The sequence below is a fragment of the Populus alba genome, chromosome 19, assembly GCF_005239225.2.
Source record: "Populus alba chromosome 19, ASM523922v2, whole genome shotgun sequence".
NCBI lineage: Eukaryota > Viridiplantae > Streptophyta > Magnoliopsida > Malpighiales > Salicaceae > Populus > Populus alba.
In genome coordinates this window covers 15,800,897-15,872,985 of record NC_133302.1, presented here as the reverse complement: position 1 = coordinate 15,872,985, position 72,089 = coordinate 15,800,897, and the positions used below count along the sequence as shown (strand labels likewise).

The 72,089-nt window shown below is 31.1% G+C and overlaps 3 protein-coding genes across 3 annotated transcripts; 1 reads left to right on the top strand and 2 right to left on the bottom strand.

Annotated features, from left to right (window-relative positions):
• Window positions 1-24,998: 24,998 nt before the first annotated feature.
• LOC118036205 (probable aspartic proteinase GIP1) lies at window positions 24,999-26,766 on the bottom strand. The gene has a single exon (XM_035041896.2). The coding sequence runs from the start codon at window positions 26,554-26,556 to the stop codon at window positions 25,219-25,221; it is 1,338 nt and encodes a 445-aa protein (XP_034897787.1). The 5' UTR covers window positions 26,557-26,766; the 3' UTR covers window positions 24,999-25,218.
• A 17,747-nt stretch (window positions 26,767-44,513) lies between these two features.
• LOC118036204 (probable aspartic proteinase GIP1) lies at window positions 44,514-46,206 on the top strand. The gene has a single exon (XM_035041894.2). The coding sequence runs from the start codon at window positions 44,639-44,641 to the stop codon at window positions 45,983-45,985; it is 1,347 nt and encodes a 448-aa protein (XP_034897785.1). The 5' UTR covers window positions 44,514-44,638; the 3' UTR covers window positions 45,986-46,206.
• Window positions 46,207-57,820: 11,614 nt separating this feature from the next.
• On the bottom strand, window positions 57,821-62,555 carry LOC118036202 (cytochrome P450 714A1). The gene is made up of 5 exons (XM_035041893.2): window positions 62,211-62,555; window positions 59,508-59,734; window positions 59,114-59,364; window positions 58,616-58,988; window positions 57,821-58,466 (listed from the first exon to the last, which is right to left on the bottom strand). Exons 1-5 carry the CDS (start codon window positions 62,506-62,508, stop codon window positions 58,041-58,043), a joined length of 1,575 nt encoding a protein of 524 aa, XP_034897784.1. The 5' UTR covers window positions 62,509-62,555; the 3' UTR covers window positions 57,821-58,040.
• Window positions 62,556-72,089: the final 9,534 nt, after the last annotated feature.

The window sequence follows — 72,089 nt, the reverse complement described above, 5'->3', positions numbered from 1 at the left end:
TGGTTTCATAATTTTATGAAGGATTAACACCTAAATATAGGCAAATGGTTGAATTGATGTGCAATGGAACTTTTAAAGATAAAGACCTTAATGAAGTAATGGAGTACCTAGACTTGATAGCTGAAAATGCGCAAAATTGGGACATTACAGGCACTTATGAGGCACCAATTAAAACCCAACCTCATACATCTAGTGGAGGTATGTATAACCTTAGGGAAGATCATGACCTCCAAGCCAAGTTTACATCTTTAGCTAGAAAAGTCGAGGCACTAGAATTGAAAAAGAGTGGTCAATTAAAATCTGTTCAAGACATTGTGTGTCATTTCTGTGAAACAAATGAACATACAACCAATGACTGTCCAACTTTGCCTTCTTTCAAGGAATGCCTCCATGAACAAGCCCATGCTTTAAATAGTTTCCAAAAGCCCAATCATAACCCATACTCGTAAACATACAATCCTGGTTGAAGAAATCCCCCAAATTTCAGTTGGAAGAGTGATAACAATAATGCACAAACTTCATAGCCACCGTTTCAAGCACACCATAATTTCCAAAATTCTCATGGATATGCACCTCCTTATACTCCACCTCCTAGAAGAAATCTTGAGGAAACATTGCATGCATTCATTGAAAAGCAAGAGATAATTAACACTCAACTTGTTCAAAGCATGACAAATTTTAAAGATGCTCTTGTAAAATTCACATCTACTCTCAGTTTTCAAGAGAAAGGTAAGTTTCCATCTCAACCACAACAAAATCCAAAGGGGTAATACAATGCAAATGCAAGTTGTTCCAGAAACCAACACATGGATCAAGTCAAATCAGTCATCACTCTTCGCAGTGGTAAGGTTATTGAAAAACCCACTCTTGAACCTTGTGAGAAAGATGATGAGTCAATCTCTGAGGGTAAGGAAGGGGTTGAATCTGAACATTGTAAAGAAAAGACTGATTCTCCGCCAGCACTTCTATTTTCTCATGCCATGACCAAACAAAGGAAAGTCAATCACAATTATGAAATCCTTGAAACTTTCAAACAAGTAAGGATCAATATACCTTTGTTGGATGCTATTAAACATATACCTTTCTATGTTAAATTTTTGAAAGATCTATGCATTGTGAAGAGAAAACTGAATGTGAAAAAGAAAGCCTTTTTAACTGAACAAATAAGTGCTATTCTTCAGAATAATAATGCTTTGAAATATAAAGACCCTGGTTGTCCTACGATTTCTTACTTTATTGGAGAACATAAAATTGAAAGAGCTTTACTTGATCTTGGAGCTAGTGTGAATTTACTTACATATTTCGTTTTTCAAAGTCTCAATCTAGGTGAGTTAAAACCAACTTTTATAACTTTTTTACTTGTTGATAGATCTGTAAAAATGCTTAGAGGAATAGTTGAAGATGTGTTAGTACAAGTTGATAAATTCATTTACCCTGTAGATTTTATTGTCTTGGATACACAACCTGTTGAAACATGTAATTCAATTCCTGTTATTTTAGGACGTCCATTTCTTGCAACTTCTAATGCATTGATTAATTGTAGGAATGGACTGATGAAGCTATCATTTGAAAACATGATGTCGGAGATGAATATTTTCAACATTTACAAGCAACCTGGAAATGATAATGATTTACAGGAAGTGGACTTTATTGAAAAATTAGTTTATGATCAATTTCAAATCACTTCTAGTGAAATTGAGATTGATGAACCTGACGAGTTGCAAATGGTTTATTTTCAGGAAAAAGCAAAGGCATGTAATTGGAGACCACAAATTGAAGAATTGCCACCATAATCAATTGAGTCTATACCTTCAAGTGTTCAACGACCAAAACCTGATTTGAAGCCTTTACCATTCAATCTTAAATACTCATTTTTAGGAGAAAATAAAACTTTTTCGGTAATAATCTCTTCCAAACTTAATACACATCAAGAAGGTAAGTTATTACAAACTATGAAAATGCACAAAAATGCATCAGGATGGACCATAGTTGACATAAAAGGAATAAGTCCTTTGATTTGCATACATAGGATTTATTTGGAGGAAAATGCTAAACCATCTAGAGATATGCAATGAGAACTTAATCCTAATATGAAGGAAGTAGTGAAAAATGAAGTCATTAAGCTTCTAGATAATGGAATCATTTATCTTATTTTTTACAGCAAATGGGTAAGTCCTACCCAAGTTGTACCCAAAAAGTCTGGAGTCACTGTGATAACAAATGAGAAAAATGAGTTGGCGCATGTGCATTAACTATAGGAAAATTAATTCAATGACTAGAAAAGATCATTTTTCTTTACCTTTCATGGATCAAATCCTAGAAAGAGTTGTAGGTCATGAATTTTATTGTTTCCTAGATGGCTATTCAGGTTACAATCAAATTGAAATTGCATTGGAAGATCAATAGAAGACTACTTTCAGATGTCCATTTGGTACTTTTGCATATCAAAGAATGCCTTTTGGGTTATGTAATGCACCAGCCACATTTCAAAGATGCATGCTTAGCATATTCAGTGATATGGTTGAATGTTTTCTTGAGATTTTTATGGATGACTTTTCTATTTTTGGTGATTCATTTGATGATTGTTTAACTAACTTGGAAAAGGTTTTGAACAGGTGTGAAAAGAAGAATCTTGTACTGAATTGGGAAAAATGTCACTTTATGGTAACAAACGACATTATACTTGGTCACATTGTTTCATCGAAAGGAATTGAGGTTGACAAATCTAAAATCGAGCTCATTGCCAACTTACCAACTCCAAAATCTATGAAAGATGTTAGATCATTCTTAGGACATGCTGGTTTTTACAGAAGGTTCATCAAAGATTTTAGTGTAATATCTAAACCATTGTGTAACCTTCTAACAAAGGAAAATGTTTTTGAATGGACTGAACAATATGAAAAAGCCTTTGTTAAACTTAAGAGCTTGCTTACTTCTGCTCTTGTCATTCAACCTCCTGATTGGTCACTACCTTTTAAAATAATATGTGACGTTAGTGTTTATGCCGTGGGTGCTATCTTGGGACAAAGAAAAGATAAGAAACCTTATGTGATTTACTATGCAAATAAAACTTTAAATAGTGCTCAAATGAATTACACTACCACTGAAAAAGAATTACTTGCAGTAGTATTTGCATGTGACAAGTTCAGATCTTTTGTTGGCTCACCTGTTGTTGTTTTTAGTGATCATGCAGCATTGAAATATCTTCTCTCTAAGAAAGATTCTAAGGCTAGATTGGTGATTCTAAGGCTAGATTGGTGCATGTGACAAGTTCAGATCTTATGTTGGCTCACCTGTTGTTGTTTTTAGTGATCATGCAACATTGAAATATCTTCTCTCTAAGAAAGATTCTAAGGCTAGATTGGTGCGGTGGATTTTGTTACTTCAAGAATTTGATATCACAATCAAAGACAAGAAAGGCACCGAAAATATTGTCGCAGATCATTTGTCAAGATTGACAATCGATTCGAGATCTAACATCACACCAATCGATGACTACTTTCCTGATGAATCTTTATTTTCTATCTCTACAATGCCTTGGTTTGCTAATATTGTTAATTTTCTTGTTTCAGGACTATTGCCAGCTCATTGGAGTACCCAAGACAAGAAAGTTCTTGAATGAAGTGAAGAACTTTTATTGGGATGACCCTTATTTATTCAAATATTATACTGATCAAATATTTTGAAGATGCATTCCTGACAATAAGGTAAGTAATGTCATTAAATTTTGTCATTCTAAGACATGTGGGGGTCATTTCTCATCAAGAAAGACAACTGCAAAAATCTTATAAAGTGGATTTTACTAGCTCACCATGTTCAAAGACTCACATGCATTCTGCAAGACTTGTGAAAATTGTCAAAAGTTAGGATCTATTTTGAAACATCATATGATGCCTTTAAATCCTATTCTTGTCATTGAGATCTTTGACTGTTGGGGTATAGATTTCATGGGTCCATTTCCTCCATCATTTGGTTTCTTGTACATATTGGTCGCAGTAGATTATGTTTCAAAATGGATAGAGGCAATTCCAAGTCGAACCAATGATCACAAAACAGTGATAAAGTTTTTGAAAGAAAACATTTTAAGTCTATTTGGAATCCCTCGAGCCATGATAAGTGATGATGGAGCACATTTTTGCAACAAGCCATTTAAGTCTTTAATGAAGAAATATGGAATCACACACAAAGTTGCCACCCCTTATCATCCTCAGACGAGTGGACATGTAGAACTTGCTAATAGGGAGATCAAACAGATCTTAGAGAAAACGGTGAACCCTCATCGGAAAGACTGGTCTTTAAGACTTAATGATGCATTTTGGGCTTATCGAACTGCGTATAAAACATCATTAGGTTTGTCACCTTATAGACTAGTATATGGAAAACCTTGTCACTTGCCTGTGGAATTGAACATAAAGCTTATTGGGCTATTAAAGCTTTCAATTCAAACATTGATGATGCTAGTCAGCTGCGAAAATTGCAAATAAATGAGCTTGAGGAAATAAGAAATGATGCATATGACAATTCAAGAATTCATAAAGCAAGAATCAAAGAGTTTCATGACAAGAAAATACTGAGAAAAACATTCAATGTTGGTCAAAAAGTCTTGTTTTATAATTCTTTACTCCATTTGTTTCCTAGAAAACTAAGATTAAGATGGAGCGGTCTTTTATTGTGAAACATGTGTATCCATATGGGGCTTGTGATATTGAAAATCCAAAGAATGGTAATGTTTTCAAGGTAAATGGCCATCGTTTGAAAGTTTATTTTGATAATTTTTCAGTTGAAAATGACTCTATTGAATTGGCTGATCCTGTATATAAAGATTGAATCTTTTTCTCACATTGTTTTTGTGTGACTTTTGTTTTGCTAGTCTCTCTCATCCCGGTTAAATGGCGGATAATGGTACTCCGTGACTCTTAAGTCGGTTCTTTTACCTTCCCATGATAATTGATATCTGTGTATATATTTGTGCAATTCTCTGCTCTTTCTTCTTTCTTTGAATCTCTCATCCAATTCTCATTTGAAAATGGACACCACTCTTGAAAAATTGAAAACGTATTTTCCCGCTCTGCCTTAGAATGCGATTACAAAAATTTATTGTGCTAGATGTGCAAGATTGAAGTTGTTAATGAATCATGAAATTCCTGAAGATATTCATTGGCTGATTGAAGCAAAGGTCCGATTATCAGGTGAGTCCTCCAATTCTTTCATTTCATATATGCCTGGAACAAGTAAAAGCACTTTTGCAAAGAATCGTGCAAAACGACTAGAAGTCTATCACAAATATGCCAGATGGACTTATAATACGACATATCGCTCTTTAGGAATGGTATCTGTAAACCGTGAAGATAAAATACAATTCATTAAGGATGGCCTGAGTAAGGGGTCTTTAGATAATCTTCTATTGACTCTTGAGACGCACCCTAATGGAGATGTGCATCATGCAATTCATGATTTATGGCCACAATTCCATAAAGAACATGCTCGACTTAGTCTTGGAAATCTGACTAAAAGAGACCCTGTTTGCTAGTTTTTAAGAAAATTGGATGGGAAGCCTATCCCCGACCCATAGAGGGCGTTTAAGCAATTCTTGGACGTAAAACCAAGGAAAGATGTGAGCCATAATCATAACTACCTGTACATACACATGCCTTTTCAAAATAAATAAATAAATAAAGAGAGAGAGAGGGAGAGTGAGACTATGACTGGCCTATATATAGGTGGTATGATTGCATTTTCAATTTCTCATTTATAAATTCTTCTCTTCCTTCCCTTCATTTCTACTCAACCCATACATTCATCAAATATAGAAGTGTGTAGAAATGACAAGTTCCTCAAGTCATCACATAAACAATATTTGTGTTTTCGGTGGATCCAGTCTTGGGAAAGAAAAAGAGTTTTTAGAATCAACAAATCATCTTGGTCAAGTACTAGCTGAGCGAAAGATTCATTTAGTGTATGGAGGAGGCAACCTTGGATTAATGGGGGGGGTGTCTAAAGCTGCATTTTAAGGAGGTAGTCAAGTTTTGGGAGTTGTCCCCAAATCTTTAGCACAAGGGGACATCATTGGAAAAACAATTGGAGAGGAATTACAGGTCCCCACAATGTCTGATCGACTGAATGCAATGTTTAACCATGCTGATGCCTTCATTGCCTTACCAGGTGGTCTGGGCACATTAGAAGAGATCTTTCATATTTTCTCTTGGGCCTAACTGCATATTCACCATAAACCCATAGGTTTGTTAAATGTTAATGGTTTTTATGATAAGTTGTTGTCTTTTCTTGATCATGCTGTGGAACAAGAATTTCTAACATCTTCAGCATGACAAATCATAATCTTTGCTGCTATTGCTGAACAATTGATTGACCAACTACAATCTTTCATCCCTGTAATTAATCCCTCCATGAGTCGCATAAATTGGTCAACTAAGAAAAGCCGTAAAAAGCTTAGATTGGATTTGAGCCTTCGTTTGTAAAAACTTTGTGTCTTTTGGTTTTATTATTGTGTTTTGTTGTTTCTTATATTTGTTTAAGTGTGTTTTAGGTTTGTCAGTGTTCGTTATTTCAGGTGATGTCTTCTATACTCTATCTTTCTACCTTAAGACATTGAGGACAATGTCTCATTCTGGTTGGGGGGAAAGGGTAGTAGTTGATATTTAAAAAAAAAAACTGTGTTTTCTATTTTATAAACTATTTGCAAAACTGTTGTTACTAGGATGGCAGAGTAAAAGGAGTTCTTTTGTTAAAGTGACTCTTGAGACGCATCTTAGTAAACATTCTTAACAAGGTCTATCAGAATACTTCTTGAAATATTCAGGTTTACAAACTCTCGTATTGGTAGCACTTGATTATGCTCATATGCTCATTTAACAAGTATTTTTAAATCTTCATTTTCACACACACACTTTAACATATGATTGTGGGTTGCACATTGGATTATTACATTATTTATGTTCTTTTGTATAGTGGTAAGTATTCCCGCCTGTCACGCGGGTGACCCGGGTTCGATCCCCAGTAACGACACCAAAAACTTGACACGACCAAAAGATTGATGTCTTCTCCCAAGTGCAGGAGTGTCGAATTAATAAATAATCCGGCAAGACCGGGGTCGAACCACAGGGACGTTAACTGTATAAATTATAAATAACAAGACAACAACAACAACAACAACAACAACAACAACAATAACAACAATAATAGTAATAATAATAATAATAATAATAATAATAATAATAATAATAATACTCAGTACGTGGCGTTGTTATACCTGAGAATGATCTAAAAGATCGGGTCACAGGTTTCCAGCCTATATACTGAGTTTATGAAAAGATCAAAGAGATATACTATATAAAATAAACAAATTTCTGATGCGAATGAATAAGGCAAGACCAACAATATCAGGATCCTTGATCAAACACAGAGCATACTTAACGTACATAAAATATAACAAGAATGTAAATAATAATAATAATAATACTAATAATACTAGTAGTAGTAGTAGTAGTAGTAGTAATAAAAAGAGGAGGAAGAAATTAATGAGAACTTTGAGATGGAAGATTAATATAAGGATTAAACAATGATAAAAACAAATGTCAAGGTTAGAGGATCCACTAATGGTATTTCAAACAAGTATAGTATAAACTCTTATTACTCAACTCGAAATCACACACAAAGAAGGTTCCAATCGGATGATTTGTCATTAATAGCTCATTATAAATTGATAACATGATCATATTAATTATCTTATTTACATAACACCAAACTTTTAAATATTGTCAGGAATTCATGATGCTAACTTATGTTGACAACAAATCAAGTTCCTTTCATAGCACAAGTGTAGGTAATACCATACGGTTGAGCTATAAAAGTGCCAAGCATTTGTTGTACCAAGTGTTATACAACACAATTCTAGATTAACCATTTAACAAGCAAGGTATTAAGAATTAATAAGATAAAAAGATAAGACATGTTAATATTAAACATTAAGGTCCATGTTGAGTTTACACTATACTTATTCTTACATTATTAGTGTAACCTTTTCACCTTGACATAATAAACTTAGCTAAACATAATGAAGAAAAGAAACATAAATAAACAAAACAAGAACATAAATAAGATACAAGTTAACTAAGGAAAGGAAATGAAATGAAAAACATAAACAAGATATTAATGAAAGCAAAACTTAAGAATTACAAAAATATAAAGAGAGAAATAAAGAGCATGAACTTGATCTGAACAACCAAGCCCCTAAATACATGGCAAATGCCTCCTTTTATAGGCCAAAATTCAGAATTATTGATTTGATGACTAATTGTTGAGTGGGTGGTCAACTCTTGACTTGGTAAAAATCCTTATCTTCTTGTCTGAATAAAACCAAAATGCTAGTATCAGAACTGACTCCACTTGAAAACATGAACGTTGTAGGAAATTGACTCAGCTTTCCAAGAAAAAAAAATGGAGGTTATTTGGACTTCTAGAACTCCAGATATGGTCCAAACATTGAACAATGTTCGGGCTACAAGACAGATTTGGACTTCTCCGTTGTTGCTATAATTTGGACTTGAAAAAGGCCTTCTTAGATCTTGATGAAAACATGAAAGTTGTAGGCCTATGTATTACTGAATTTGTGTAAAAAAAATTTGAGATCATTGTGACATCTAGAACTCGATATATGACCCAATTACCGAACAGTGTTCCAGTTTAGACTACACCAACATCTCTTTTCTAAGTTTGGCCCTCTCTTTATCCTTTCAATTTCCATACTTGAACTCATCAATCAATCCTTTAATTTATGTGACAGGCCTGCATTTAAGATGAATATTTACCATATATTAAGGCATTTTATAGTATTAGACTTGTTATTATAAAACATGCTTTAGTTAAGGAGTTATTGATACTTTAAGTGCAAAATGATGATATAAAACCTTGATAAATATGCACTTTTAAGTACTAATCACACCCCCCAACCAGCTTATTATTAGTCCCTAGTAATCAAAGCGTTAAAATAGAAAATGTTTTTGCAAATTCCATAAAGCAAGGCATTCATCATTCAACTTACTTTAATCTATTTAGATAAACAAACTCTCATTAAATTCATATGTCTGCTCAATACCTCTTAAACAAGATATTACTAAACCTTTCTTTTGTGCTCAAAATATCAACATATAGTTATGGGGCTTTACTTGGAAGAAAAACAAATTTTTGCTCTAATGTTTAAGGTTAACTTCCTTAGGTTAGGATTATTATTTTTTTTCTTTTTCTTTATTTATTTATTTATTTATATACACATACAACTTGAAACATAATGTATCTTTAACCCATGTAACGAGTTTTAGGCTAATGACTCCCAGACCAGTTGGTCTTAGGGCATTAGGTGTTGAGACGCCCCTACAAGCTTAGCAACTCGGGTTGCAGATACTGATACGTAAACAGTACAATGTTTGATTCCCTTATGCTTTTCTCCTCAACCCATGTAACAAGCATTGAACCAATAGCTCCCAACTCAGTTGACTTTAGGGTATTAAGTGTTAAAACACTCCTTTGGGCTTAATTGCTTAGGTTAGGGAGGTTACGAAACCAAACTTATCTACCTTTTTATTATCATTATTTTTTTTTGTTTTTTTGCAAATTATGTACTATCCCTTTCCCTTAGTTGTTACCTTTAACAAAAAAACATAAATGATGTAATAATCCAATGTGCAACCCACAATTATATGTTAAAGTGTGTATGTGAAAATGAAGATTTAAAAATACTTGTTAAATGAGCATATGAGCTGAATCAAGTGCTACCAATACGAGAGTTTGTAAACCTGAATATTTCAAGAAGTATTCTGATAGACCTTGTTAAGAATGTTTACTAAGATGTGTCTCAAGAGTCACTTTAACAAAAGAAGATAAGGATTTTCACTAAGTCAAGAGTTGGCCACCCACTCTAGACTTGATATCCATAATGCCTTTCTCAATGGTGTTTTTGTCGAAGAAGTCTACATAAAACAACCTCCAGGTTTTATTGACTCTTCTCTTCTGTCTCATATGTGTTGGTTGCATAAGGCTTTATTGGTTTAAAATAGTCTACACGAGCATTGTACACTTGAATGAGTCATTTTCTTCTTACTACTATCTTTCATACTTCCAAGGTTGACACCTTCTTATTTATCTTGTCTGTTGGTGCCGATATCTTCTATCTTCTGGTTTATGCTAATGACATTCTTCTTACAGGTAGCAACTTTGAGATCACTTTAAATTTTGCTTTTAATTATCCTCATCTCTTTTAAAATAAAGACCATATCAATATAAAAACCAACATTTTATATGCAAAGTTAATGAAATGAAAAGTTCATATATCTAGATGTGTATAGGTAAGCTTCACTTGAACTTCAGAAAACAATTGAATATGCAAATAATTATACCAGGCTTTCCTTCTTTAACTGGCACTGCTTTTTTATTTATTTAGTTTTAATTATATATATATATAATTGCATTATAATTATAATCAAACTCAAATATTTGGATTTTTTTAGGTGCTTCACTATTTTTTTAACTTATGTCCATTCTTTTTATTTTTATCTTTAAATTTTTTTCTTTGATTGAATCCTTTTATAGCCTAATTAGATTAGATTAAGTTTGAAATTATGGTAAAAAGATCATATTAAAAAATAGAAGATTGAAATGTAAAAATCAGAGAAAATTTATGGTTAATCCCAAGTTCATGATTTGTTTTTTATCTAAAAAGTTTATTTTGTTTATTTTTCAATCCATTGGTTTGAAAGAGTAGCGAGAAACTCACCAGATAACATCGAAGGAAAGAAAAACTTGTCCGTTGGTCATATTCTAGCGAGAAAAATCAATCTTGGTCTCAACGGTTCCATTCGATAAGAGAAGTTCCATTGCGGTGCTTTAAGACTTTAAACTTGCCTAAAAAAAATAAATTGAGGTCGAGAGAGAATTTTTTTTTGATTTAAAGTTTTTTTTATGGAAAACGTTAAGGGTGTTTTGAGTTGAAAGAATGATTTACTGAGGTTTCTAGGGTGTTTCTCATGTTTATTTAAGGTTAAAATAGGTTAAAGAATACAATTTTAAACCCGCAAACACCCCATCCTTATTTTTTATCGCCTCTAGGTGGGAAAAATTTGGGCTAGCAGATGACGCATTGTCTGCATTATTTTTTCAAATAAGAAATGGCAAACAACATTAAAAAAAAAGAAAAATAATAGAGGGATAGCCACATGCACCTTTACATTTAACAATTTTACCAACAGAGTATTCTGTCGGTGTTTATTCTACCATTATATCGGTGTGAATTTTACAGATTCATTCATGGATGGAAAATGTCAGTCGGTAAACCTTTCGCTGGTAATTTCTTTTCTGTGGACATTTCTGTTTGTAAAAAAACCTGATAAAGCATTTGTGGGTTGTGGTTCACTGCACTAAACTGTTAAATTACCGGCTCCAATTCCTTGCATCGAACTATGAGCACCGTGTGAAATGCTCAGACATCACATGCTGGATATATTCCACCCATATATTCTTCGAGATGTATGGCAGCCTGAAATCCTTTCAAATTATCATGTCATTTTAGCATGTTAGAGCGTTTTCTCTCACATATTTTTTAGATTGTTTTTGCACCTCATACAAAAAATCACATAACCTACATGATACAAACATATTCTATATGTGTTAATGACAAATGAAATTTTAATATTTAAGATAAAAAAGCATTATTGTATTGTTTTCGATGTTCCCTAGTTATAGCGTGATTCTCCCAAACCTCCTCACAACATTTCATTTGCTCTATCCCACTCAAATTTAGCCTTGCATTAAAAATTTATAAAAAAATAAATCAATAATTTCAATAAAGTAAAGGAATTAACATAAAATTAGCTAAAAAGTTAAGTTAACATTAACCTTAAATCTCGTAAACCATGCATCGACATGAGATTTCCAATTAGGATGTTTGAAAACTTAGATCCATTGAAACAATAGAACCTTTATCGACAATTTAAACACCAATGTTATTACTCGGACAACCTCAATGTTTGTGAACCTGAAAATTAATAAATTTAATGAAATATTATTTGTTTACAAATTGTTAAACATATACCAGCTCAAAAAAAAAAAAAAAACTTACATTGAAAGGTCATCCTTCCAATGCACCTCTTACTTGCAGGTGAATGGATCCCGCTATGAAGGGACACCTTCTCTACATTATGGAACTGCACTTGAAGAGGTAGCGTTGTACGTTGATGTAGGTCCCTCTTCTTGGTCGGCACCTAATGACACGGTATTGTCATCATTATTGTTAGAAGAATGATTAGTACTTAAAAGTGCATGTTTATCAAGGTTTTATATCATCATTTTACACTTGAAGTATCAATAACTCCTTAACTAAAACATGTTTTATAATAACAAGTTTGATACTATAAGATACCTTAATTTATGGTAAATGCTCATCTTAAATGCAGGCCTATCACATAAATAAAAGGATTGATTGATGAGTTTAAGTATTGAAAGTGAAAGGACAAAGAGATGGCCAAACTTAGAAAAGAGATGCCGGTGCAGTCCAAAGCGGAACATTGCTCGGTAATTGGATCATATCTGGAGCTCTAGATCTCGGATTTAGGTCCATTTTATATTGATGGAAAGGTAAGACAAAGGCCTACAACTTTCATGTGGAGCCTAAGATTTAAAAAGGCCGTTTTGAAGTCCAAACTGAAGGAACAACGAAGAAGTCCGAAGCTGTCCTACAGCCCAGACACTATTTAGTGTTCAGCCCATATCTTGAGTTCTAGAAGTCCAAATGACCTCATCTTTTTTTTGTTGGAAAGCTGAGACAATTTCCTAGAACATTCCTGAGGATTCTGGGAAAATTATGATGTTAGAAATGATGTCTTATTCAGACAAGAAGATAAGGATTGTCACCAAGTCAAGATGTGGCCACCCACTCATCAATTAATTAACAAATCAATAGTTCCAAATTTTGGCCTATAAAAAGAGGCACTTACCATGTATTGAGGCATCTTGGTTTCCAGATCAAGATCATGCTCTTGCTTTCTCTCTTTGTATTGCTTATGTTTTGCTTTCATTAATATCAAGTTTATGCACTTCATTTCCTTTCCTTTACTTAGTTAACTTCTTTCTCATTTATGTTCTTATCTTGTTCATCTATGTTTCTTTCTTTCATTATGTTTAGCTAAGTTAATTATGTCAAGGTGAAAAGAGTACACTAATGGTGTAAGAATGAGTATAATATAAACTTAACATGGACCTTAACGTTGGATACTAACATGTTTTATATTTGTTATCTTGTTCACTTTTAATACTTTGCTTGTTAAATGGTTAATCTAGATTTATGTTGTATAACACTTGGTATAACAAATACTTGGTACTTTCATAGCCCATACTGTATGGTATAACCGACACCTGAGCTATGAAATGAACTTGATTTGTTGTTAACATAAGTTATAATCATGAATGCCTGCCAACATTTACAAGTATTAGCTTTATTCGAATAAGATAAATAATGTAATCATGTTAACAATTTATAATCTGATTGAAACCTCCTTTATGTGTGGTTTCCAATTGAGTAATAAAAGTTTATACTATACTTGTTTGAAGTACCATTAGTGGATCCTCTAACCTTGACATTTATTTTTATCGTTGTTTAATCCTTACATTAATCTTTCAACTCAAAGTTCTCATTAATTTCTTCTTCCTTCTCTTCTTTATTATTATTGTTGTTTTTGTTGTTGTTGTTATTATTATTATTATCTGTTCATAAACTCAGTATATAGGCTGGAAACCTGTGACCCGATCTTTTAGATCATTCTCAGGTATAACAACGCCACGCACTGAGTATTATTATTATTATTATTACTATTACTAACAACGCCACGCACTTTTGTTATTATTATCGTTATTATTGTTATTGTTGCGTTGTTATTTATAATTTATACAATTAACCTCTTTGTGGTTCGACCCCGGTCTTGCCGGGTTATTTATTACTTCGACACTCCTGCACTTGGGAGAAGACATCAAGCTTTTGGTCGTGTCAAAGAACTAGTTGCGATAATGTGCTCATGATGTGCAATTGATTTTCCCCTATGGATCTACACATATTGTCCAACTTTGCATAACCAATTTCGATTCTTTTTTAAAAAAATTTGGCAGCACCTCTCATATACTAGAAACTACCTAGAATTTTTAATCCTGCAAATATACAACATATATGCCACAAACTAGTTGATTTTATTTTATTTCTACCAATAATTTTGGATTATTCAATTTCATCTCATTTTCAACATGAAAATGTTTTTAATCCTAAATTGACAAGAACTTTTTTTGTAATTAAATTTAATCCTATATATTTAATTGACATTTATACTACAAATTTGACAATAACAATTAAAATTCAATAGAACAATAAAATATTATTGCAATGTAGACAATAAAATAGACAAAAAAATAATACAAAAACAAATATAGGCTTTAGGAATGTAAAAGTCTCACCTTAATGGTGTGCTGACTTTCATAATTTATCTAAGTGTGATACAAAAACAAAATACATTGTTAATAAACCGAAGAAAAGAAGAAAAATAGGAAGAAAATACGTCCAAAGATTCATCACATATACTTGTTAATTGTGTTGAGAGAAAAAACCTTAAATTCTACTACGTGGGACTATAACTGCGGAGAGGATTGAAGTAGGAGATGATTTGAGAGAGTGAGAGTGAGAGAAAAAAATTAAACTTTTATTGTCCTTGTTGGGTTTTATACTACATTTTATTGAGGGAATCACTGATGAAAATTAAATATTATTTTAAAGTATTCCATTGGTGATTCCCTCGGTAACGTCACCCTGAAATTTTCATTTCATACTAAAATTTTCAAAAAACCCTCCAGATTTTTTAAGGATTATACGTGATTCTGTTGGTAAAACTATAAATACAACACGGTAAGAGATGCATTAATTATCAGCGCATTGGAATTTGTAGTCTGTCGGCAATTCCCTTGGGAACTTGAAACTCACTTAGTGGATTTAATTGCCATCACTAATATGAGAAGGGGAACAATTCCCTTTGTCTCTGGAATACACCGATGGTTTTTAGTCCATCAAAATTTTCATCGGTGTTTTGCATAGTGAATAGTGCAGGGAGGAGAGGAATAATTCCCTTTCCCTCTAGAATACACTAACGAACATCAACCATTGGTATTTCCATTGGTGTTGTGGACCATGACCAGTGCTAGGGGAGGGAAAAAATTCCCTTCACCTCTAGAATATATCGACAGACCCGAACCGTCGGTATTTGCATTAGTGTTGTGGACTGTGAGCAGTGCCAAGGGAAGGGGAACAATTCCTTTCGCCTGTGGAATACATCGATGGATATGGACTGTCAGTATTTCCATTAGTATTTTGCATAGTGAATGATGTCAGATTGTATTTGTATTCCCTAACTATCCATCATGGAAATACTTAAATTGAAAGCTGCACGTACAACACAATAACACAAGTTCACATAATAATTATATGCATAAAAAAACTTCTTTGTTGAGAATTTCATTAATAACTATTATATTATAGTTTATGGTATTACACTTTTGTGTTTTGATAGTTTGTTAGAATTGTTTTCTTTTTTAATTGACTCGTCTTCAGCTCCATCACAATTTTCTACGATGATAACATTGCTATCATCATTTTCATCGACTTGTGCTTGTCCGATGAAGCTTAGAACAACATTCAACTTCTCAGCGTCAACATCAACAAAAATATTATCAAAGATGCAAAAATTTGAATTTTCTTCTAACTCAATCGATGGAGCAACTCGATATGGTTCAACCAACTCACTAACTTTAAAGATATCATCTCCCAAAAATTTGAATAAAAAGACTCTATCTTAGGCCCTGTTTGTTTGCTGGAAAGTGAATTCCGGGAAAGTACTTTTTGATGTTTGGTAGTGTAATGAAAAATAAGTTGGAAAACACTTTTCAGTGTTTGGTTATGTCATGGAAAATGAGCTGGAAAATAACTTATTAATATTTTATTTTTCTCAAATTTATTAAAATAACGAGAAACAAATCTTACAAATTAAAAAGTTGAATGAGAATAAAATTGAAAAAAATATAATTTCATAAATTATCTCAAATAAAATAAATAATAATAAAAATAATAGAGATCAAATCTAAAAAATAAAAAAATTGGAAGATGAAGAAATTAAAATAATTATAATTAACATTTTATAAATTAAAAGAATAAAAAATTTGAAGAATGAGGACCAAATTTGATAGATAAAAAACTTTAATTAAAAAATGGTAATGGAAAATCAAATAGCAATTATAAAAATGAGGACCAAAGTTAATATAAAAATTAAATTCTAAAGGATGAAATTGAAAAAAATATTCAAAACAATATATATATATATATATATAACAATCAAAAGTTTGAGGAAGATATATATATATATATATATATATATATATATATATATATATATATATATATATATATATAACAATCAAAAGTTTGAGGACCAAATTTGATATAATCAGCAAATAATATGACATTTCTAAATTTTTCACAACTTTCGGAAAGTGTTTTCCGCCCAAAATAAAAGGAAAACACTTTCCTGAAAACCAAGCCAAATTTTTCTTTGACTGGAAAGTGTTTCTATTGACCAACTTTTCTAATGACAAACAAACACATGAAAGTTTGGAAAGTAGTTTCCCGAAAACCACTTTCCGAAAAACAAACACAGCCTTAGTAAAGACAATTTAGCACTAGCAATCATTCCCAATTGATAAACTTTGTACATCAAGTACAATAATGAATAGTAAATGAGAATTATGTAATGAAATTAAGTATCCTGGTAAATAATAAGTTTATGATAGTATTTACATGTGTTTTGAACCACGTGATGAATTGTTCATCTTGTAATCGAAAGATTTGGTCAGTCAAATGTGAGTTATTAGACATTAAATATTGATGACATTGCCTACGATCAAGGTATTCAACAAGAGATAACTAGTCTATTTATAACAAAGTTTAAGTGTTATATATACTTACTAAATAAAAAGTCTCAATTTATCATAGTTAAATAACACATAATTATGTGCTTATCTGAATTTTATTTCAGACAAATATCAATATCTACGTACATACAAATTTATATATATTTATGAAAATTATAACTCGGCAATAAAATTGTCAAAATATAAAACAGACCCGTTAAACAAGCCATTATTTATTTTATCACAACACACCTAAATCGGTAATTTGCTATAAGTTTCAATAATTCACAAATAAATACAATTTTATAAAATCTAAAACAAACCAAACATGTACAAAATCATAAATCCATACTACAAGTTTGTTTAAGAAAAAACAATAAAACAAGTAAACACCCAAACAAAATACATATACTACAAAAATATGCAATAAAAAAATTAATATTTTAAAATTGTGTTCAAATTAAAGAAATGGTTGATTTACTTACTTAAAAAATAGAAAATCCACAATAAAATTTCAATTAGAACACTGATGTTGTCAAACAAAGTGCTGCTGTGATTGAAAAAGTTGAGGAAGAATGAGTTGTTTGGAGATGAGGTGGGATGTTAGGGGGGTATTTATTTTGTTGTAGAGGGGTTTTTTAACGAAGAAGGAGAAATAAAGGAGGGGGGGTCGAGGACTCGATCATAAATTAATTATTACTGATGAATTTGATGACATAATTTTTATGTTTGTCAATTCATCAGCAATTCTATCAGTATAAGTGACATGTCATTGTATGGTCTTTCCTATTTGAATCCAACTATAATTTCATCTATAAAGGCATATTACCTCGTACTTGCGGGTTAAAGGATCTCGCTATAAAGGGACACCTTCTCTATGTTATGGAACTGCACTTGAAGAGGCAGCGTTGTACGTCGATATAGGTCTCTCTTCATGGTTGGCACCTAATGACATGTTGTCATCATTACTGTTATAAGAACTAGTTGTGATAATGTGCTCACGATGTGCAATTGATTTTCCTCTATGGACTTACACATATTGTCCAACTTTGCATAACCAATTTCGATTCTTTTTTAAAAAAATTTGGCAGCACCTCCCATATACTATAAACTACCTAGAATTTTTAATCCTGCAAATATACAACATATATGCCACAAACTAGTTGAATTTATTTTATTTCTACCAATAATTTTGGATTATTCAATTTCATCTCATTTTCAAAATGAAAATGTTTTTAATCCTAAATTAACAAGGATTTTTTTTTTGTAATTAAATTTAATCCTATATATTTAATTAACATTTATAATACAAATTTGACAATAACAATTAAAATTCAATAAAACAATAAAATATTATTGCAATGTAGACAATAAAATAGACAAAAAAATAATACAAAAACAAATATAGGCTTTAGGAATGAAAAAGTCTCACCTTAATAGTGTGCTGACTTTCACAGTTTATCTATGTGTGATACAAAAAAAAATACCTTGCTAATCTATCAGTATAAGTGACATGTCATTGTATGGTCTTTCCTATTTGAATCCAACTATAATTTCATCTGTAAAGGCATATTACCTCGTACTTGCGGGTTAATGGATCTCGCTATAAAGGGACACCTTCTCTATGTTATGGAACTGCACTTGAAGAGGCAGCGTTGTACGTCGACGTAGGTCTCTCTTCTTGGTTGGCACCTAATGACATGTTGTTGTCATCATTACTGTTATAAGAACTAGTTGCGATAATGTGCTCACGATGTGCAATTGATTTTCCTCTATGGACTTACACATATTGTCCAACTTTGCATAACCAATTTCGATTCTTTTTTTTTTTAAATTTGGCAGCACCTCCCATATACTATAAACTACCTAGAATTTTTAATCCTGCAAATATAAAACATATATGCCACAAACTAGTTGAATTTATTTTATTTCTACCAATAATTTTGGATTATTCAATTTCATCTCATTTTCAAAATGAAAATGTTTTTAATCCTAAATTAACAAGGATTTTTTTTTTGTAATTAAATTTAATCCTATATATTTAATTAACATTTATAATACAAATTTGACAATAACAATTAAAATTCAATAAAACAATAAAATATTATTGCAATGTAGACAATAAAATAGACAATAAAATAATACAAAAACAAATATAGGCTTTAGGAATGAAAAAGTCTCACCTTAATAGTGTGCTGACTTTCACAGTTTATCTATGTGTGATACAAAAAAAAAAAAAAATACCTTGCTAATAAACCGAAGAAAAGAAGAAAAATAGGAAGAAAATACGTCCAAAGATTCGCCACATATACTTGTTAATTGCGTTGAGAGAAAAAACCTTAAATTCTACTACGTGGGACTAATTGAGGAGAGGATTAAAGTAGGAGATGATTTGAGAGAGTGAGAGTGAAAGAAAAAAAAAACTTTTAGTGTCCTCGTTGGGTTTCATACTATATTTTATTGAGGGAATCACTGATGAAAATTAAATATTATTTTAAAGCATTCCATTGGTTATTCCCTCAGTAACGTCACCTTGAAATTTTCATTTTGTACTAAAATTTTCAAAAAAACCCTCTAGATTTTTTAAGGATTATATATGATTCTGTCGGTAAAACTGTAAATACTACACGGTAAGAGATGCATTAATTATCAGCGCATTGGAATTTGCAGTCTGTCGGCAATTCACTCGGGAACTTGAAACTCACTTAGTGGACTTTAATTGCCATCACTGTTACGAGAAGGGGAACAATTCCCTTTGTCTCTAGAATACACCGATGGTTTTCAGTCCATCAAAATTTTCATCGTTGTTTTGCATAGTGAATAGTGCAGGGAGGAGAGGAACAATTCCCTTCCCCTATAGAATACACCGACAGACATGAATCGTTGGCATTTCCATTGGTGTTGTGGACCGTGACTAGTGCTAGGGGAGGGAAATAGTTCCCTTGGCCTCTAGAATATATCGACGGACCCGAACCATCGGTATTTGCATTGGTGTTGTGGACTGTGAGCACTGCCAGGGGAAGGGGAACAATCCCTTTTGCCTGTGGAATACATCGACGGACACGAACCATCGGTATTTCCATCAATGTTTTGCACAGTGAATGATGTCAGATTGTATCTTATTCCCTAACTATCCATCATGGAAATACTTAAATTGAAAGCTGTACGTGCAACACAATAACACTAGTTCACATAACAGTTATATATATATATAAACTTCTTTGTTGAGAATTTCATTAATAACTATTATATTATAGTTTATGGTATTACACTTTCGTGTCACGATGGAACTGTTAGAATTGTCTGGTTTTTTAATTAACTCGTCTTCAGCTCCATCATAATTTTCTATATTGATAACATTGCTATCATCATTTTCATCGACTTGTGCTTGTCTGATGAAGCTTAGAACAACATTCAACTTCTCAACGTCAACATCAACAAAAATATTATCGAAGATGCAAAAATTTGAATTTTCTTCTAACTCAATTGATGTAGCAACTTGATATGGTTCAACCAACTCACTAAATTCAAAGATATCATCTCCTAAAAATTTGAATAAAAAGACTCTATCTTAGTAAAGACAATGTAGCATTAACATTCATTCCCAGTTAATAAACCTTGTACATCAAGTACAATAATGAATAGTAAATGAGAATTCTATAATGAAATTAAGTATCCTGATAAATAATGAATTTATGATAGTATTTACATGTGTTTTGAACCACGTGATGAATTGTTCATCTCATAATTGAAAGATTTGGTTGGTCAAATGTGAGTTACTAGACATTAAATATTGATGACATTACCTACGATCAAGGTATTCAACAAGAGATAATTAGTCTATTTATAACAAAGTTTAAGTGTTATATATACTTACTAAATAAAAAGTCTCAGTTCATCATAGTTAAATAACACATAATTATATGCTTGTCTGAATTCTATTTCAGACAAATATCTTCCCTGATAACATTTTTTGGTGTATGTCGTCCAGAATTGGAGAATATTGACAAGTTCCCTCTCAAAGGCACTATACCACCATCGTTATGCCTTGAAATGCGGTTGATTCATGTTCTCAAATAAGGCTCGAAATAGTACAAGATAAATGTTGAGATCTCCTTAACAATATAGGCCTCATATATTAAAGCCTCAACATGCACCTTGTTTTTAACATTTTTCTTATGGAGTACCTGTATGAAATTAAACAAATGTTTTCAATTAACAAAAAACAATCAAAATATATTTTTAATTACAAAGCATGTGTAATCTCTAACTTCTTGAATGGATACATCAATTTATATTGGACTAAACCTTTAATTTTTTCCTCATATGGTAAATGTATGGGTAAATGCTCCTTCGAGTCAAAAAACAATGGAGGGAATATCATCTCAAGTTTGCCTATTGTTTATAATAGGAATGCTACATGTCTTGCACTCGGTCAACTTAACATTTTTAAGGGAGTACAATATGCAGAAGTTTGAACACATGTCAATTTTCTAGTAGTTGAGACCAAAGGGTTTTATCATGGATTTAATAACATAAAAGTTATATTTCAGCCTGTTTCCTTTAAGTAAAATTCTTCTCACCTATTCAACAATTCTATCGTAACCGACCTCACTTAATCCATAATCTGACTTGATGGTAAACATCTGTGTAATGACCAATAATTTGCTATGATTTGTGTAACCATCCCATAATGGTTTCTCAGAATCTTTCAAAAGATAAAAAAAAAACCTAGTCGCATCTGTATTAGGTTCTTCATCTATGATTGGACATTGAGTGACATGACTCTGATTTATTCTCATCGCATCCATAACCATAGTCATATAAGAATTATTGTTGTCATTTACAACTCTATGCATGTTGTTAACACTATAAGTTGACCTAACCATCATTTCTAGCATGGTTTCGTGAGGACCAAATGGTTCTCCATATGCATACCAACACATGTATTCCTCTATGAATCCTTTGTGTAGAAGATGCATCGTTACAACATCTGGATCGAGAAACTTTTTATTTTTACACATCTTGCATAGACACCTGATCCACTACTAATATTTCTCGGATTAGATGATATGTAATTAATAAAACCCTGAACCTTATTACAATACTCCATCCTCCACAATCCTTATGGTGAATCTCGATACATCCATGATAGACCATCTATGAATTCTATCAAACCTATATCAAATAATGATGAAAACATATATTAATTAACTACGTTAACTAAACAAATTTGAAAAAATATTGGTTTAGCTCAAAATTATCCAACCTACTTTAATACTTCTCTTAATTTATTATCAATTATCTACGTACATACAAATTTGTATATATTTATGAAAATTACAACTAGGCAATAAAATTGTCAAAATATAAAACAGACTCATTAAACAAGCCATTATTTACTTCATCACAACACACCTAAATCGGTAATTCGATATAAGTTTTAATAATTTACAAACAAATACAATTTTATAAAATCTAAAACAAACCATAACATGTACAAAATCATAAATCCATACTACAAGTTTGTTTAAGATAAAACAATAAAACAAGTAAACACCCAAACAAAATACATATACTATAAAAATATGCAATAAAAAAATTAATATTTTAAAATTGTGTTCAAATTAAAGAAATAGTTGATTTACTTACTTAAAAATAGTAAATCCATAATAAAATTTCATTTAGAACACTGATGTTGTCAAACAGAGTGCTGCTGTGATTGAAAAAGTTGAGAAAGAATGAGTTGTCTGGAGATGAGGTGGGATGTTAGGGGGGGCTATTTGTTTAGTTGCAGAGGGGGTTTTTAACGAAGAAGAAGAAATAGGAGAGGGAAGGGTCGATGACTAGGTCATATATTAACTATTAACTATTACCAATGAATTTAACGATATAATTTTTATGTTTGTCAATCCATCAGCAATTCTATCATTATAAGTGACATGTCATTGTATGGTGTCTTCCTTGTTTGAATCCAACTATAATTCCATCTGTAAAGACTTCCGCAAAAACTTACACATCATCGTACTATTTGGTTTTTTTAAATTCCTTTTATTCCAACTGGGATTACTTTGGTATATACCGATGGATTTAGCGATGAAAAAATTCAATTAGTAAAAATCACCCCAAAATACTAATAGAAAAAATTCATCGGTGATATGGTTTGAATTTGTAGATTTTCTAGTAGTGATGAGCCTAGCCTCGCAAGCCCACTCATATCTGGCCTTGGTCTATTGGGCTAGGTGTGAGACTTTTATCCTCTTTTTCTTGTTCTTAATTTTTTTGTCTTTTACACTTAAAAAGAAATTAACTTTGTATTTCAATTATTATTGGATGTTGTCATGTTTCTCAAATAATATTATGGTTTTTATGGAAATCTTAATATTTTTTATAATTATTATGTGATTAATATGAAAAAAAATCTCATGAATATTCAATTAACATAAAATTTATGTTTTCTATGATCTTCAATAAATTTTTTAAATAATTTTATAACATTTATCATATTTTTTAATCTTTAATCATATATAAAATGTCAAGACTTTGTTTTAATTTTTTTTTAAAACATGCTTTTAAGACCATGATGAATTTTTATTTAAAAGGTAGTGTTTGCAATTTACAAAGCGTCCCGGCACTTGGAGTTCCATTTATATGGTCAAGCTTGCGTTCATTGTTTGTGGCATTTACTATTATAGATTCCTGTTACTTGGTTATCCTTGGGCATTAAGTAGTCTTTTTCACTTGAACTCAGCGAGAGAGTGTAATCGATGACTTCAGAGCTGGAAAGACATGGGTTTTGATTGCAACTGATGTGCTTGGTCGGGTGTGTAATTAATTATGATTTCCCAGATTGTGCTGCTTCATACGTTCACAGGATTGGTATGTTTCTGAACCTCTGGATACACTCCTATGTCTATATGTGAGGTGATTGCATATAAGTTCATTAAAGTCCGACAAAAATGGAAGAAGCCATAACCATGTTGTGAGCACCAATAATAGTGAAAGACATTTTGATCCACTTTATCAATCTGTTAGCCTTAGGCATTGAACTGTCACTTATTTTAAGAAGATACCTTAATTTCCTCACTTTCACTGTGCCTTGAGTGTCTTTAATTCTGATTTTGTATGACTTTCATCTGATAGTTCCTTACATCTGTTTCAAGCAATTGTTTTTAATTATAGTATGAAATTGAATTGCCACGTTGTGAGTATCATTTACAGACGTAGTAGAGAAATGTGAAAGCAGTGTGTCGTGGAGCTTGTGTGGATTAATAATGGAGTTGCCAAAGGAAAAAAAGAGCAACAGTGAAGAGGAACCCATCTCCTCTTCCTTGCATTGTTGTGCAAGTTGTTGATTTTGGCCACTAAAAATAACCCCAAAATCAGAATTGGAGGAGCTACGATTATTATTATTATTATTATTATTATTATTATTATTATTATTCTCTTGAAGACCAATACTGGTGGTGAAGCTAGGAGAAAAGGACTAGTAAGAATCTTGCAATTCTTGTAAACAATTGTTGTTTCCTGGCTTAGCAGCAAGATTTGGAAAATTTTATGGGTTGAGTTCTTCATCATCGTCATCAAAAGTCAAAGAAGTCAGGCACTCAAAAGGACTTTCATAATTCTTATCGATGTTGATGCTGCTGTTTATTATTTTATTTTTAATTAATATTGATATCAAATTAATTTGTATCTATTTTAATTAATTTTATTAATTTTAAAATTAATAATCATATAAATTTTCAGTAAAAACTCAAACATATAATTATAACTTTTCCACTTAAATCTGTCGATACAATTGTTTTAAATTTAAGTAGACCAAAACGACACAATAATTATATGAAATTTAAATTCACTTAACGACAGAATTATTGTTTGAAGTTTAAATTTACTGTAACGATATAATTGTTGTGTGAAGCTTAAATCAACCATGACAATTAAACTGATATTTCAAAATCTAAATCGGTTGCAACGGTGGATCTATTTTTTCAAAATTTTAGGTGTTTTATGGATGCAGGGGTAGGCATATACAAACTCATTTTTTTTCTCTAATTTCTTTTAATATATGCATCCTTTTATTCATTTATTTGAGAACTCGAACTCTTATTACAAAGCTAGATAGGCCTGTCTTTGCCCCTTAGCTTAACGAAGGTATAAAAACTCAACGAAAGCATGCATACAGTACATGATGGATATTATAAATACATCATCTTCTTAGACTTTTCTGGTAGGAAATTTGTAGTCTGCGCATTTGGTCCCCTTGGACAAAATTGATGAACTGAAACCCAGTTTCTTTGACTGTAGATCGAATTGTAGCAAATTGTCCTCCAACTGGAGACCACCAATCACGATAGACGGGCCATCAATGGTCCCACCATCCACAACACCCAAGCACCAAAGATCAACACTCTTCTTTGTAACCCTCACCATAGAGTTCGATCCAAACATCTTCCAAACCACATCTTGTCTATCCAACACCAGTTCGATTATTGGTACAGCCGGTCCCATTTGTGTCGTCTTCACAGCACCCGCAGGGTAGCAGACTCTGAATGGCTTGACAGGCTTTGTTGTAGTAAGATTGAAAGCAGAGGAAGCTGCTTCCTTCAAGAAAGCCAGAGTAAAAGCCTTGTAAATAGAACTCTGTAACTTCGTGTATGGCACAAGAGTGCTGATCCTGGTCCCCCCAGAACCAGACTGGTCATCAATGGCCAACAGCGCTTTGTTAAAAGCCACCATCTTTCCGTTCACTTTAATGGCAGTCAGCCCTACATAATACTCAGGAGAGAGTCTGTGGGTATTTGGATCAGAATCTCTTCCAAGCGGGTTAAAAATAAGAGGAGTGTAAAGAAGTGATTTTGAGAGGTCAATTCCATGCAAGAAATTATAAGGCCCTTTACTACCGAAAAGAGCCACACCAGGTTGAGAGATGGATCCTGACAAGCACATAGCAAAACAATTTGGAGAGGAGGAGAAGGCTTTATTGATCTGCACTGGGATTGAGAGGTTTGAGTTGCCCAGGGAGGCTAAGCCAGTTACACCCTTAGCTAGGCCTTTCAGAAAACCAGTTCGAGCACAGGAAAAGATGAAATTATCGATCGAGGAAAGGGAGCCTAGGTTATTGAGCAAGGCGAGATAGTCAACAAGGGCATCGTTGAGGCTATTAACTTTTTTGTAGTGAACTGTTTCGAGGGGTTTGTCAAGGAGGAAGAGGAAAGAGTTGTTTGCACAATTTGGACCCGGTGGACCGTCGCAAATGTCCTCGCAACCGTAAGCACTAAGAGAATTAGCGATGGAACTGTTACAGGGGACATGCTGGTAAGTGGAGGAGATGTAGTCGTCGCAATTTACCCAGCAGTATGTAGCACCAAGATCCAAGACCAATTTGGTGGGCATTAGAGGGGTTTTTAGGTATGCAGTGATGATATATTGGCTGGTTGAATGGTCCTTCTGGATTGGCGTTTGGAGGGGCGTTTGGAGGGGAGGAGCCGCCTGAGAAGGGATACACGATAAGAGGAAGAAAAAACTCAGAAGAGGGACTGCTAGCTTTGCCATTGATAATTTTTTCGAGTGTTGTTGAGAGCAGGACTAATTATGATCTGGATAATCATGTGAGAGTCATTTATAGAGTTGCCATGGAGTCCTCTGTACAGGGGAAGTACGTGCATGTTCAGTTCTGCCGGCGATGAATCTCAAGATCTCTCTGTGTGCTGCACATGACGACATACCGCTTGGGAATTTTGCCTCCTGTAATTGACTTGACTCGGATAAAGAAGCAACTTGTAGCATTCTGTGAGTGTGTGTCTTCATGGATAACACAACAGTTTCCTAAAAGTTGATTGATATAGATGATTCGTTAAAAAAATATATATCTCGGAGAAACGTGTTTTGACTTTTGGTCAACGCAGATATATTCCCTAATGTTTTAAATTTCAATTTTTTTTTTATTGTAATTTATATATTCTTGAATTAAAACTAGGTTATATTTATTAGTTGAAGCCACTAACCTTCCTTTATGAAGGTGAACAATAAGATTTAGGTAGTGTTTGGCAAAGCCGCTAGAATGTATTTTTAAAAACATTTTATTGTTTAAAATTAATTGTTTTATTGTTTTTAAATTATTTTTATATAATGATATTAAAAATAAATTTTTTAACAATAATTAAAAATTTTATTTTAATATATTTTGAAATCAATCACATATATATATATATATATATATATATATATATATTTGCAAATTGAAAATATATTAATACTGCCTATCTATTTTTGTATTTTTAAAAATATTTTTTTATCTAACCGGTAGAGTGTCACAAAAAAATAAACTACTATGCATCTAATCCTTGAAAATAATAGTATTGAAATATATAATTAATAATGCCAAACATTTTCACGTAAAAACTACTTTGACTACATCCATTTCTAAATGAATTACAACCAATATTTCTATATGACATGAATTACATTTCATGACTTCACGTAAAACTTCTGTAAAATTACAAGTCACATAAAATCACATCAATAATCATTACTTTATAATGACTTCAGCCAAAGCTTTTATATATATATATATATATATAGATCAACACTCCAATCATGCTCCCACTGACTTCGATGCCATAACAAGACCAGCCGGAGAAATGGTCGGATTTGGCATACTGTGTGTCACTGTCGGTGGCTTGTATGTGGTGGAGGGATTTGTTTTTTATCGATGGAAACGTGATTTTGGATGGGCCAGGGGAGGGGATATTTTGGGTGGGAGGGAAATTGGTGAGAACCTTGAATAATCCACCTTCATTTCTCATGGAAAGGTCTGCATTAAACATACAAATATTAATAAACGCTAAGAATTGTGCACAGAAATATAAAACGAAGAAGTGGAATATTTGCTAAAAAGAAAGAATAATATTTTTATATCCAATTCTTTTATTAATTACATTAAAAATTGTGCTGATTAATTCACTATTCATCAGAACACAAACCATTGTTCTCTGCAACAATTTTTTGTTTCACTTAGAATTATCTTGCTATTATAAAAAATACTAGTTGTAATATTGGAGAAAAAAATTTAAACACATTAAAACAGAAGCCCATATGAATAGTTACCTAGTAAATAGTTACTTTTCACCGGGTGATGATGTCCAAAAAAATCAAAGTAATCTAGGAATAGAGCTTTTGGATTGGATAATTACTTAATCAATTGTTTTGAATATTTCATGGTGGATTTATAGTTCATGAATCTCTCTTTTTTTTTTTTTTTTAGAGGATTGTTTGTAGTGTAATTTTACCCTTATGATATTTGGAGTTGTATTCTACTTAAAATAAAACATATTAAATCAATATAAAATACTGAGGGATCCACATGGGTCCTAAAAAAATTCTCTGATGAGGGTTGGGCTTAGATAAGGTGTCTGAGCCCATAAGAGGTGAAAGTGGGTCTGGGTGCGTTGCCTAAACCTAAACATGCTAGGCTTGGGCGTGACAACTCAAGCCCGTAAAAGGTGACAGTGGATATGGGCATACTACTTAGACCTAAACACGCTGGGCTCAGGCATGATATATTGATCCCACTAGAGGTGAAAGTGGGTTTAGGCGCGCTATTTGGACCAAAGCATGTTGAACTTAAGGCATGGAATCCCGAGCCCACAGTAATGCTAAGGTGGACGCCCAATACCAAAGGTGCAGGGCATGCGCCCTGCATGGGCTCGAGCAATACCCTGAGCCCCCGCTTCTTGGGCCCCTGTAGTATTTTGGGCTTAGAAATCAACTTACGGATTGTTTTTAATTGAAAAGATGAGAGATGAGAATTAACTTAAGGATCCGCACATCTTGAAAAAGAGACGAGATTATCTCAAGGATTCAACTCAGCTAGAAAAATAGCGAGATCATTTGAGGGATCTATACAACTAGGTATGGGAAAAAAATCAACTTATGGATTCTTATTAATTGAAAAGACGAGGACAAACTTAGGGATCCATACATCTTAAAAATAAGATAAAATCATCTCATGGATCTACCTCAACTAAAAAACAGTGGGATCATCTTAAGGATTTGGATCACTAGGAATAAGAAAAAAAACAACATATGAATTCTTATTAATTGAAAAAAAAGAAGAAGATAAACTCAAGGATTTATACATCTAGAAAAAGTGATAAGTTTATCTCAAGGATTTACCTTAACTATAAAATAATGGGATTATCACAGGGATTTACCTCAACTACAAAGTAGTGGGATCACCTTAGGGATTCTGCACCACTAGTAATTATAAATAATCATTTCATGGATTCTTCTCAATTGAAAAGACCATGATCAACTCAAGAATCTATACATCTTGAAACTAAAATAGGATTATCTCAGGAATTTACCTCAACTAGAAATTAGTCAGGTCATTTTAGGGATCTGCAATATTAGGAATGAGAAAAAAAAAACAAAATATGAATTCTTAAAAATTGACAAAAAAAAGATAAACTCAAAGATTTGTACATCTAAAAAAAGAGATAAGATCATCTCACGGATTTACCTCAACTATAAAGTAGTGGGCCATCTTAGGGATTCCACACTACTAATAATTATAAATAATCATTTCATGGATTCTCCTTAATTGAAAAGACAATGATCTACTCAAGGATCTATACATCTTGAAAAAAAAAAGAATTATCTTAGGAATTTACTGCAACTAGAAAGTAGTCAGATCATCTCGGGGATCTTTATTATTAGGAATGAGAAAAAAAAAACTGCATATGAATTCTTATTGATTGAAAAAAGAAGAAGATAAACTCAAGGATTTGTACATCTAGAAAAAGAGATAAGATTATCTTAGGGATTTACCTCAACTACAAAATAGTGAGATTCTCTTAGAGATTTATCTCAATTATAAAATAATAAGATTATCTTAGGGATTTACCTCAACTACAAAGTAGTGAGATCATCTTAGAGATTTCACACAACTAGTAATTATAAACAATCATTTCATGGATTCTTCTAAATTAAAAAGACCATGATCAACTAAAGGATCTATACATCTTGAAAATAAAATAGGATTATCTCAAGAATTTACCTCAACTAGAAAGTAGTCAGATCATCTCAGGGATTTGCATTATTAGGAATGAGAAATAATCAATTTAAGATTTTTGAATTAAAAAGACAGGGATCAACTTAGAGATCCATTCATCTTAAAAATAAGATAAGATCATCTTAGGGATCTACCTCAACTAGAAAGAAGTGAGATCATTTTAGGGATCCACACCACTAGGAATAAGAAAGAATCAACTTGAGGATTCTTCTTGATTGAAAAGATGAGGATTTAGTTAGGATCTCTACATCTTGAAAATGAGATAAAATCATCTCATGGATTCATCTCAACTGGTATACAATGGGTTCATTTCATGGATCTACTCCATTAGGAATGAGAAAAAAAAATCAATTTAGGAATTATTCTTAATTGAAAAGATAAAGATCAACTTAAGGATCCATACATCTTAAGGATAAGATAAAATCATCCAAGGAATCTACCTGAACTGGAAAGCAATGAGATTATCTCAAGGATCTAAATGATAAAGAATCAAGTCAAGGAGCTACTTTAACTAAAAAGCAGTAGGATGATTTAAGGGATTCACATATGAATTATTCTCAACTAGAAAGAAAATGGATCCTTTTGAGGATCCAAATAACTTCAAATATTGCCTCGATTACCAAGCTCAACTCAACTTAGATGATGTTCTAGTTGATGTTTGGCTTGAATTTTTTGCCAAATCTTGGTTAGCTTAGCACCATTAGATTCTACATAAAATTTTTACCTGTCAATTTCTTGCCATAAACTTATATGATCGTTAACTTCAAGATTCATGAGATTAGTCGAGATGCGTGTAAACTAACCCGGACACTCATGTTAAAAAAAAAAAAAAAAAAAAAAGAAGAATGGAAGTAGAGAAACAAAGAATTTGCACATAATTTATCAAATTTTAGGTTTATTTCACCAATCTGTTTTAATAATTTAGTTTTAAAGGGTTTATTCTAAATTAATGATGTGGTCAAGCTGTTAATACCATGTGGCTTAAAGCTAACCCCATTTAAGACCACACAAACTATGTAAAGGACCCCAATATGGTAGAAACTATACGAGGGCAGCACCTGATCATGCCATTATGCTATGCTTTTTTTGTTAAGTACTAGAATGCATCTGTACGCTATCGCCAAAATCTACAAACATTTGCAAGACCCTTAAACTTATTAGAAAAGATGGGCTCCTCAAATCCTAAATTCTAGTTTTCTATTTTATTTTTTATAATAATTAAAAATTAATCAATAGAGTTTTTTTTTTATCCCTGCTACATGTTGCTAGTAGTAAGATTAAATTGTGTCATAACTTAATTTTTTACTCTAATTTTTGTTTATATTTTTTAAAATAAGAAAAATGCCAAAAAAAAGTGTATCTTGCCAATTTTAATCATTTCATCATTTTTCATTATTTTTGTGTGTCAAATTAAGTTAGGAATAATCATAAAAAATACATATATAAAAAAAAAAGAAAAAAGAAGAGGAGAGTTTAAAAAATTAATGAAAACAAAGAATATAGTTGGGGCAAAATTAGACCAATAATTGAGTTTTACAAATCAAAAATTAAGTTTGGAAAGTTCAATTAAATTTAAGAATGATTTGGGTTGCAAATAGAGACTTATTGGAAGAGAAATTAAAGAAGAAGAACTTAATTTGACTTTAATTTAGCTAAGATTAGAAATATTAAAGAACCAATGATGAATAAATTGCCAAATTAAAAAGTCAATTAAGGGCTTAATTAGAGAAAAAAAAATCAAAACTAGGAGTTTTACTAGTTAAAATTGCATAATTTTTAGAGCTAAGGATGAATTCATAACAAGTGATTAAATATAATGATCTAAATTGATTTAATTAAGGATATAATTGAAATGAAAAATGGGATTTATGGCAATTGAGTCGGATTGATTGCTCCCAGTTAATTATCAAGCTCCAGTTAAAATTAAAAGGAAAAAAAAAGGTTATTAACTCCCTATTCATGGGTTTTTCCATGACAACCTCTCATCTTCCTCTTTTCCTCAGACTAGAGACATAGGAGCTCTTGTTTTTCTCTCTCTAGTATCTCACAATGAAAACCTCTCCACAATAGAAAAACAACCATTGAAAAAGCTCCCTCACTCTCTCAGCAAAAACAAAGAAAAAGGAGATTGTATAGCAGCCCTCATCTGGCCTTTGATTTATTAACCAAAATACTACCCAAACTACACACAAACACAATAGCCTCTCATTTTCAAACCAGCCACCGCACACGGCCCTTCCCTTTCCACCACTAAATCATCACAAACAGCCACCTTTATGCAACCCGAAACCATAAAAAAAAAAAAAAAAAAAAAAAAAAAAAAAAGAGGGCTCATTAGATCCCATCTATCTCCCTAAAAAAGAAACCATCCCTCTATTTATTTTGAAAAAAAAAAAAAAAAAACCTTCCTCTTCACCTATATATACATATACACACCAATTATGCAAATTAGCAGTTACGGAATGGTTACAAAAACATCAAACAACTCATATCATTGATCATCATCCTTAATCAAAGTTTCTAGCCAGAAAGGCTCAAACAGCAACTCTCCTTTCCTCTGCTAGAACTAAGGAAGAATACCTACAAATAGTCCAAAGCATTATACAAAGCCAAGACCCGAAAACGGTCTTGTTCCAATCCAACTCATCTGGATCAATATCTCCTGCCATTTCTCTTGGAGATGATAATGAAGATAACTATTTTGGTATTTTACCACCTATCAAGCGACATTAAGTAGTAAAAAAAAAAAGAGTATTTTTCAAGCTTTCTCAGGCTCATCTGTTTAGAGCCATATTTTCAACTCACTTGTTTTGAGTCCTGTTTTATTTTAAGCCTATTTGTTTTAGGCTTTCTTTTTACAAATATTACCTGCTACTACAAACAGACAAAACCAGTGTTCATGGCAACAAGACAACAGATGAAAGTCCCACAAAAAACATGGGCATCTTCCTTTTTTATCGCCACCTAATCATAGCAGACAACATCACATGGGTTCACATGGGTACTGACGGAATCTCCAAGCCCTCTCAACAAGACATTTTGGCCTCTTCCATGTCAACTCGTCTATAAAAGACGACTACAAATTCTTCAGAAAGCATACCATCTTTTTCCTCGAGAAAAAACATTATTCTCCCTTGTAACTCATAACCTGTAACCTATATCAATTCTCCTTTGTACCCAATATCTCTTGTGTAAATTTACAAATTTAAGTAAGATTCTATTTTCATTATTTATATTCTTGTTAAACTTTATGTACATTAAGTATGCTCTGTGTTTGATCAAGGATCCTGACATTGTTGGTCTTACCTTGTTCATTCGCATCAGAAAACTGTTTATATTATTTCTTTGATCTTTTTCAAAAAATCAGTATATAGGTTGGAAACCTGTGACCCGATCTTTTAGATCATTCTCAGGTATAACAATGCCACGTACTAAGTATTTATTTTAGTGTTTATTTCAGTTATCTATCTATTACTGAGTATTTATTATTGTGTTATTTGCATAATTGGTATCAGAGCCTTTTGGGGTCCAGGTAGGAAGACAGTTTTCCCAACAAAGACTAGAGACCATTAGATAATAGGTGAATGCAACTTAATGGTGTAAGTCCCGTTTGAGTTTTAAGGGCAATAAATCCATATAACTTGCAGCCTATTTCCTAGTTTATCTTTCTTTTCCATGGATTATGTTTTCCATAGGACTACTTCTATTTCAACTTCCTCAACCTCTGAATCTTCTGAAAGTAGAAGAATTGTACAAAGTGAAGAAATAACTATTGAAGATTTTATAAAAAACATTGATGATTGGAAGATCCCAAAAATTTCTCAAACTCAGATTTATCAAAAATCTAAATATGATATTTTCAAAACAGATTTTACTATCAAAACTGAGGAACAAAATATTCAGCTTACAAAACCTTTTGAAACCATCCAACTCCTCTCTCAAAAGTCCTTACAATTTTCAAACCACTTTCAAAACATCAAGGAGGCATTTCTACTTCAAAACCCCTCCTTTTTTTACAACAAACCAGTTTTCAAAAAACCAAATCCAAATATATTTTCAAAACTACTTTTCAAAATATTTTAACTATGAAAGAAGGATTTTATCATGAAAACCCTTCCATTGCTACTTCAAAAATTTTCCCTTCAAATTGATACTACAAACCCTGGAATCTAGCCAAACCACAATCCTATTATGCCGCAATCCTTGAGATTACAAATTATGTCAAGTTCAAACACTTCAAACTTCATTCTGATCATCTTGAATCGGCATATTCTACATGTATCATTCACAAAATCATTCACCCTAAAGACTCAGATTTATCAAAAATCTAAATATGATATTTTCAAAACAGATTTTACTGTCAAAACTGAGGAACGAGATATTCAGCTTACAAAACCTTTTGAAACCATCCAACTCCTCTCTCAAAAGTCCTTACAAAAACATCTAGCCAGAAACTACAAATACATTCATGTTGGCCTTGTCCAAGTCGAAATAAAACCCCTTACAAAAGAAGGTCTAAACACCTCCATCCTAGTGATTAGTATTTAAAAGTGCATATTTATCAAGGTTTTATATCATCATTTTGCACTTAAAGTATCAATAACTCCTTAACTAAAGCATGTTTTATAATAACAAGGCTAATACTATAAAATGCCCTAATATATGGTAAATGTTCATCTTAAATGCAGGCCTATCACATAAATCAAAGGATTGATTGATGAATTCAACTACTGAAATTTGTGAAGACAAAGAGAGGGCCAAACTTAGAAAAAAGATGTTGGTGCAGTCCAAACTGGAACACTGTTCGGTAATTGGGTTATATCTCGAGTTCTAGATGTCCAAATGACCTCAACTTTTTACACAGATTCAGTAAGACATAGGCCTACACTTTCATGTTTTCATCAAGATCTAAGAAAGCCGTTTTCAAGTCCAAATTATAGCAACAATAGGGAAGTCCAAATCTGTCCTGCAGCCCAAACATTGTTCAGTGTTTAGCCCATATCTAAAGTTCTAGAAGTCCAAATGACCTCACATTTTTACACAGATTTGTTAAGACAATTTCCTACAACTTTCATGTTTTCAAGTGGACCCATTTCTGATGCTAGAATTTTCGTTTTATTTAGACAAGAAGATAAGGATTTTCACCAAGTCAAGAGTTGGCCACCCACTCAACAATTAGTCATCAAATCAATAATTCTGAATTTTGGCCTATAAAAGGAGGCATTTGCCATGCATTTGGGAGCTTGGTTGTTCAGATCAATTTCATGCTTTTTATTTCTCTCTTTATATTTTTTTTGTAATTTTTAAGTTTTGCTTTCATTAATATCTTGTTTATGCTTTTCCTTTCCTTTCCTTTCCTTTCCTTAGTTAACTTGTATCTTATTTGTGTTCTTGTTTTGTTTATTTATGTTTCTCTTCTTCATTATGTTTAGCTAAGTTTATTATGTCAAGGTGAAAAGGTTACACTAATGGTGTAAAAACAAGTATAATGTAAACTCAACATGGACCTTAATGTTTAATATTAACATGTCTTATCTTTTTATCTTACTAATTCTTAATACCTTGCTTGTTAAATGGTTAATCTAGATTTGTGTTGTATAACACTTGGTACAACAAATGTTTGGCACTCTCATAGCCCAACTGTATGGTATTACCTACACCTGGGCTATGAAAGGAACTTGATTTGTTGTTAATATCAGTTAACATCATGAATTCCTGACAATATTAAAAAGTTTGGTGTTATGTAAATAAGATAATTAATATGATCATGTTAATAATTTATAATGAGCTATTAATGAGAAATCATCCAATTGGAACCTCCTTTGTGTGTGGTTTCCAATTGAATAACAAGAGTTTATACTATATTTCTTTGAAATACCATTAGTGGATCCTCTAACCTTGACATTTGTTTTTATCATTGTTTAATCCTTGCATTAATCTTTCATCTCAAAGTTCTCATTAATTTCTTCATCTTCTTCTTTTATTATTATTATTATTATTATTATTATTATTATTATTATTATTACTACTACTACTACTATTAGTATTATTATTATTACTACTACTACTACTATTAGTATTATTATTATTACTACTACTACTACTACTACTACTATTATTATTATTACTATTATTATTATTATTATTATTTACATTCTGTTTATATTATATAATATATCTCTTTGATCTTTTCATAAACTCAGTATATAGGCTGGAAACCTGTGACCCGATCTTTTAGATCATTCTCAGGTATAACAACGCCACGTACTGAGTATTATTATTACTATTACTATTACTATTACTATTACTATAACTATTACTGTTATTATTACTGTTACTATTATTGTTATTATTGTTATTATTATTGTTATTGTTGTTGTTATTATTGTTGTTGTTGTTGTCTTGTTATTTATAATTTATACAATTAACCTCTTTGTGGTTCGATCCCGATCTTGCCGGGTTATTTATTACTTCGACACTCCTGCACTTGGGAGAAGACATCAATCTTTTGGTCGTGTCACCTAGCTGTCCTAAGGGATGTTTTGAAAGACATATCCCTTCTAGAAGATTGGATCCTTGAAGGTGCAGCATCGCCAAAAATGCCTAAACCACCTCAACCCAATATTGAAATAAAAAACATTACCCAATACACAAACGGCAAAGTCAAACTATCTTTCCATCGTCACTCTACAAGTTCCAGGTTCTCAGAAGCCTCTTCTTCCTCTAGTACAATAGATCTAGGAAGAATTTCCAAAATCTCTTTTTTTATTAATATCCCTTATCACCAAACCTCTCCAAGAAAATCTACATCCGATATCCCTTCTAAGAGCTTCCAAAATGCGGACTATACTACAAATATCCCAAAACATGTCTATACAAACCTTGAACAATTATCTCCTCCAACTTCACCTACCTTTTCAGCTGTTACTGAAAATATCTAAAACGAGTTGAATGTATTAACCTCAGCAAAACATTTTGTTCTTGACAAAACTCTCTTTAAAAAAGATTTCTATTCTGCCTATAACTCTACAAAACAAAATTGGTTTTTCCAAAAATTTCTCCAAAATAAAAGTGAGATACAAAACAAATTTTATAATTTCATTGAGTTACATAAAATACATATTATATTCTTTGATTGGTTTCAATTATGCAAATTAGCAGAGCCAATTGGGGTCCGGGTAGGAAGACAATTTTCCTACCATCTTAGAATAAAAAATAAAAAAGTAATAAGAGATAAAAAAATAAAATTAAAAAAAAAAACATCTCCTTATATTTTCTATGTAGATAATATAAAAATTTAAAATTGTTAAATGTCTTTATCTTTATTTTCTTATATATATATATATATATATATATATATATATATATATATATATATATATATATATATATATATATTTGTGTTGAGGATATTGTATTCGGACATTCCATCTATATTCCATTCATAGAGGGAAGAAGCATTATATTTGTGTTGAATAAGGATAGTTGATTCAGTGGTTATGGAAATTTCTGGAGTAGTGGATGTTTTTGGAGTTTGCCATATAAGTTTGTTGAGGGTACGAGGTTGGTTTGGAGAAGTACTTTCATCAGAAGACGCCTCAGGGCTTTTTTGTAGAGTACTGACTTGATTTGTGGAGGTGGAAGGGATAGTTGTTTGTAGTGTATCTGGGACAGTTAAAGATAAACTGTCAAGGTGGTGTTTGCTGGCAAAAGCTAAGAACATGGCTTTGTAGTGAATTTTAAATATGAGAGCAACAGGGATAGATCCTTCTAGCATGTTATAATTATGGGTTTTTTATTTGTAATAACATACTCTGTAAAATATTTTTGTCTTTGAGAGATATGGTTAAAAAGAAATCCAAAACCATTGTGACCATTCCAGAATTACATTCTGAGATAATAGGTATTGGTGCTGGTAGAGGGTAATTTAGAGCGGTTAGATGATGGAGGGTTTTCTGGTTGGTTGAAATCGTTTAATAATTTGTTTAGATAGGTCTTTTGAAGGTGAGGATCATCAAGTCTTTTGATAGCTTCAAGAATGAATTCCTGGCATCTTCTGTCACCACATGAGCATCTTCCTTTTCTTTCACCACATATGCATCTTCCTTTTCTATCACCACCTAATCATGACAGACAACATCACATGGGTTCACATAGGTACTGATGGAATCTCCAAGCTCTTCTAACCAGGCATTTTGGCTTCTTCCATGCCAACTCGTCTATAAAAGGGGACTCCAAATTCTTCAAAAGGCAGACTATCATTTTTCCCGAAGAAAAAACCTTATTCCCCATTGTAACTCATAACCTGGAACCCATATCAATTCTCCTTTGTACCTAATATCTCTTGTGTTAATTTACAAATTTAAGTAAGATTCTATTTTCATTATTTACATTCTTGTTAAACTTTATGTACATTAAGTATGCTTTATGTTTGATCAAGGATCTTGACATTGTTGGTCTTGCCTTGTTTATTCGCATTAGAAATCTGTTTATATTATTTCTTTGATCTTTTCAAAAAATCAGTATATAGGATGGAAACCTGTGACCCGATCTTTCAGATCATTCTCATGTATAAAAACACCACATACTGAGTATTTATCAACATGAATTTATTTGTAGTTTCTAGCTAGATGTTTTTGTAAGGACTTTTGAGAAAGGAGTTGGATGGTTTCAAAAGGTCTTGTAAGCTGAATATCTCGTTCCTCAGTTTTGATAGTAAAATCTGTTTTGAAAATATCATATTTAGATTTTTGATAAATCTAAGTTTGAGAAATTTTTGGGATTTTCCAATCATCAATGTTTTTTTATAAAATCTTCAATAGTTATTTCTTCACTTTGTACAATTCTTCTACTTTTAGAAGATTAAGAGGTGGAGGAAGCTGAAATAGAAGTAGTCCTGTGGAAAACAGAATCCATAGAGAAGAAAGATAAACTAGGAAACAGGCTGTAGGTTATATGGATTTATTGCACTTAAGACTCATACGGGACTTACACCATTTAGTTGCATTCACCTATTATCTAATCTGTCTTCCTACCCGGACCCCAATAGGCTCTGATACCAATTTGGAATGGTGTTCCAAAACTGAGGAATAGAAAATGTAACTGAATATATATATATATATATATATATATATCATTCCTTTAATAGAAAAATAAGAAAAATATGTTCCTTTTTTTATTTTATTGATTAATGTGGGTGTCCGGGCAAGTTTACGCGTATCTTGACTAATCACACGAGTCCTGAAATTAATGACCATGTAAGCCTCCAGTGGCCCTGAAATTTGTGGGATTGGAACTGGTGACTTCTATGAAATTAAAATTTAAAAACATGCTATTTTAAATGCTTTGAACATTTGCTTTGTTTTTGAATCTTTGAATCAAAACACGCAATTTGTGCTCTAGCGGTCTTAAATTTACCATCTCGTTTTTTTCTTTTTTTTTGTTATTGTATTGCATTTATACATCTTTGTAAACACCAACTTAATAAGTAACTCCTCAAGCATTGCAATATATTTTTCTTATGTATGTCAATCGTTAAAATAGATACTAGTATTATCATCATTCAAATCAACAAATATTTCTAATCATAATGGATATTGTTTGTCATAAAAACATTATGTTTTTTTTTTTCTTGAAGCTTAAACTTCAAGACGAGTGTTAGAAGGAGAGTCAGACTTTAGATCATGATTTTCTAAACATAAATTTGAATTCTAGTAGTGGTGATTCACAAGTTAAACCAGAAAATCAAGAAGATATTGAATTGAATTTGAGTTATATAGTTTTGGATAATTGTTGTGATGTACACAACACTCGAAAATGTAACTATAACAAATGTTTTATTTTTTAAATATTTTTTTTTTGTTAGAATCCTTCAAAACTAATATATCAAGTCAATTCATTATTTAGGATGTTCTTGACTTAATGTTTAATTCAACCAGAAAGTTACCATATCCTTATATTAGAGATATTCCTAATCACAATTCGCAAGTTAGACCAATCAAATAAGAATAAGGTGAATTGGATTTTAGTGATATAATTTTGAATCAAAATGGTGATGAACACAAAGAAACTAAAGATGTGACTCCTACAAATGCTCTGTTCAAGTTAGAATCCCTCACCATTGATATACCAAACCAATCCGCTAGATTTACATAGTAATTGTGACAAAAGGTTACACTCAAACCTATACAGATTATATAGAGGACTTTGTATTTGTAGACAAATTAACACAATTTGAGTCATATTATCTTTAGTTATGAACTTAGTTTGGCCATTACAATAATTCAATGTGAAGAATTTCTTTAGTTGTGAGCTTAGATTGGCCAACATAATTCAAGCCTTATTGTCTAAATGAATTTTATTGTCTAAAAGGTATAATAAGAAGGCATGTAACATGAAGGAATCTCACTATTATAGAGATGACGAACCCAATGGTTGGCTTGATCGTTAACTACCTTTATGCTTGAGTTATCTCACTATTTTATTTTATTTTTGTCATGTGTGCCATATCCTCTAACTTCATAATATTCAAATCTTGCGACTTAGCCCATTCAAGAACCTAACCATAATGACCTTTCTACCCTTCACTATATTAGTTTGAATAATCACAATCTTCATCTTCTTGTGGTGCTCATCAACACTCTTTGTATCTTAGCTCAAACACCATAACTTTAGATACAATTCCCTATAATAATAACTAAGGATAAATCATTTTATCATAATAGTCTTTTTTTCCTCTCAAGTCTTAACAGACCTCTCATGATTCCTTTTGTGATTTAACATAAGTTATTCCTACCATACAATAGCATAGTCCGTGAACTCGTATACAACAAGCTTAACATTCTTACCTTTCAAATAGTTATAACAATCAAATATAAGCCCCATCTTCTTCTCCCATACTAAATATCCATCGAGATCATTTTTTTTAAATTAAGAAATTTTCATCTTAATGCTACCCAAACTCCTATCTACCCTATCATGGTACCTGAAATTATCCAAGTCATCTCATTAGATGAATTGCCCATCTTTTCTAATTTCCTCATGCTTATGGTTTCTAGACTTCCCAAAGTGATTTTCATAGCCTAAAGATTCATTATCATAATTCTCATCACCCATCTCATAAAAATCATCATTAACATCGAGACTAATAAAACTTTTACATGTCCTAACATTGTTTCCACTTTGATCAGCCATGTTTTGCAAACTATCAATTTTAGATCACATCTCTCTTCTATCCATCTTATCCTCCAAACTATCAATTTTTTTACCTTTCCATCTGTTGTGCAAAGGCTTAAATTTAAAGAGCCTAATTTTCAATTAGTGATGTAGTGTTGGTGTTGTCTGATAGCTTTAAATATGCAAAATATGTTTTGATAAGAATATTATTTCCTCACTCACTCCCTCACATATTTACACTCTTCTCATTTTTTATATAAGTAGAATTTTTACTTTGATATTTTCACTACGCATTTTTCCTATTGGCTCATCTTTTAGGTCCTTTTAAAACTAAAATTAAACACAATCAAATAGAACAACTTAATAGTGCAATTCAAATATGTGTAATGACTCAAAAACCAAGAAATATATGCAAACAAATAAAGACAAACTACAATTATGATTTCAAGAGTAGCAAACGAATCGTATGAAAAGTGAATGCTTTTTAAGACAAGAAATAAATCAAATGCAAAACTAATGAAAAGTCACTTTATCAACACCCAAATATCTCAAATTTAACTTAAGCATAGTAATTAAGTCAATTTAAATAGTAGCAAAACATGTTTTATAGATTGATGCAAATTAGGTTAGTTGATGCAATTTAATATCCGAATTTGAAATGCAAACCAAATAATGTCCAAATGACCCCAAACTTAATATTTAATGTTATTGAACCCAAAAATCTTAGAATATTAATTTTGAAATGATTCCAATATGGTTTGATTTAATCTCCTTTGTATTAGTGTTTTTGCGACAAAAGTTAATCTTTATCTTTTTAGCATCTCTTTTTTTTTAATTTAGTGTTACTGATTTGTAAGGAAAGTAATGAAACCAGCAAGAACACCTTTTATTGTAATAGCAAATGTCCCAAGTAAAAGAAGGAGTAGAAGATTGAAATCAAAGAGAAATTTAAAAGCAAAATATATAAAAAAAAAAATTTCATGAAGGTATAACCTAATTTTCATAATCTAGCTCTGATGCTAACTGATGCAAACCTTTAGGACAACAATCCTAAAACTCACAACAAAGTAGATAAACAACCTAAGAAAACTGAAATTCAGGTTTGGATAAAGTCTTTGACCTAAAGATAACATGTACCTAAGAACTAAAGATATTGGAAAAGAACTTGAACTCGTTGTTTATAGTAAAGCAAGAAACTAAAGTATGCAAACACACCACAAGGCTAATTATACCTTATTAAGTTAGCTGTTTATCTTTATCCCAGCAAAGAACATGATTTCACCATGAAATATCTGAATTATTTAATAATAAGAGACTATCAAAATCTAACAGCCATGAAAAATATATAAAATGCTTATAAAAAACCCTAATGGATATTTATTGGGTTTCAAATCAATGAGCCCAAACTAATAATCACCTAATATAAACTTGATGTCTAAAACAGTCCTAAAACATTGATTTTGGATCAGAACAAACCTAAACTAAAACAAAGTCCTAAACTAAAATTAAAAGCCCTAAAAATACTTAACTAAGAACAACAATAGTCCAAACAAAAGATCTAACCATTACAATAATTAACTTGGCTCCCAAGAACATCTTTCCTTGCTTAAGAAATTCCTTGTAATCGAAACCACTTCCTAATAGAAATAAGAAAGTGTTGTTGCTCTTTGTATATTTCTCAAGCATAGATATTCATGATTTTAATTGCCGATACTAATATATTATTTGTTGTCTTTGACCCTCTCAAATTTAGAAAGACATAAGGGTGACTTGATCTTCTTAAATAGTTGTCTATAAGAATCCTTGTAGACAAAGAAATCCTAACAAAATAAGGAAAAACAATACTAAGGAATCTCTCCCCCTTATAATCCTAACAAACATACCTTTTATGCTACCATTAATCAACCAAACTTGGGCTGATCTATTTAAGCCAAAACCACCTCCATTAGAATTGGGTCAAGTTCACAAACATGGTTAAACCAAGGGTGGCCGAATCTTCATGGATGAAACTAAGGTTGACTATATTAAGATAATATGGTAATCTTAAGTTTATGAATCATTTACCTAGTTTCTTAGTGGATCTTAATATATACACGAGCAATCTCTCTATATAGAATCTTAATGCGAATCAGTTTAGTGCATTTGATACTTAACAAGCACCTATATCTTAGGTTTAGTTTATTTTTTGAAGTAAACAATTTAACATAATCATAAAAGTATAGTTTAATTAAAGAAAATATTGTTTTGATGATTTATGTCATGGATGCTTTAAGAACATATAAGAAAAATACACCAACATTTTGGAATCTATTTTTTAATGTAATTATGCAATACTAAAAAAAAACCCTATGTTGAAAATAAAACAAATAAAATTTAAGAAAAAAATAAAGACAAGTCATGAAGGATACATGAAAAATGCTTTTGCTAATTTTATATATATAAAAAAAAAAACACTATGATGTCATAGAAAAAAATATAAATTGAATATCTAATAAAATGATGTTTTAATATGTTTTAAAATTATTTATTTTATTGAAGTTTTATTTTTAAAAAAAATAGAGAAAAAAATATAATGGGTTCAATAAACATAAGTCATGTTTGGGCCTGAGTTATATAGAGCATTTGGCTTAATGAAAAAAAACAAAACAAAAGGTCATACATAGGGCCTGTAAGAGCAAGCCCGCATAACTCTTTTATGATGGAAATGGGAGTTATTATCTACCTTTATTTTTTTTATTTTTTTTTTTAAAGATAAAGGTAGACTACATATAGTCTACTAAACTAGTTTCCGGCCATACGAGAGGTGGTTGAAAATTGAACTGGAGTTTTTTGGACATAATTTTTTTTATTTTCAATCTAATTTTTACATTAAAACATCTAATAATAATCTTTATCATCTTAATAAATCAATCTCGTAACTCAAAGCACCCTATAATTTGATTGAAAATATATTTAATTTCTGGGAAAAATCACCTTGAAATCCTAATATATTTTTTCAATTAAGATAAAGATGAAAAAACAACTTAATATAACTTTTCTCAAACCCGTTAACAATAAAAATAACTTTTTTTCATGGCTTAAATATAGTCAACAATGACTTTATCTTGGTTTTGCCATTTTACAATGACTTTCTCACACTTTTAGTATTAAAAAAAGAAAAAGAAAATAGAAGGATAGCTAGACTATTTATATAAACAATGTACGGAAAAGCAGCTTGTTTTATTTAATTCCTAAACGATATGCCACCATCTATGCTTTCACTTAAAGCTCATGGGGACTTCACGGGATTCATTTCATGCATTTCTTCGAGTGTAAGAACTCTATAAATGACTCATTCTCACATCATTGGCTTGCTCACAATTAATCCTACTCTCAACACACAGAAAAATGTTAATGGCAAAGCTAGCCGTCCCTCTTCTAAGTCTTTTCTTCTTCCTATCTTTTATCTCTTCTCAGGCAGCTCTTCCCCTCCAAACACCGATCCAGAAGGACCATTCAACCAGCCAATATGTCATCACTGCACACCTCCAAACCCCTCTCAAGCTCACCAAATTGCTCTTGGACCTTGGGGCTACATACACATGGGTAAATTGCGACGACTACACTTCCTCTACTTACCACCATGTCCCCTGTAACAGTTCCACCGCTAATTTACTTGGCGCTTACGCTTGCTTGGACCTCTGCGACGGCCCGCCAAGTCCAAATTGTGGCAACAACTCTTTCCTCTTCCTCCCTGATAACCCCATCAAACCTGTTGACTACAGAAAAGTTAATGGCCTCAACACCGCCCTTATTGACTCCTTCGCCTTGCCCAACACTCAAGGTTCTCTTACTTTGATCAATAATTTCATATTTTCCTGTGCTCGAACTGGTTTTCTCAAAGGCCTGGCTAAAGGTGTCACTGGCTTAGCAGCCTTGGGGGACTCAAACATATCTATCCCGATACAGATCAACAAGGTCTTCTCTTCTTCTCCAAATTGCTTTGCCATCTGCTTGTCAGGATCCAAATCTCAACCTGGCGTGGCTCTTTTCGGTAGCAACGGGCCTTATAATTTTTTGCCAGGGATTGACCTCTCAAAAGCACTTCTTTACACTCCTCTCATTTTGAACCCGTTTGGAAAAGATTCTGAACCACATAAACCCGCACCCTCTTCTGAATATTATATAGGGTTGACTTCCATGAAAGTGAACGGAAAGATGGTGGCTTTGAACAGATCACTATTGGCCATTAATGGTAAGACTGGTTCTGGGGGGACCAAGATCAGCACTGTTGTGTCATACACGAAGTTACAGAGTTCTATTTACAAGGCTTTTATTCTGGCTTTTTCGAAGGAAGCAGCTTCATCTGCTTTCAATCTTACTACAGCAAAGCCTGTGAAGCCATTCAGTGTCTGCTACCCTGCGAGTGCTGTTAAGAACACAAAAATGGGACCTGCTGTACCGATAATAGATCTTGTGCTGGATAGACCAGATGTGGTTTGGAAGATTTTTGGATCGAATTCAATGGTGAGGATTACGAAGAAAACAGTTGACCTTTGGTGCCTGGGTTTTATGGATGCTGGGGTCAATACAATGTTATCAAATTGGATTGGAGGTCCATCTATAGTGATTGGTGGCTATCAATTGGAGGATAACATGCTAAAATTCGATCTACAGTCAAAGAAATTGGGATTCAGCTCGTCAATTCTGTCAGTAGGGACAAATTGTGCCAAATTCAAATTTTCCACCAAATGAGTGTAAACTGATGATGTATAAATAACATCATGTTCGTTATATGCATGCATGCGTTCTTGGATATTCTACCTTCTGTAATTTAATAATCCGAAGAAAGGCCAATCTAGCTATGCAATAAAAGTTTCTGCTCTCAAATAAATTAAGAAAAGGATGTTTCTCAGCTAGAAATATGTGTGTGTGTGTGAAGCTCATTTGCACAGCTTGTGATGCATTGGCCATTCACCATTCCTGGGTCATTGAACGGATTAAATTTTTTTAATATATAAAAAATCTAGATGATGATAGTATTTAAAAAAAAAATGAGATGTAAATTATTAATTGAGAAGAGTTCAATAAGTTTGGTTAATTGAATAATATGATTATAAAAAAGCTAACAACAATTAAAAAAAATAATGAATAATGAAAAAAATTAACACTTACTAATATTATAAAAAGACATTTTCTAAATATTTTTAAGATATCTCAATAATTTTATTTAATAAAATAAATAAATAAAAACTATAAAATTGAAGAAAATTCAAAGTTCAATTACCAACAAATCAAATGATGAAGGAAAAACTTAAAAAATCAATTTTTTTAAAAAAGAAAAAGAACATCTAAGATAACTTTATACAAAAAAAAAAATTGAATAAAACAATAGACGTCAACTCTTAATTAAAATAATGATAAAAGACAAAACTGAAAAATAAAAACATCAAAAAAACTCAAGTCAACTCAGGTTAACTCGACTACCATGCGCTAAGAATATAAGATCAGGATAATCTCATAGAAATAAAAGAGAAAAAAATCATAAAGTTCAAGGTTAAATAACCCAATGTATGCAATATACATGTTGCGGATTGTAGTGTTAAGCTAATGAAGAACATAATGTCTCTCAGTCGCTGACATGTATATTGCATGTATTAGTCTATTTTGTTTTTAAATAATATTTTATATTTATTAAAATATTAATTTACCCTTTAGTCTTTTTAACTATAACTAAAAAATCATGATGAAAATTAAAAAATATCCCCTAATAAAATAATTATTTAATTATTTAACTATACTTTAAAAAGTGAAAATTAAAAAAAAAAAAAAAAAAACTCACATACATCGATTCTAAACACACATATTTAAATGTCATGAACACGGTAAAATGTGAAGATTTGCTTGCACCAGCACGACAACGCGTACATCCGCACATGCATGCAATTCAGCAACAAAACTAGCTAAGCTAGTTGATCCAATCCATAGTTAGCATAGTTGGACTTGTATGAGCTCTAGCTAGTTGACTTCAATAAAATCAACAAAATAAAATATTTAGTTTATCTTTTCTCCTCGGGTGGTACGAAGGATAACAAAGCCCTCACATGATCATTAACTCAACCCCATCTCTCATGTATGTGTGTCTATATATATATATATATACTAACTTAAACGTATCTCAACTAATTTTACGGACCCTAAAATTAACAATCATTTAAGCGATCTTGATATTTATGGAATTCAAACTAATAATCTCTAATAAGTAAACATTAAACCTGACTAATTGAGCTACACATATTGTTGATGATATAGGTAGTTAATCAATATTTGATTCAACTAAGAAAATGGGAAGATATTATTGTACTTAGGTGTTTTATACTAAATATAATATTGATTATTTTAAAAAAATAATAATTTTTTATATCAATATATCAAAATAATATAAAAATATTAAAAAATAATTTTAATAAAAAAAATAAAAATTCATTATTTAAAGAAAAAAACTATTTGGAACACATTTCTAATACGCCCTTAATTGTTCCTGGGAATCTAACTTTTTTGAAAATTCTACTTTCCCAAATCAAATTATATAGTGGAAGTAGTGTAGCTTAACCTGAGAAGTCCCATTTTTTCCAAGCGTTAATAATCTAAATTTAATATTATGACAATTAATTGTATTCTCATTATTGACCATCACAACTTATGCCAAATATTTCTTAAAATTAATATACATTTTGATTCATATATATATATATATACACCCTCAACTTAAATTATTATTCTTATCTCTAAATTTAAAAGGACAGCAAGCAATTTTTTGCTAAAAAAACATTTTAGTTTTTATCATGGATCAAAAAAAATTTATCATATGAAATTTATTAATTTTATATGTTATATTATATTTTATAAAAATTACACTTAGAGATCCTTTTTACTAGTACATTATTTTATTATTTTAAAAAAAATCTTTCATTGGCAAACCTAGTCAAATATCAAAAAGCATTTTATTACGTGACTATGATAGAAAATATAATATTAAATTAATTCAAATATCTTCGTAAATGTATTTTTAGTAATGATAACCATTCCATTAAAATCCTCATATTATATTTAAAAACATCTTAATTTTTAGATAATGCTAAAAATATTTTATAACACAGGAAAGGAATAAAATAAAAAAATGATAAATTCCTAGAAATTCTATATAATACCTTGTTTATTTTTGCATTTTTAAAAAATAATTTTTTTTATTTTTTTCTTTACTTCAAATTAATATTTTTAAATCATTTTAATACATTAACATCAAAAATAATTTTTCCACATCCACACATCTAAAAACTCAAAGTAAACACTGAATTTCTCGGTCACTTTTCCCAAAAAAAAATGAATTTCAAAAGAAAAGGACATCGTTCGATATTAAACAGTAACATCTGGGTCAAACTATTAAAAAAAGAAAAGGAATCAAAAGAAAACACTCATTACTCCAAGCTGTTTTCAATTTGAGCATTACTGTTCTTATGAACGATGAGGACACACAAGCAAAGTCAATTACACCGATCCATTTAGAGAATCCAACGCGTTATCCTAAAATCAAATCCTCTTATCTTCCAGTGGCTCATCGAACTCCACGCGTAATCCGCCTCTTATCTTCCACTTCATGGGTTTTAGTGCAGAGAGTTGAGATATTTTTTTGGTCAAAAGTGATGGCATTGTTATATTGTAAGAAAATACTAAAATGTGTGCATAATTATATTATAAAAATATCTGGAGTTTTTAATATGGCAATCCATGGGGAGGTGTTTAAAACATTGTGCTAAAAGTCTAAAATTTATCCTATGATAATATTTTAAAAAATTAACAGTGATACAAAATATTATTTTATTTTTATTTTTCAGTCTTTAATTTATAGAATGAGAGAGTAATCAAATTCCAGTTGTAGAGAGAGAAAGTTTACATCGACTCGATTAATACAACCATGAAAAGAATTGGTTTTGGTGTCAACGAGTTCAGATTGAAGAAAAAAAAATGAGTGTAAAGAAAATATGGATGTTTTAAAAAAATAAAATTATTTATTTAAACTATGTTGATCTTTTTTATTATAAATTTAATATTATCACAAAGATAAATCTACTTGAGTGTTATATGAATGCAATACATGTTTATGAAGTAAGTTTGAAGTTTGTTATCTATTATTCTAGAAGCCAGTATAAGATAAATAATTTCTCAATAGTTATTTTTGAAATAAATTTTAAGAATAAAGGACTGAAATTAATGTTTAAAATTGTTAAAGATTTTAAGCAAAAAAGGAAAAGGGGCTGTAGAGTTTTGATTCGACAACCACAAGGTTAGGGCAAGGGGAATTTAAGCTTAATGAGAGTATTTGCAACCCAAAAGACTAATGTCTGAGATTTTGTTTTGTAATACGTAACTTTATATTAATAAGGATAACTTTCAATGTTTCTCAATGAGAGTATTTGGATCAAGCTAAAATGTTTCTCATGAATTTTAAAGGCTATGTTACCTTTATAGTAAAATTTCATTGCCACTAGAGATTGGAAAGATTTACAAATAAGACTTGGAAATTACTATTTGGATTTTTTTTATATTTCTTAGTTGATTTAGAATTCTTTTTACTATTTAGTTTATTATTTTTCAGCTTTGTTTAAGACTTTTATTGCTTTTCTTTTATTTTTAAATTCTCTAGTTTGCTTCGTTTCTAGGTTTATTTAAGGAGTTGTAAACCCTTAAAGAAGCATACTAATTGAAAAGAAGATATTTGGAAATAAAATTTTGAATTAGTGTTTTCGTGTGATTTTTATTTTAAAAAAATGTGTGGCTTATTTTGTTTTTTTTTTTTTTTTCCATCAGTGTCAGTTGGTATAAAAGATCAATGATTTCAGGTTATTACTTGTTACATGCTACTATCCTAGGTTATTTTGTTTGTCGTGTGTTACTAAATAAACATAGATGGAAGAGATTACAAAATAAAACATGAATAACATCTCAAATCTTTTCATGTAATTTTGGCATTTTTTGTCATCTTGTTTACATAAAATGGGGTAAATGTTTTTTTTTAAAAAAAACTTCTAAATATTTTGAATTAGCTCCACTATCAAATATAATGTACATTCCACATTCATAATTTTCCATTATGTGAAACATTCTTTTTCTTCCATTTCTAATCTGAAGATGCATTGTCTAACCATTCATGTCTTCATTTCTTTTTTCTTAATGAAATTTTGATAGAATTTTCCTTAAACAAGAACTTTATCCAAATTCTCATTCCACCTTATTAATCAATAATCTATAAGGCATGGGAAAAGTACTGTAGCTTTACCCACGCCTTCTATTTTGTTGTACTTATATATTATTATTATTATCGGTGTTTTTATTATGTACTGCACAGTATAGTCTACAGTAAAACACAGATGCTTTAGTTTTTTGATGATTTATGTCATGGATGCTTTAAGAACATATAAGAAAAATACACCAGAACATTTTGGAATCTATTTTTTAATGTAATTATGCAATACTAAAAAAAACCCTATGTTGAAAATAAAACAAATAAAATTTAAGAAAAAAATAAAGACAAGTAATGAAGGATACATGAAAAATGCTTTTGATAATTTTATATAAAAAAAAAACACTATGATGTCATAAAAAATAAATATAAATTGAATATCTAATAAAATGATGTTTTAATATGTTTTAAAGTTATTTATTTTATTGAAGTTTTATTTAAAAAAGAAAAACAAAGAAAAAATATAATGGGTTCAATAAATATAAGTCATGTTTGGGCCTGAGTTATATAGAGCATTTGGCTTAATGAAAAAAACAAAACAAAAAGTCATACATAGGGCCTGCAAGAGCAAGCCCGCATAACTCTTTTATGATGGAAATATGAGTTATTATCTACTTTTATTTTTTTTTTATTTTTTTTAAAAAGATAAAGGCAGACTACATATAGTTTACTAAACTTGTTTCCGGCCATACAAGAGGTGGTTGAAAATTGAGCTGGAGTTTTTTTGACATAATTTTTTTTATTTTCAATCTAATTTTTACATTAAAACATTTAATAATAATAATTATCATCTTAATAAATCAATCTTATAACTCAAAGCACCTTAAAATTTGCTTGAAAATATATTTAAACCTCGGAAAAAATCACCTTAAAACCCTAATGTATTTTTTCAAATAAGATATATAAGGATGAAAAAACAACTTAATATAACTTTTCTCAAACCTGTTGACAATAAAAATAACTTTTTTTCATGGCTGAGATATAGTCAACAATGACTTTATCTTGGTTTTGCCATTTTACAAGGACTTTCTCACACTTTTGGTATTAAAAAAAACGAAAAATAGAAGGATAGCTAGAATATTTATATAAACAATGTACGGAAAAGCAGCTTGTTTTATTTAATTCCTAAACGATATGCCACCATCTATGCTTTCACTTAAAGCTCATGGGGACTTAACGAGATTCATTTCATGCATTTCTTCAAGTGTAAGAACTCTATAAATGAAAAAAAAGTATTGTGTACTGCACAGTATTGTGTACAATAATTTAAGAACTCTATAAATTAAACTATAGAATTTTCCTTAAACAAGAACTTTATCCAAATTCTCATTCCACCTTATTAATCAATAATCTATAAGGCATGGGAAAAGTATCGTAGCTTTACCCACGCCTTCTATTTTGTTTGTACTTATATATTATTATTATTATCAGTGTTTTATTGTGTACTGCACAGTATAGTCCACAGTAAAACACGGATACTTTAGTTTTTTTTTTCTAAGTTGTTTTTTTATTATTATTATTTTACCTTTTAGCTGTTTTTTCTTTTTTCATTCTTTATGCCTTTTGGGTTTTTTTTTTTTTTTTTTGCTTCTTTCTTTGTTCTTTTTTCTTTTAATAAATTTTTTTTGTTAATGTTAATTTTTTTATTTAGTTATCAGACTTTCATAATACATATCCTAGGTTAACCTGGTTTGACGAGTTAACCCAGAATTGTTTTTTATTTTTTTTCTTTTTAATTAATTTTTTTCATTTACTTTAGTTTGTTAATGTTAAATTTCTTTCTATTTAATTATCAAACTTTCATGATATATATCCCAGGTTTGATGGATTAACCTAGTTTCACGGGTGAACCCAGTTAATTATGGGTTAACTCGTCAATTGTCTTTTGTTTTTTTTTTCTTTTAATAATTTTTTTTATTTAATTTAGTTTGTTGATATTAAATTTCTTTTTATTTAGTTATAAAACTTTCATATCACGGATTTCAAGATTGACGAGTTAACCTAGTTAATTTAGATTTTTTTTTCTTTTTTTTTCATGTAGGTTTTTTTTTTGTGTGTTTTTCCTTTTACTTATTTTTTTTATTGTTTAATTTAGTTCATTAATATTAATTTTATTCTATTTAGTTACCGCACTCTCATGACATGAATCTCAAGTTTGATGGGTTAACCTGATTTGGCGCCTTAACCCATAAGATTCAAATTTTTTTCTTTTTCTTCATTAGTATTTTTGCTTTCAATTTCATCTTTTAATATTGTAAGTATAACCAAAAGAGATCAACCTTTCACTGTAATGGCATTATGCAAATCCACAGTGAAAGGATCTACCTTTTAGTTATAGGTTTTTTTTTTGTTGTTTTTTTTCTTTGATTTTTTTAATTAATGTTTTTTTTTAAAAAAAATTTACTTTGTTAATATTAATTTTTTTTCTATTTCATTATCACACTCTCATGACATAGATCCCAAGTTTAACGGATTAACCTGGTTTGGCGGGTTAAACCAGTTAATTCAATTTTACAGTGCACTGTGAAAAAATTGATGCCTTTAGTTTCTTTTTTTGGTTTTTTTCTTTGTTTTTTTAATTTATTTTCTTAATATTTATTTATTTTATTTAATTATCAGACTTTTTATGACACAGATTCCAGGTTTAACGGGTTAACCTGATTTGACGAGTTAACTCAGTTGATTCAGATTTTTTTTTTCTTCATTAGTTTTTTTTCTTCTTGTAGGTTTTTTTTCTCTTTTTTTTTTCAATATTATAAATATTACTCTTGGGTCAGGCGTTGTAGCCAAACCCCAAGATTTTTATGTATAGCTTTGCAGAAAGACCTAACACTTTTAAAGCTTAGTTTTTTATATATATATTTTTTATGCAAAAAAAATTGACCCGCGGCATCGCGCGCATGATGTAAGTAGTAATAACTATATTGATGATTAGTGCTTAAAAGTGCATTTTTATTAAGGTTTATATCATCATTTTGCATTTGAAGTATCAATAACTCCTTAACTAAAGCATGTTTTATAATAACATGTCTAATAATATAATATACCTTTAATTTATGGTAAATCTTCATCTTAAATGCATGCCTATCATATAAATGAAAGGATTGATTGATGAGTTTAAATACTAAAATTAAAAGGACAAAGAGAGGGTCAAACTTAGAAAAGAGATGTTGATGCAGTCCAAACTAGAACACTGTTCGGTAATTAAGTTATATCTGGAGCTGTTGATCTCGGATTTAGGTCTTCTTTATATGGATAAAAAGGTAAGACATAAGCCTACAACTTTCATGGGAGTCCAAGATTTAAAAATGTTGTTTTCAAGTCCAAATTATAGCAACAATAGAAAAGTCTGAATTTATCCTACAGCCTAGACATTGTTTAGTGTTCAGCCCATATCTCAAGTTCTAGAAGTTCAAATAACCTCAATTGTTTTTTCTGGAAAGATAAAACAATTTCCTAAAACTTTCATGAGTATAGTTGGTTCCAATTATGATGTTAACAATGACGTTTTGTTCAGATAAGAAGATAAGGATTTTCACTAAGTCAAGAGTTGGCCACCTACTCAACAATTAGTCATCAAATCAATAGTTTCAAATTTTGGTCTATAAAAAGAGGCATTTGCCATGCATTTAGGATCTTGGTTGTTCATATCAAGATCACGCTCTTTATTTTTTTTATTTATATTTTTGTAATGTTTAAGTTTTATTTCATGTTATATTTTTCTTAATCTTTTATTTATGTTTTTCATTTCCTTTACTATACTTATGTTCTTATGTTGTTTATTTATGTTTCTCTTCTTCATTATGTTTAGCTAAGTTTATTATGTCAAGGTGAAAAGGTTTCACTAATGGTGTTAGAATAGGTATAATATAAACTTAAGATGGACTTCAATGTTTATATCTAAGAAAGTTTGTTATTAACGTGTCTTATCTTTTTATCTTACTAATTCTTAATACCTTACTTGTTAAATGATTAATCTAGATTTATGTTGTATAACACTTGGCACTGTCATAGGCAACCGTATGGTATAATCTACACATGTGCTATGAAAGGAACTTGATTTGTTGTTAACATAAGTTAGCATCATGAATTCCTGACAATATTTAAAAGTTTGGTGTTACTTAAATAAGATAATTAATATGATCATGTTAACAATTTGTAATGAACTATTAATGTTAAATAATCCGATTGAAACCTTCTTTGTGTGTAGTTTCTAGTTGATTAATAAAAAGAGTTTATACTATACTTATTTATAAAACCATTATTGGATCCTCTAATCTTAACAATTATTTTATCATTGTTTAATCCTTACAATAATATTCCATAAAATTCTCATAAACTCTTTATTTTATTAAATATATAATAATTTGTAATTTATATAGTTCACATCTCTGTAATTCGACCCCGATCTTGCTAGGTTATTTATTACTTCGACACTCCTGCATTTGGGATAAGATATCAATTTTTTAGTCGTGTCAATTGACATCACATTTCATTACCTCACATTCACAAGTAACTTATATTATGTCATATAAGTCATTATGCCCAATAATTTATTTGGGATTTCAAGATTTCTACAATACTCAACTAATTACATAAAATATTCTTTTTATTATATTCAATCTTGTAATTACATACATTAAATCTACTTGTAAAATTATACAATAAATTTATCAAATTATACCTAAGTAAGATAAAAGAAAATAAGATGATTTTATTGGAATTACGATGGCAAACATGTAATACATGCAACCATGTATAATTCTTAATTTTATCAACTCATCAATTTTAGAATTAACCAAACTAGTATTTTTGAAAGCGTCATGAATGAACTTCACATTATCAATACTTTTTCGGTCACTTTTATCTAAATTATACATCCAACTTATTTTATTTCTATTCTCCCTATTAAATATCCCTTTCTTAGTATTGTAATTCTCCTAACATTCCTTAACATTTAGATCCCATAACATCCCTAAAATTCAACACACAACATTCACAACATCATTTAAGGTTGTTTATGCAATCACTACTCTCTCTCTCTCTCTCTCTCTCTCTCTCTCTTAATTTGAAAAGTATCAATATTTTCTAACTCATTAAGATTTTACTAAATTTTAGCAAAGTTTTTATTTATTATATAATTTAATTAATTATATTATTCATACACAAGATACTATACCATACATGATATTAATTTAAGTCTTTGAATTTACAAAAAACCAAAATATCATACATCATCATAAAATATCTATCAATTAAAACTCCAAAAGACTAATTATGCAACTTCTTAATCTACCACTACCTAGGTCTAACACAAAAGTAACAACTAGTAATTACTCCTGACAGACCTAAAAGGTACTTGTAAATAAGATTAAATTTATTTATTGATTTTTGCAAATTAATAATAATTTATTTAGGTTGTAAGTAATATCTCAAATTTTTATCTAGAAATTGTTAAAACTGTTCTTTCAAATCATTTAATGATTTCTCATTATATCAATCCATTTAGCTCAAGACTAATCTCAAAATATTCATGAAACTATTAATCATCCCAGCATTTTCAAAGGGAAGCCAACCATTTGGTTTTCTTTCATGAACTCCAATTAATCTGGCAGATCCATTATGATTGTCAATCAATCCGATATTTTCAGTTGGAAGCCAACAATTCAGTATTCCATCATGAACACTAATCAATCTAGCACACCCATTATGGTTGATAATCAATCTAGGATTCCTAATTGGAAGCCAACAATACAATGTTCCTTCGTGATCACCAATCATTCTGGCAAACTTATTATGGTTAAAAAATCAATTTGGCATCTTTCTGGGCAATCAACTTCATTTTGTTCGGGTTGACTGATCCCGGTTTTGGTTTGTTTAAGCGATTAGTTTGTATATATTTTTTGAACTTGTTGGTTTACCAACATGGTCACTTTTGATCTTAATACATATTTGCATTTTGATATAAAAAAAAATATTCATTTGATGAATTATATCTACAAATTACCGTATATTGTGTGTTTATTTGTCTTTGTATGGTTGAGTGATTATCATACCAAATTTTTTATAGAATTTATAAACTTTTTTAAAATTTAATTAATTTATTATGATTTATATTTCTTGTTTATATCTTGTTATAGATATAAAATGAGAATGATGAATTAGATGTAACTTTATTTCTTCTGCAATGTTCTTATTAAGTAAAATTACAAACTTTCTTTGGAATTTTAAATTAGCAATGTAGAAGAAAATTATGCGTTAATTTGGTACCGGAGCACCGCTAATTCCAGGTTTCAACGCCACAGCAGCATCTTTTCCCCTCACGGACACAGTGCTCTCAGCTCCGCCAGCAACCTCTTTCACCCACAGCACAACTCCCGGAAACAAACTATCTCTCAGCCCTAAACCAGGGTAACCAAATCACCATAAGAACCGAATCCTCCTAATTCCCCAACAAAAACAATCTCCCCGTCGACAAGCACCATAAGCCTGACCACCAACACCCGATCCTTTCTCATGCTAGGGTGAAAACCTAGCAAGATTTGTTAGCAGCAGCCCGCTGAAAAACCAACCTAAATTGCAGCAAAAAGACCTGAATCCACCCTTTTCACGCCAAGAACAAAATCACACCAGCCTTGATTTTGCCCGGGAATCACACCCTCAAGCACACCTCCTTTTCATCAAAATTCCACCAACAACCGCGAGTGAGCTTTGACAGCCTGTATCAATTTATGGAAAAAGATTTTGTTTCTCTAAGTTGTCTGTTTTAGTATTTACAAGGCACGTGAGAAGCACGTGCCTTGCAAGAACAGATCTCCAAGTGCTGCCAGTAGGTATTGTGTGGTTCATACACGCCAACAGTGTTTCCAGTCTCTATTTCAGCAATTTATCGGTGTTTTTTTTCTTTCGTTAGCTTTCATCTGCTTCACTGTTTTATGGTAATCTTTGTAATAATGGACAATAATAAGGAAAGAATATGAATGAGCATGCGAGATGCTTGATGCCTGGATAACTCCGGGGATTTATAATCGCCGAGGAAATTTAAGGTGCTCGGAGTGATAAGGAAATTCAATCCCTCTTGTTCGGATTTATTTTTTGCAGAAAAATGGTTTTTTTTTTTTTTTTTTTTTTTTTTGCTTTTTTCTATTTTCTTATCTATGTGGGGTGCAACAAGATAAAAACCAAGGTGGAGAAAACAAATTGCCACTAGATGGTTGTTTTGAAGATTCTGTACGTTACAGGCATCTGTATATGCAAGAAAAGTAATCAAATTGAAAGATCTGGTCATGTTGTGAGGGTAATGTGAAGTCACTTATTTATTTATTTATTTGGAACTTACATTTCATTGTTGAATGTAGATTTAGAACTTTCGATTTGAAGCTCACACTGCACCTGAACTTATTTAAATAACTACTGGAAGCAGTGACCAGTTTCCACACAAGTAGCTAGCAGCCTATAACTACACTTGAACACTACTAGAAGTAATCTGGGAGCTTGCTGCAGCCATGGTCAAATCTTTTGAATGAGAATCTGTACACCATCTCCGGGTTCTACAATCATTCTATAAGCAGGAGAGTGATGATACTTGGGAGACAGGGAGAAGCTAAACTTGGAAACAATGAGGGAGAGGACAACCTTCAATTCAACCATGGCGAAGTTCTTGCCCAAGCACAGGCGAGGGCCAACCCCAAACGGAATGTAAGCTTGAGGGAACTTGCAAGCTTTCGAGACGCCACGGGCGAACCTCTCAGGTTTGAACTCGTTAGCATCCGATCCCCATACCGCAGGATCTCTATGCAATGTTGGTATCAATGTCCATAAACATACGCCCTTTGAAATAACAATGTTTCCGAGTTGGGTTTCTTCAAGTGCTTCTCTTGAAACAAATGCTGCTGGTGGGTACAGACGGAGGGCTTCTTGAATCACCATCGTCACCTGCAGGAGTATATATGCATGGTAACTATTTATATATATATATATATAAAAATGTATGTATATGCAAGTGCTAGCTTGTTGTTGCATAGTTTTTTTTTTTCTTTAAGAGACTACCGGAATTTCTAAAGTTTTGATGGTTATCAGTGTACCGTTTTCAGATGATGGAGTGAATCCACAGATAGCAAGCCATCCTTGGATATTTCAGCTAGTTCTTTCCTTATACCAACTTGCCATTCTGGATGTAAAGCAAGAAGCATCAAGCACCAGGAGGCGGCAACAGCCGTTGATTCATGACCAGCAAAGTATATAGTCTTGCAATTATCAACCACGAAGCTCTTGGATGCATCCTTGCCCAGACTCTGATCATTGATGGCACCTTCAAGCAGTAACAGCATTAAATCTTTTTCTCTTGAATTTGTCTCTTGACATTCTTGTTGACGTTCTTTCACTGCCTCCCAAATCAGTGACTCGACCTCTCTCTCCAGATTGCTGATCTTGCTTTTCTTCTTCACTGGCAAGAATCTGTTTCAACATTGCACAGGTAAAAATACATAACAGCTGCAGCAATTTATTCTCTTGATCAGTTTGGTACTATGGCTGAAGTCATCATAGAGTATATAAATTTCATAAGAAAAAGAAGAGCACACCCAAAATTAGTAGTCCCAAAGAGGATGTTTTGACTGGAAAATGTTTGTTGAAGACTCCTGAGCTTAGAAAAAATCTGTTTGCCTTTAGAATATGAACTACCAAAGCAAGCCCTTGAGATGACAACTGCAGAGAGCTCTCTCAGATCCTCGTCTACCTTAACGTCAGCTGTGATGCCACCCTGGGCCTCAATGTACTCTTCCCATTTCTTTAGCAATGGCTGAGCTGCCTCCACCATTAGCCCCACCATTCCCTGAAAGTTTACACATTAATCCATGGCCGCAGCCATGTTGCTGCTAGACAAATACGGATAACTAATATTGCCACAAAACACGACTCCATATTCTAAGCAACACCAGCCTGCCTAAATGAACTGTTTCTCCATGATTTAGTTACCTTGACCTTGTCCATGTAGAACTCAGGCGCGACTATTTTCCTCTGCTGAGCCCAAACGAGGCCGTTTGACCTCACAATGCCACTTCCGAGCAAAGGCGCCATTCTCTTGGTCAGGTAAGAAGGTTTGCCTAAATCCAAAGAAATCATCTGATTCATCTCCTTCACTAGCTCCGGCTCATTTACATACAAGTGTTGCCGCAATCCTGTTGAATACGTGTATACTGGACCTGCATGAAGGAGCTCTGATTATAATACTAATAATAAAAATAGTTAAAAAATAAAAATAAAAATAAACCCATGTTGCCTAGAGAAAGGATGAATATCGATGATCATAATTGTGAGATATTTGGATTTTTCTTCCAAGGAAAAAAAAGTACTAAAAATGAGAAAAATATTATTCATGCCACAATAATATACTAGCAAGAATAAAACAAGGAGTGACGTTCCTCAGGCAACCATAAATAAACCATCCATGCTCAATTATTAAATGGGCCAGGTCTTGAAACACGAGATTTTGGACTTGACCCGGTCCTTAGCCTCACCATTGCCAGCTTTACATGGATCTATGCAAGTTTGCAATTCGATTTGACTGCTGCAACAATTATTTTAATGTCTGTTTAGATGGTAGGACAGCTGAAAGTATTTTTTACTTAAAAATATATTAAAAATAATATTTTTAAATTTATAAAAAATGATATTAATTTTAAATAAAAAATTAATTTTTAAATTTTTAAAAACACAAATAATTCAATCGATTCCCAAACATAGTGTTAATAATTATTATTCCACTATTATATTTTATTTTATGATATGGTTATCAAGCCATCCTCAAGTATATTTATTTACTGGGACTACGAAACAAGAATCCTAAGAGGATTGTATCCCTACGCAGTGCTTTTTACAAAACTATTTCTTACTCCAAATATACTAAGATATTTATTTTTATCCACAAATTTTAGGATTGTGTTGTTTTTAAGCTTTTAAACATCTTAAAAACTCTATTGAAAACATGTTGGATCAAACCTCCATAAAATAGTTGTGTTGGAGGAATTATTATTATGTGTGTATTTTTAAAATTTGAAGATTTTTAAAGTGTTATTTTATATTATAAAATAGTTGTTTTTGGGTTTAAAAATAATTACATTTTCTAGAACTAATACAAAGAAATCAAAAGTCTTATATAACAAAACAAAATATTCTTCTAAGAACACACAATAAGCTTGTTTAGTTTTGTATGAAGTTAAGAAAATAAAAGGGAAGGTGTTTTCAAACAATCAAATGATATATATTTATAGTATTTGATGATTAATAACTAAAATTATACCGTTAATTGTCTATAAAATATGATGAATTTTTCTATAACCATGGTTTCCAAACAACCAAATAATATGCATTTATAGTATTTGGTCATCAATAACTAAAATTATATTTTTAGGTTTAAAAATAATTACACTTTGTAGAACTAATACAAAGAAATTAAAAGTCCTATATAACAAAACAAAATATTCTTCTAAGAACACACGAAAAGCTTGTTTAGTTTTGTATGAAGTTAAGAAAATGAAAGGGAATGTGTTTTCAAACAATCAAATGATATATATTTACAGTATTTGGTGATTAATAACTAAAATTATACCGTTAATTGTCTATAAAGTATGATGAATTTTTCTATAACCATGGTTTCCAAACAACCAAATAATATGCATTTACAGTATTTGGTCATCAATAACAAAAATTATATTTTTGGGTTTAAAAATAATTACATTTTCTAGAACTAATACAAAGAAATCAAAAGTCTTATATAACAAAACAAAATATTCTTCTAAGAACACACAACAAGCTTGTTTAGTTTTGTATGAAGTTAAGAAAATGAAAGGGAAGGTGTTTTCAAACAATCAAATGATATACATTTATAGTATTTGGTGATTAATAACTAAAATTATACCGTTAATTGTCTATAAAGTATGATGAATTATTCTATAATCATGGTTTCCAAACAACCAAATAATATGTATTTATAGTATTTGATGATCAATAACTAAAATTATACCGTTAATTGTCTATAAAGTATGATGAATTCTTCTACAACCATGGTTTTTTTTAATGAAATAACATTATTAAACTAATTTTAGAATTGAATATTCGATTGAGACTTTAAATTTCTAGCACAATCTCACTCAAACACGTTATAAGAGTATATTTCTCCTCTCACATTTATATATTGTTTATGATGATTTCTACTCGTAGCTAGATCATGAACCGGGAGATGAAGCCCTTCAGGAATACAGAAATTATATATATATATATATATATATATATATATATATATATATATATATATATATATAGAGAGAGAGAGAGAGAGAGAGAGAGAGAGAGAGCGATCAGCAGAGAAAATTACAGGTAGCTAGACAGGAGTAATTAGAGGAGAGAGATTCTTACACCGTATTCTTTTCTGCACAGTTCAAAGTATGGGAAGAATATATATCATAATTATAGTGAAGATAGTGCTGTGACAATGACATTATATATTTGGTGATAATTTTTGAACTGATGCGTAATTACATAATGTAAGAAATACGAATGCCAATTCCATGAGTTGCAAATTAAAGTTGAGAACAATTTAAGTGTATATATATACAGCGAGCAGCAGAGAAAATTACAGGTAGCTAGACAGGAGTAATTAGAGGAGAGAGATTCCTATACCGTATTCTTTTCTCCACTGTTCAAAGTACGGGAAGACTGTAGAAGTATAGTCATGGGCTATGAAATCTGGAGCTTGAAAACTGGAAGCTTTGAGAGTGTTGAGTTGGATTTTCTGCATCGCCGGGAGGTTCCCATACAGGAAAGACGGCGGCGGTCCTTGTATGCCTTGCATTCTAAGCTTCCTCTTGATCCTCTCCGACTTCAGCAGGACAGCGTAGCAGACGTGCATTAGGAAGAAAACCAGTGCAAGAAGGGCTAGAGAAGAAACCAGTCCCAGGCTCGGAGGAGAGAGCTCCATTTCTTCCGCTCTAGAAATAATGCTGCAGCCAACTAGGCCGCCTTTGATTATATATATATATATATATATATATATATATATATATACTGCTCAGGCTAGCTATTAGCTATACATGGATGGTACATGTATGCATGTATGTGCATCATGTGTGCAAGCTCCTCCTCCCTCGTATAGTCGTATTCATAAATAGACACACACACATGTATGTATGCATGTATGTATACTTGTTTCAATGATTGACTTGAAAGACAAGATATCAATTTAAGGCCTCTCTTTAAACGAAGGGTCATTGCATTTGGTCAAGGACAATGGCATCACTTACAATATTGCAATATTATATTATGACTGAACATTTTTTATTAGTCAAAATCAGCTTCCCAGCTAGCTGGCACTAGGACACGTGTCTGTCGTTCAGTTCCCTTGATTGATGATCTATTTATTGTTGCCATACTTGATTACTTGGTATCCAACTGCCCCACGGGTTATTATTATTGAGGGAGGGAAACGGGTAAATGCAGGTCGTATTCTTTTTATATTTAATGAGTATTCATTATTCATTAATTAATAAGAAATAAAGTAGTTTTATTTCAATATTTAGGTATGTATATATTATATTATATTAAAAAAATCTAATATATTTAGTGTTAGGTTCGAATAAGTTTTGGGTACAATATCTATTTGACAATATCTATACCTTTTATAAATATATTGATTGCAGCATAATCCGTTATATTGAAATTTAACTCTTGCTAGATTTATAAACTAGATAGTTGTTTCATGTTATGTTGCGTTTAAATTCAAAAATTTTAATATAAAAATATTTAGATTAATATTATTTTAGTAAAAAAAAATTAAATTATATAAAAATTCATCTGATTAATTTAAAAAAATCAAAGAAAATTTAAATGGCTAGTACAAAACATAGTTTGAATAAAAAAAATCAGAATAATATTTTTTTTTCAAATATTGATAAGAAAATACATTAGATTGACCTAAATCAACTCAGGTCATAAGACTATGATAAATTTATATAAAGCAAATTAAAATAAATTTTGAAACTCAACTCTCAATTAACTCAATATATATTGATGGATGTGATTAAGAAAAAAATCAATTTTAAAATAAATTAAAAAGATAACATGAGTCAACCTAAGTTAAATTGTAAAATCCCTAAACTCGAGTCATGAAACCAAGATAACTTTATCAAAAAATAAATCAAAATAAATTATGAAACATAATTCTTAATTATTTCAATATTAAAAGATAAAATTAAAAAAAAATACAGAAAAGATTTTAATATATTAATGTGGTGGATGTAGAAAGAATTAAGTGATTTTTAAAAAAAAAATATTAACTTGAAGATTTAAACTCAAAATGTAAAACAAAATAAATAAGTTTCTTTTTAATAAATATAGGTTATTAATCTAAAACATATTATTAACATTTACTAAAATGTTTAGCTTTTATTGTAGCAATGAATAGTAAAAAGCCAAATTCTTTTTCATTTTGGCACTTCAAGATTTTTAGGACTCTTTTTTTTTAAATTTTTTTTAATTTTTATCTTTTAATATTGAGTTTATTGGATACGGAACTTAATAATTTATTTTGAATTAATTTTTATAGAGTTATCTCAATCTCATAACTTAAATAATGAGTTTTGCTCGTTAGCCATGTTGGCTCGAGTTATTTTTTATTTTTATTTTTAATTGACTTTTTTTTAACTCATCTTTTAATATTGAGTTGATCAGAAATTGAGTTTTATAATATATATATTTTTTTGGATTATCTTGGTCTTATGACCCAAGTAATGAGTTTTGCGGGGTTTTTTTAATTGAATATATTTTTTAAATTTTATCCTTTAATATTAGGTTGATTGAGAATTGAAATTTATATAAAAAAAATATTTTCTTTCTATGGAGTTATTCAGGTCATTTTTTTATTTTTTTATTTGATTTTTTTTCAATTTAATCTTTAAACATTGGGTTAATTGGAATTTGAGCTTTATATTTTTTTTCTTTCTTTCTATAGGGTTATAATAATCTTATGACGCGAGTCACAAGTTAATTCAATATTAAATTGATTAAAAATTAAATTTTATAATTTATTTTTTATTTTTTTATGGAAGTTTATTTCAATTTTATGATTCATATTTTTTTTTTGAGGCAGTAAAACAAGTTAACATAACGTTAGATACTTTCTTTAACGTCCAAATTTTTTTTGATTTGATACCCGGCAAAATCACGGATAATATTCTATTACATACTAAATTATTTTCGCAAGAAAGAGAGGATCAGAGCAATATGTGCGGATTAGAATCAAGGAAATTGACACGAGACATTGAGCCAGAAGGCTTGCTGTGACATAAGCATCTCCATACTTTATCATTCTGGCCTAAGTGATTGGACGTAATGGACTGCCTTGTCCCAAATCATCAAAGGTACGAGGAGGAGATAGCGATGCAAGAAAATAACGCATGTGAGGAGAGGGCATCTCCCGCGCAGCTCTTTATTTCCATACAATGAATGCACATAACACCCCAAGAGGAGGGAAAAAAAAAAAAAAAAAACGAAACATGTCTACATTAACATGATCTTTTGTGAAAGCAACCTTGCTGAAGCAACCTCTCTCATGGGGTAATTGATAGGCACTAACATCCACTGGTAGCATAAAGAGTTGTCATGATAATAATAGTTAAGAGTTGTGGTGCTTTGTGGCCGTTTGGGAATGTAGTTGCGGATAAGATTCACTCGCAGCCACACATGATAGTGTTTGGTTAAGAAAAAAAATGCGTCTTGTTAGTAAGACCCACTAAAATCAGAGATTGGACCACAAGTTTTGAGAAGCAGCATTTTGATGCTTCTCGTGGTGGGAAAGGAACCTCAACAGTGGAGCCATGCTCTACTACGCACTGTTCATGTGAACAGTTTTTTTTTTTTGGAAAACCAGCATGCAAAGTTTTTTTTTTTTGAAAAATTAGTGCAGTTAATTAATTACACTCATTAGTGCAAATATATTTTTTTAAAAAAAAAATTGTTTAAGATGAATTAAATTTACTCGTACTATAATTTCAATTTTATTCATGATAATATTTCACCTATTTTATTGCACGCATGATAAATCATGGAAACTGTAGTTATTGCCGAATGAATTTTGTATGTAATGAAATTGTTGATTTTTTTTTAAAAAAATTATGTTTTACTCGAAAAACTAGTATTTAATATTATTTAATAACACTACATAAATTAGAAGGATATCACATGATGACATAGCATTTATAAAATTTGATTGCAATTCCAATTATGTTCTTGCCGGGTCTAGTCTAGTTAAAAAAAAATTCAGTTTTTATTTTTATTTTTATTGTGTTCTATTCAAAAAATTAAAAGGAGATCGCTTGATGACGTAACAAAAAATTCAGTTTTTGTTGTTGCTCGCTTAAGAAACCATGAAAAATATAGTCATTGTTGGATAGATTTCGTATTTGATGACATTGCACATAGTTTAATGAAATAATAAAAAATATTTGATATCAATATTATTTATTTTATGATGTAATAACAGTAGTTAAATCTACAATATTTAAATTTAAAATCATTAATATTAATATATATATTTTTAATTATTTTATAACCTCAATTTGAAAAATATTTTTTTAACCAAACACATTAAACTATTTTTTCTTCAACCTCAATTTCAACTATAGTTTTAACCAAACATCTATTTTTTCAAATTAACCTCAACTAAAAGTACTTTTTATAAAACAACTTTTTTCAAACCATAACCACAACAGCTACCGCAATACCAAACACACTCTTTATTTCCATACAATAAATGTTTTAGAAGCAAAGAATCAAGAACTCGAGACAATGAATAACTCAAGATAATGAATGTGTTAGAAGTAAAGAATCAAGAACTCAAGATGATGTATATCTCTCTTATTATTTAAAAGCAGCTATGTTTGGCTTTTATAGCCTTACAAGTTCCTAATCAACTGACTAACAAACATTCAATTGACATTGCGTGATTCATGGAGCAACGAACTTTGACAACTAAGCACTAACTAACTAAAACTAACTTAACAAACTTACCAAATTTATTTAATAGTAATAGACCAATTAGTTAACTAATACTTCTCAACATTCTCTCCCTTAAACTAATTGCTCGATTAGTTTACTTCAGGCATGATACAAACTTCCAGTTGTTCTTTGAGTTTTATAAATGACTCCAGTTTAATCGCTTTAGTCGGCAAATCAGCCACTTGATCTTGAGAACCACAGTGCACAAGTTCAATTACTTTTTCTTGAGTTAATTCATGTAGAAAATGGAATCGCACATCAATGTGTTTACTGCGTACATGCATAACAGGATTCTTTGAGAGCTTAATAGTTGAATTGTTATCACACATCACAGTAGTGAAACAATCTTGTGCATGATTTAGATTTTCTAGAATCCTTCTCATCCATATTGCTTAGCAAGCACGGGCTGCCGCCGCCACAAATTCAGCTTCAGTTATTGAAAGAGTGACTATAGGCTGTTTCTTTGATGACCAATAAACTGCTCCTCCACTTAGCATGAACACATAGTCAGGTGTGCTCTTTCTGTCCTCTATGTCTCCTGCACAATCACTATCAGTGAATGCAACCAATTGTTTGTTCTCGTTCTTCTTGTAAAGTATTTCATAATCAACAGTGCCCTTCAAGTATCTTAATACTCTCTTTGTAGCCTGTAAGTGGAATTCTGTTGGTCTGGCCATAAACCTGCTAATGAAACTCACCACAAGCATTACATCTAGCCATGTAGTAGTGATATACATAAGACTACCTACCATTTGTTTATAGCAAGTCTCATCAATTCTATTACCTTCTTTATCTTTTTTCAATATTGAAACCATGAATAATTGGGTTCATCATTGCATTGCTTTCTTCCATTCCAAACCATTTCAGAACCTCAAGTGTATATTTTTGTTGACAGATATAAATGTCATTAGCCTACTGCAACAATTCTATGCCTAAGAAGAACCTCATCTTTCCTAGATCAGTTATATCAAATACCTTCATCATTGATTTCTTAAACTCTAACATCATTTGCTCTTCATCCCCAATAAAAATCAAGTCATCCATATAAACACTTACAATTAAGATTTTGCGTCCACTGACTTGTTTAACAAACAGTGTTGTTCACTGGTACACTTCTGCAATCCTTCATGAGTAAAATGAGGTTCAATTCAATTGAACCAAGCTCTAGAGGCTTGTTTTAGTCCATACAAAGCCTTGTGCAACTTGTAGACTTTATGCTCTCCTTTCTTCTGCTCATACCCTTTTGGTTGTTCTACTACAAACACATCCTCACTTAATTCTCCATAAAGAAAAGCATATGTAACATCGAGTTGGCAGATGGTCCAACTTCTTTGAGCAGCTAGAGCAATGATCATTCGAATGGTGTCCATCCTTGCCACAGGAGCAAATACCTATATGTAGTCCACACCCTGTTGTTGAGCATAACCATTTGTGACCAACTAGGCCTTGAACTTATCCACCTCACCAAACTCATCTAACTTGGTCATGTATATCCATTTCACTCCAATCTTGTTAGCTCCAGCTAGTAAATCAGTCAAACTCCATGTTTCATTTTTCTGAATTAACTGTATTTTGACATCCATGACTTCCCTCTATTTGTAACTTTTCACTACCTTTTCATAGTTCAAAGTATCAGTAGAAGTTATAATTGTCATATTTGGTTCGATTTCTTCCTCTGATAGTCCTTCTCCAGAGACGTAGTCTCTTATCCAACTAGGAGTAATTATTTCTCTCCTTGCATGCAGGTTGACATCTTTTTCACGTGTTGAGTTCGAATAGGTATATCTTGAGGACTCTACACTCGAGTCTTCAATATCATGCCCATTTGTCTCTGCATCTTCACAGCTATTTACTTCAACTCCATTAGTTTCACTTTCTTCTCCCCATTCTAAGTCCATTTATAACTACTCAGTGTAACTGATATCCTAGTCCTAGTGCTTCTCTTCTTTAAACATTATATCCCTACTAATTCCAATTCTCTTTGTAGCAAGATCATATAACCTGTAACCTTTTGATTCTTCACTCACTCCTAGTAGTACACAACAAAGACTTTTATTTTCCAGTTTGGTTCGTCTTGCATCTGGTATTTATGGACATGTGCTACACATCTAAACACTCTAAATTGTTCAACTAGGGGCTTCACTCCACTCCATACCTCTTTTGGAGTCATGTCTTTTACTGCAAAGGTTGGGAATTTATTCAACACATATATCGTCCAGTTTACTACCTCAGGCCAGAAGGTTTTGAGAATCTTCTTTTCTGAAAGCATGGATCTCACCAAGTTCATCACTATCCTATCCTTTCTCTTAGCCACTCCATTTTGCTAAAGAGTGTAAGCTGTGGTGAGCTGTCTTTTGATTTCATTCTACTTACAGAACTAATTGAATTCCAAAGAGTTGAATTTGCCACATATATCTGTTCTTAAGCACTTAATAAACTATCCAGTTTCTTTTTCCACAAACTTCTTAAAACTTTGAAAATACTGGAAAGCTTCTGATTTTTCTGCTAGAAAATAAACCCAGGCTTTTTTGCTATATTCATTAATGGCATAAGAAATACCTTTTCTTACTCTTTGAGATTGGTGTGATTGGACCATATATGTCAACATGAATTAGTTGTAGTCTCTATGATGCACGCCACTAGCTTTTCTTTGGGATGGAATCTTTGTGCTGCTTACCAATGATACAAGCAGTGCATATTATGGTTAATGCAGGAAGCTGTGGTAGACCTCGAACCATTTTCTTGTGTTGCAAGGTTTTTATTCCTTTATGACTAAGATGGCTATATTTGCAATGCCATTGATGTAAAAGATCTTGTGCAGGTGTATGAAAACATAAAGCGTCTTTGACTTGAGCCCTTGCCATCAACACAAACATTCTATTTATTATCACCTTAGTTTGAATGATCAGACCTCTCACGGGATGATAAATTTTGCATGTCCCTAATTTGATAAGAATTGCCAAGCCATTTTCTTGTAACTGCCCTATACTTAGAAGATTATTCTTTAATTCAGGTACATAAAGCACATCAGTAACAACATGATGTATACCATCCTTTCCCGAGTACTGTCATTCGTGTATTATTCCCAACTTTTACCAACTGCCTAAACTCTTCATTTAACTCATAAAACATAACCTTGTCTCCGCACATATGATTTGAATATCCAGAATCCAAAAACCATGCGTCCTCACGATTATTGTCATCCAAATCCACATGAGACATCAACAATATCTCTTCTTCATTATTCAGTTCAGCATAATTTACCTCCTTGTTCTTATTAGGACATTCATACTGAAAATGACTAAACTTATGACATATATAACATTCCACTGTGGTTTTTTTTAAGGCATAATGTCATCTGCCTCTTCCCCTTCCTCTAAGAATTCTTTTGCCTTGGCCTCTGCCATAAAACCTGCTTTCAAATGTCACTTTTAAGGCTTGTTCTTCCCCACTGCTTTTCTGGAATTTTTGTTCATGTACAATGAACGAGCTTTACAACTCATCGATTAAGAGCACATCAATGTCATTAGATTCTTCAATTGAACAAGCTATATAATTGAATCTGTCAGTCAAAGATCAAATGATCTTCTCCATAATTGTTACATCTCGCATTTATTCCCCATAGATTCCCATTTTGTTTGCTACAGTCATAACTTTAACAAAGTATTCAGTGATGTTCTCACCTATTTTCATTACCTTTGTATTTCCTCTTTATCGAGTCCCAAATTTGCTTGGAAGTGTTGTTCTCCAGAATAGTCCTATTAATGGCCTGAAATAGGTAATTCCTTACTTTCATATCTTTAAGCTTTAATTCCTCTAGTTTCTTTCATTGTGCTTCCATCACAACTATTCTTGCCTCTGGCTCTACATAACCTATTTCAACTAAATTCTAGAATTTCTTAGATCTCAAGAAATTCTCCATCAGCATGCTCCAATGATCAAAATGACCATCAAAGCGTGGAATGGATGGTTGGATGAAATTGTTATTGTCGTAGTTTGCTATCTCTGTCTCTTACTCTTATTTGTTTTGCAAATTACTCTGAAAGCTGCGGCTTTCTTTTTCTCAGACCTAGTGGGGGCTCTGATACCAATTTATTAGAAGCAAAGAATCAAGAACTCAAGATTATGTATATCTCACTTATTATTTGAAAACAGCTATGTCTGGCTTTTATAGCCTTACAAGTTCCTAACTGACTAAGTAACAAACATTCAACTAATGTTGCGTGATTCATGGAGCAACAAACTTTGATAGCTAAGCGCTAACTAACTAAAACTGACTTAACAAACTTACTAGATTTATTAACAGTAATAGACCAATTAGTTACTGATACTTCTTAAAAAAATACACATTAACACCCCAAGGAAAAAAAATGAAACATGTCTAAATTATCATGATCTTTTATGAAAGCAACCTTGCTAGAGCACACTCTCTTATAACGTACTTGATAGGCACTAACATCCACTTGTAGCATAAGAAGTTGTCATGATAATAATAGTTAAGAGTTGTGGTACTTATTTTAATTATCTAGGCTTTTTTTTATTTTTATCTCTGGTCATTGTCATTGTAGGAAACAAAATTATAATAACTTTAAGGATGTAGCTCAACTAGTCAGATCCTAGATTTGCTCCATAAAGATCATCAGTTCGAGTGTCACAAATATTGGTGCTACTAGAGGCTTACCTGATCGTTAACTTTAGGGCCTCAGAGATTAGTTGAGGTGTACATAAGCTAGCTCAGACACCCACGGTTATCAAATAAAATAAAATTCTAATGATATTTAAAGAGAAATCTTTTAATTTTTGAATTATATTTGATCTAATAACAAAACTGGTGTAATTTTGTTTTTCAATAATTTTATATATTTTTTTAATGCAAAACATAAATTGTCCTTTAGATGCAATCATAAAGCCTTTGATGGAAAGTTAGGTTGAGGATACTTTTTTAAATAAAAAAAAGATAAATTCATGATATTCAATATGGCATCTTATTATATTGATTGTACTTGATGCCGGTTGTGATTTAGAGTCTCAAAAGTAAAGCGGATCCTTTTGGCTTTTTAGAGAATCCAATTTATGGAATTTATAGCCCACACGAGTTTCTTCACTACACGAAATGAAAAAAAAAAATGATATGTGATGTTTTAATGTAAACCAACTTGTGTGCAACCTCTCTCTTGAAATAAATAAAAAATATTAAAATCATGTATGGTTTGAGTGTGAGAATATTTTGTATACCAACTTTTAATAAATTATATTTTATGTTTTATATTTTATGTAATTAATTTTTATTTGATATAATTTTGTTTATAGTCCTTAGTCACCGTAAAAAAAAAAACATCAAGAATATTACAGGTTTGTTATTTATCACATGTTATGACTTCTTTTACTCAATTTGCTCTTATAACTACAATCATTATATTAACTAAAGTTAAAATCTATGGTCCTAAAAGTAAAACAAATGTAGTCAAAATTCAACCTCCACCCTTGACTCATGTTAGCAACCAATCA

Bases quoted from the DNA above. Each gene is read 5' to 3' on its own strand.
- LOC118036202 (XM_035041893.2), bottom strand. From the start codon at position 62,508: ATGGAGCTCTCTCCTCCGAGCCTGGGACTGGTTTCTTCTCTAGCCCTT. The intron at 59,735-62,210 runs GTATAGGAATCT...TCCTTCATGCAG, and splicing joins ACAGTGGAGAAAAGAATACG to GTCCAGTATACACGTATTCA. The intron at 58,467-58,615 runs GTACACTGATAA...ATACTCCTGCAG, and splicing joins CACTCCATCATCTGAAAACG to GTGACGATGGTGATTCAAGA.
- LOC118036205 (XM_035041896.2), bottom strand. From the start codon at position 26,556: ATGGCAAAGCTAGCAGTCCCTCTTCTGAGTTTTTTCTTCCTCTTATCG.
- LOC118036204 (XM_035041894.2), top strand. From the start codon at position 44,639: ATGTTAATGGCAAAGCTAGCCGTCCCTCTTCTAAGTCTTTTCTTCTTC.